Below are 72,089 nucleotides of genomic sequence, written 5' to 3' on the forward strand. Positions count from 1 at the left end.
AACTTTGGAAGAAAAGACAGAAGGTTCGTGTAATACAAAATCTGACAAAAAGAAGAAGAAGAGAAGAGTGCTTGTTTTGGACCACTTTCGGATGAGAGAGCATTGGCCATCAATTAAACCGTGTTCTATGTACAAGTGCATTGTTCTTATCTCTCTCTTTCATCTGCATGTGTGGTTGCTTGATGGCCAATTAGACTAGTTTCTGTTATCCATTCGGGTTTGCAAAGCTTTTCATGAGCCCAGCAGTGGCCTTTTAGCCGCCCTAAGGTGCTAAACTTTGGAAGAATAGACAGAAGGTTCGTGTAATACAAAATCTGACAAAAAGAAGAAGAAGAAGAAGAGCAGAGTGCTTGTTTTGGACCACTTGCGGATGAGAGAGCATTGGCCATCAATTAAACCGTGTTCTATGTACAAGTGCATTGTTCTTATCTCTCTCTTTCATCTGCATGAGTGGTTGCGCGATGGCCAAGTAACATAGATAGAACGATTGCAAACAAGAAATAAATGACAATTTGCTGATGTTTATGTTGAAAATAATACACAAAGTAATAAAGGAAGAACAAGAATAACACAAAAAACAAACAAAAATAGATAACTTAGAGACATAAAATTGTTATTCTTAGACAATATTTGCCTCCACACTCTTGTTGCTAAAGGGTTATTGCCCAGGGCGTAGCCAAAATTTTTTGCTTGGGGGGGCCAAAATAAAACAATTATATTGATTTGCAATTCAAATTTTTTTTTCAAAATATGACATTCATACATACATACATGTCTTGGCGCACTAGTTTAGAAAAAAACAAACATTAAATCCAAAGTAAGTCTTAACTATATATGTATCATGTATCATATATATGTGTGTGTGTATCTATCTATATATGTATGTATGTATGTACGTATGTATATCACAAGATTACTGCTAGAATTTTTTTATTAGTGTTATTCATATTAGCACTCAAAATATTAACAAGCTAATCGACCAATTGAGCATTGTAAGGAAGAATTAATGAAGAGAAATTGAAGAGAGAGCACTCGGTAATGGCAATGAGTAGAGTCTTTTGGGCGGCTATAAAGTACAAGGGGATATTGTAATAGTTTTGGGAAATTGCAAAACTTAAGTATAGTATCTAAAGTGTAATACATTAAGTTTCTCAATTAAATTCAAACACATGTTTACCATGACAAAAAAAATACAAACAATATTATCATTTTTAGGGAAGGTTAAATTCAATACAGAGCTTAATTGAGAAATATAATGTACTACACCTCAATTTTATTACTTTATCCTATTGGGAAAATTGAATGACTAAAAAGTGGTAAAAGTAAGGGGTAAAACTGTAGTGAAGGACCTGGACATGGACATTGACATCAGGACATGGGAAATATAGTCTTAGGCTCTTAGTAAGAAAATAATTAAATAAATAAAGAAGGGATTTGCCAGTGACTGTGCTTTTAATGGAGAATGTAAAAAACAAAATGAATGAATTTTTATGGTTGAAAAGTGGGGATTTGAGGTGAGGGAAGGGTGTACTTATGGCTAATGTGTAGGAGGGGGGGCCAAGTTTTTTATCTTGTGGGGCCTAGCTCTTAAATCAAAGGGACTGAGAACTAGTTTTCCCTACAATTAGAGAGGATTTAAAAAAATTTGGAGGGGCCATAGTCCCCCCTAATGTATTACTTAGCTCTACCCCTGGTTATCACAAACTTATTCCCAAGATACAACCAAGTTGTTGGATTCTACATATAACAACTTTGGAGAATGACCACACGATTTCTTATGTTTTTTTAATTGAACATAAACCTCTATTTATACCCATAAGATTATATTCCTTCAAAAGGCACATATGGAAAGTTAAAATGTTCATAAAACTGTTCATAAGGCTTGAAATTTCTTCAAACATTAAGAACAGTCACTAGAAAATTCTGCAGAAAATTTAGTTTTACGAGTCTCGATGGATTTAGTATTGATCGAAAGCTCTTTTCAATCGATCAAACAGGAATCGAATAGCAATCAAATCATCCAAAGACTCCATGATTATTTTCTTCATCATTTCGATCGATCGAGCAAAAGTTTCAACTGATCAAAAATCCTTTAGTTTGAATTTCACTTAGAAAATTCCAAAACTTGAATTTTCACTTTATGAAACAATACTCTCCAAACTCAAACATTATTATTACAACTTATCTATGTATATACCTATATATACAATAGTTTACAGTACTAAGCAAAGGAGAGAGGTTTCTTCCTATAGAGGTAACAATAATTGGCTTAGAAGAGGAAAAACGCAAAAAGCACCAAACATGTTACTTTGCTCATCAAACATGTTATTTGCTCATCAAACATGTTATAGGCAAATAGACATGGTTTATGTGCAGTGCATCAATGCACTTGACACGTTGAGATATGGACACATATTCAGTTCAGGTATGTATTTGCATCCCAATGTGTTTAGTGCATTAGTATTCGTATCCCAATATATTCAGTGCGTTGATGCATTGGACTTAATCTAAACCCTATACAAATATGCTTGGATGGCCTGTTGCACGAATTTCATAGCTAGCATTTCAACTAGAATTTGCTCTAGACTTCAGACTTCAATTACTTGATTCTTAAAATACTTAATTTAGTAGATGTGTGAAATTAAGAGACCATTCAAAGTAGTCCTATCAAGTTAACATCTTGATTTAAAGATGTGGACCAATTACTTGGGGGACACTAATATTGATATGACCGCCGTGAAAGTAGAGATACTCGCACTGTAAGAGCATCCACAACGGAAAGGCTGAATGGTAAATGTAAGCCCATTTTACCATTGAAGTCCAAAAGACCCATTCCAGCAGAACTTGTAAAGTTCAAGTATTGCAAAAAATTTTGCAATTGTGCTACAGTGTGATTCTACATTTAGAATCACACTGTAGCTCAATTGTAAAAAATATATTAATATTTTATTTGTAAATATCAGTTCTCTCTCTCCACGGTCTCTCATCTCTCTCTCCATCGCTGAAACTCTTTCTCACACCAAGCCTCTCTCTTCTCTCTCATCCCCTCTCTCTCTTGCCATCGTTGCCGATTCACCCACCCATCTCCAAATCCCTTTAATCTCAGGCTTTTCTCTCTCAGTCGATCTCTCATTTATGGGTATTTTTTGTGATTTCTGGCGGTGGAGATCGGCGAGTTGTGTGGGTTTCTGGCAGTGGTGGGTTTGTGAATGATGTGGGCGTGGGTCAGGTGGTGTAGCGGCGGCGTGGGTCGGTGGTGGGTTTCTGGTTTTGATTTTGGATTTTGATTTGCATCGGAGATCGGCGAGTGATTTGCTATGGATTTTGGATTTTGGATTTTGATTTTGATTTTGATTTTGCTTAGCGAAGGTGGGTGGTGTGACTAAGAAGCTAGACAATGGTGGTGGGTGGTTGACAGAGGAAGAGAAATAGAGATCACAGAGAGAAGTGAGAAATATTTTTATGTTATTTTAATGTGTAGTATGGTAAAATAAAAGTTCGGATGCTGGGTGTATTGCAAAATGGTATTGTATAATTGATAAAGTGGGTTTTTAAGATGGTAAATTAGGATAGAATGGCATGAGTCATTGTGGATGTTCTAACTTGCTTCCAACTAGGTATTGACCAATGTTAGCCATAGCTAACAGATTACGCCAATGCACCAACTTATGCTGCACAATGAATCTATTGTCAGCTGCAATAGAGCTTATCGCAGTGCTAACTATGAGTTTGTGCTTGTATGTTGTAAAAACGTGAATCGTATTGTGAATTGATTTTTGATTTTTTTTGTATTATGTATCGTATCGTATTGTGTATAGTAAGATATACAAATACTTAAAAAAATTTCTAAAAAATTATAGATATACATATATTTATATATAAGATATATTCATTATAAATTTTGAATATATTCAATGAATAACTAATTTATTCATCACTTATGTAATAATATTTAATAAGCTAACTAAATATATCAAACTAGCCTGTATTTATAACATACTCAAATTGCTTAAATTCAAAAGTGATAATATATTAAAAATGACCCAAAAATAATAATTTATTTATATCATATTGGCTAATCAACCTCATATAAGTCAATGCTATCATCATGTTTATCATTTTGCAAACTTATTTCTTCATCATTGTTAACATTTATTATCTCTTCTTATTCTTTTTATTTTAATAATTAAAAAAAATTTCTTCTTGGCATTCTAGTTTCTTGGACTTATAATAATATTGACAAAAATAAAAAATAATTGTATTTTCAATTAATATCTCATTCATAGTATAGAAAATAAATTTGTAAATATTAAAGTGTGGGTGTGTATTGTGTAGTCCAAATTTTGTAGAAGAAAAAGAGGAGAAAAAAGCTTATGAATATGTTATTTTATTAGGTTAAATTAAGTAACCTAATAATTTTGTGTTTAAAACAAGTCTAACAACTTGTTAGATTCAAATAAAAATACAAATTTTAACAAAAAATATCATTTTAAAGCATTTGTCTATATATCGTATGATACGTATGATTTTACGATACGATACGATACACACATTGTATCGTACGATTCATGAGCACTTATGATACGCCAGTACGATATGGAACTTTTTATACACGATACGATACGTATCGCATATCGTACAATACTGACAACTATGCTCATATGTATAGCTAAAACAACCGGCAAACATTCTATTTCTGTATATTTTTAGCAACAAAATCCAGACCTGCTGAATTGAGTGGCCCAATCAGCCAAATAGAAACTTTTTTTTGAATTTGTTTAAACCTTTTGCCTGCTATTTTCCTGTATTATTTATGTACTATTATTTGTTTGGTTATTCTAAAAATGGTTAAGGCACTAAAAGGAAATAGAAATGGCACACTTTTAGTGGATTATAAATATTAATATCTGTCGAGTCTCAAATATAAATAAGGCTGTCATTTTAGAAGAAGGGATTTTTACCACCACATCAAGGATACCCAAATTTTGCTTGCTTATCATTGTATTTTCCTTCTAGTAGATTTAGTCTTGATTGTAGTTGGATTGTTGAATTATTAAAAGTTAGTTTCCTTCCAATATTTTTAACTTTCCACAATTAAGTCTTATTTCGTTTAACTTAGCCTCAAATTTACTTTTCTGCAAATCTTTAAGTAGTTCTTATCCTTGAGTTAGTTTATACTCGGTTTACTTTATCTTAAATTCTGCACTTATGAACCCTAAAATTTCATAGGGTCTTTATGTCCAGGTGCAAACAGTTTGCATCTTGTTTTATTTTTTATTTTTTTGAGAAAAACATCTTGTTTGATTTATATGGATTTTTAAAGACAATTAATTTTTTTTTTTTAAATGCCATGTATCTTATATTTGGCTAAAAGTATGAGGAAATGGGAGGAGATCCTATTCTGATTGATAAATATGATTTACTTGTCTCATATTGCTTCAAATCTATTTTTCCCACTTTTATACACTGGTAATATTTTGTGGGTCTAAATAAGAGAGAAATTTTAGTCAATTTTTTTTTACCTTTTTCCGGTCAAAAAGAAAATATCAATTCATTCTTTATTTCCTCTCACCCTTTTACTCTAATAATCAAAGTATCAAACCTAAATCTTTCTTTCCATGCCCTTTAAAGTGGATTTACATCTCAATTAAAGGCTCTTTTTTTCACTGACGTCAAAGACTCAAATTCTCTAATTATAATTATTGAAAAAAAAAAAAACAAGTTTCCTATTGTTCCCCAGAAAATAGAGAAAAATAAAAAAGAGTAAGAATTTGTTACAAATTAAATTACACTAATTCCTGTAAAATACACACATATCAAGTGGCTATTTGGTAAAAAATTCAATATTGACAATGAAATTTTCATTTAAATATAAGTTTAAACAGATGTTTATTTAAGATATTAATATATATGCTTTTTTACAAAAATTACTCCGACTTTATTTGCAGCAAATCATTTTCCAACAAGAAAACAAGTCTTCTTTCCGTGTCTGATGGATTACATTCTCCCTTCTTTTGAAACTGGCAAGCAAAAATAATGAAACGTACAGGAGTGGTTTCTCAATCAATCAAGATTCAAGCACAATTGCCGGTGAACACACAGCACCTGGAAACCACTTTTGAGTCTTTTGACACGAAATAAAAGAAAAAAGAAAAACGTGAATAGTTGTCCAATCTTTTGACAACCATTAAACAATGACTGAAAGTTAAAAAAATAATTTTCCATCACAACCATTAAATAAAATATATTAATAAAAGTTAAAAAGTTAATGTTAAAATATAAAATTTGGGAAAAAAAAAGTGAATAAATTGCATCCGGTGCAATAGTTAGTATTGCACCTGATCTCAAGTGCTTTTAATAATGCAACACAGCCTATGTGGGATGAAAAACTCTATCATATTTCTGGTGCATGTTACTTCTCCCTCACATGAAGGGTGGACCCTACAACTAGGGTCCACCCCTCATGTGCTTGTGGGATCCACCCTTCATGTGAGGGAGAAGTAACTTGCACCAGAAACGTAATATAACTTCTTTTGTGGGACAATTACAAGATTATGAAAGAAACGTTTTGGCATAACAACATTACATTTATAATAATCAAACAAATCATATAGATGACTAATGAAATGAATCCCATGGAATCACGCAAGTGACTATGTTGGCTTATAGCAGTCAACTTCAAGTCAATTTGGTTGAGATATATATATATATATATATATATATATATATATATTCATGTGAATGCATAAACAAATGCCATGGATCAACCAAAATATTCGTATCAATCTAATAAATTAATAAGCATCCACATCCGGATCTCATATCTCATCTTATTTTACCATCCCAAAAAGCTATTTTATCAATTATACCATATCATTTTACATTTGAGATGGTACTGTAGCTAAATCTCAAATTTTTTTTGGCATATGCGATATGGCCTTCCCATTGTTGAGCAGTTTTGGGGCTTAAATGCCAAATGTTCCTAACATTTGGCATATACAAGCCTCACAACTGATGCTCACTTGGGTTTGGGAAACAAGAGGAAGAATAGGATTTTGATTGTCAAAAGTTATGAAAAAAGAAAAGAAAAGGAAGCAAATGACCATTATCATTTTTATTCCAAATTAACCTGATTGCATCTTTCTGAGGAGTGCACTCCTCAAAAAGCATTTCTCTTTTTCTTTTTTCTTTTTTTCCTATGTTCACATGAGCTTGAATTAAATTTAAGAAAGATAATAATAATTGAGGATTCGGGAGGAAGAATAGGATTTTGATTGTCAAAAGTTATGAAAAAAGAAAAAAAAAAAAGAAGCAAATGACTATTATCATTTTTTTTTTCAAATTAACCTGATTGCATCTTTCTGAGGAGTGCACTCATCAAAAAGCATTTCTCTCTTTTTTTTCTTTTTCTTTTTTTCCTATGTTCACATGAGCTTGAATTAAATTTAAGAAAGATAATAATAATTGAGGATTTGGGAGGAAGAATAGGATTTTGATTGTCAAAAGTTATGAAAAAAAAAAAAAAAAAAGCAAATGATCATTATCATTTTTTTTTTCCAAATTAACTTGATTGCATCTTTCTTTTTTTCCTATGTTCACATGAGCTTGAATTTAATTTAAGAAAGATAATAATAATTGAGGAAGACTTTGTGACGTGAGATACCATAATAGGTGATCAAGAGTTTTTTTTCTTGAAAACTTGAACCCTAATCTTGATCCTGATTCTGATCCTATATAGTACTTTAAATAGAAGTTAATATTGTAAGAGTTTTAATACCATTTAAGGAAATTATATTTTGAAAAAGTGATTAATTTTATTTTTTTTGATAATTTTTTAAAATTTTCATAAACAATTTCAAAAAATAAATAGTTAATGGTTTGCTATGACATATACTATTAGTAAATCCTTTTAAGAAATTTTTTATAGAAAAACAAAAAAATGGTTAACTTTTTTTTTTGATAGTTTTTTATAAAAATTTTTTAAAACCGATACTGACAGAACCCTTAATTTTTTTTTGATAACTTTTCAAATTTCTATAAATAATTTTAAAAAATGAATGGTTAATGGATGCATGGGCCAAACCTTCTTGTAATTGTCGAAAATCTTCCTATGTTGTCAGATAGCACCATCAATCCGTGATATGCATGGCACCTTTGACTTTGATTTTCTCCTATGTGCACATTCTCCGGAGTAGGTATCGGACGGAACGCTAGTAAATTGATTGCAAATTTGAAGAAATCTGTTTCATAGTTTCATTTGATTTGGCCCACCCCTTCAATAAACTTCATACATAAGGAAACGACTCATCAAAAAAAAAAAAAAAAAAAAAACATAAGGAAACGCGTCGTGGAACGTCGGCTGCTACTAAAAGCTTCACAGTCCAGTCCACACACACCATTTCAAACACAAAGAGTCAGAGTCATACCGCAATTGAAGCTAAATTCTATTTTGTCAGGACAATTTTCTCATGGCCCTTTCGCGGAGCCTTCCTATGCCAATAGATAGATTTTCATTTTTCTATGCAAATTAAAAATTGATAGTTTCTATCGTTCTTGCTAAAAAAAAAAAAAAAAAAAAAAAAAAAGATAGTTAAGTTCCGCAAACTTAGAGCAAATTAATATACTATTCGAATCATAGGCCGAGCCAGGGGTGCCAAGAGGGCATTAACCTTGGTTTTTTTTTTTTTTTAATATTCAATTCTCTTTTTCCATGAATAAAGAAACAATAAAAAATTAAAGAAAGAATATTTAATTGAAGTAGTACAATAATAGAGTATGGATGTAAGGTATATTGTTAGGTAGTATGCTAAAATTGATAAAATAATTTTTTGGTATGCTAAATGCTAAATTTTTTAGCAAACCAGATATGAATGCTTTAAGAAAGTTATCATTCTCCAGCCAGCACCTGTTAATGAACCAGCTGTGGTTCATTTATGATCTATCACTAATTCCATTGCATAGGAAATTGGCAAAATTTTACTCTCTCGTCCCACTTTTTTTGTCCTCTATTCCATTTTGAGATGTTCTAAAATATTGTTATGTTTCTAAAAATAAAAGTCATTACTTTACTAATGTTTCTATTATACTCTTATTAATTCACTAATTCAATTTTTTGATAAATTTTTTTAATGGTAGTTTTGGAAATTTACACATTTTTAAAAGGTAGACAAGATAATAAATGATGTTCCCTTAAAAAGTTTGACTTTTCAAACAAGACAAAAAAGTGGGACGGAGAGAGTACTTTTTAACTGTGATTTATCGCAAAATAATTTGACTTTCTCCATCTAAATTGACATACATTTAATACATATTCAGTTTTTTCCACATCCTTAAAAAAACTTTGAATAGTTTATTTTAAATTTTATCACATTAACAGGTGTTGTATAGCACCAATTAAACAACACCCATTCATTTATACTAAAAATTGATTGACGACTTAATATGATAATAAAGAGCTACCTTAAAGAGCCACCGACTTTCTCGATAAAACAGAAAAACAGACAGAAAATCAATCACTTTAATTATTTTCTTCATCAGAACGTTACACACCACCAAAAGCCAACGAAAAAGGACACGGTTTGTGTTTCCACTGGACACGTTGGATGCTTGAACACGTGTCCACCATCCAACGAAAAAAATGAGAAAATTTTTGTAAGATAGTAATAAATAAATGGAAGTGGAAAAGTCTTCACGAAGACGAAGACGAAGACTGAGTCAACGCGTTCCGTACTTACTAATTTCAAAATTTTTTTTTACTGAAACTAATTTCCAAAGTTGATAGTGACATTTTTATAAACGAATATCTTATAGGTCTGTTTTTTGTTTTGGGCGAAAGAAAAGAACACAAAAAGTTGAAAAAAAATTGCCAAAGGTCCGTCACTTCCGTGCTGCCACTTGAGTTACAAGCTCGCATGAGTCATAATTGAGCTCTGCAAAAGTTGAACAGATGCAACTGAATGATGAAGAAAACGAATAATATATGGAACTATTTATTGCGTCTTAGTCCTGGGAACCTTTTTTTTTCTTAAAAAAAATATCGATAACTTCTTAATGAGAGATATTTTTTGTACTTATCTAATTATCTAGTTATTATGTATACTGATTCTATATATATATATATATATATATATAAGTTGTGTATACTGATATTGAGGCCTATATAGAGCCATAGAGGACATAATTTCCTGTTACTTGTTCTCTCAACAAAAAATATAAAAAAAAAAGTGTTCCTGTCACAGTCGTTTGGAAGGCGTCAAAATTCTAAGTTTAAGTCCTTGGCGCATACAGTTGGTTGTTCAAGCCCTAAAATTCGTGTGTTTGGGACTAACTTATAAGCTAGCTTTTTAATTTTTAATAATTTTTATGTATAATTTTTTAAAAGTACACTTTCATTAAGTTTTTTTTAAAAAAAATCTAAATAAGTTGTTCTCAAATACGAAAAAAGTTTGGAGCAAAATTTTCCTTGAGCTGGTTGTCCTTACAATTTTTTTTTTTAATTTTTAATTTTTTAAAGAAGAATACATAAATTGGTAATGGTCATTCTTCTCAAAAAAAAAAAAAAAAAAAAAAAAAAAAAAAGGTCATGGTCAATGGTCATACTAAAAAAATTTGTGTCTAATTGTATTTATTCTTAAATTTGTCCAGGTGCTAATTATAATTAATAATTAAACTTAATGTTGTTTATATGTCTTCCACATTTTCAATTTCATTGGGGCTGTACAGGCATCTAATCTTTAGAGTGCAACTAATCCAAATTCATCCTAAGAGAAATTTCAGTAAAAATTACTGCTTTACTTTAGTAAAAATGATGTTAAATTTTCAGGCAAGACTAAAATGTGGGACATTCACGGAAATTTCTAGGGGCAACTAGTACAAATAGACACCTCAGATCTTAATTCAAGCTCAAGCTCTCCAACAAGCAAAGCAACAAAACCCCATCCTCTACTTCCTAGCCCTCTCCCAGTCTTATCTTCTTCTCACTTCGCGGCTATGCCACCACCACCTCTTCCCACCATTGACTGCTATTAATTATTCCCACGCACCCTGAGCCATTTCCAGTTAGCTCACCAAAAACATTTTTTAAGCACAATTGCTCTGGCCACAGCATCACCATAAATCAAGGTAAAACTTTTGGTTTTCCATAAATTCTTGGTTTATATATATATATATATATATATATATATATACTTGGAGCTATGACTATAATGAGGATTAATTAAGGGTTACAATGGTGTTTTGATGGGGGCTTGAGTTTTAATTTAACTGAAGCATTTTGTGCAGATGTTTACAATGGCAGGCAAAACCTCAATTCTCTCAATGCTGCTCCTCCTCTGCTTTGCCTCCACTCTGCTTATTGGTCACTCAACTTCTCAGAATGACAAAAAGGCAAATATCTCTCTATCTCTGATCTCTTATGTTTTTTCATGGAAACGAGCTTTCCCACTTAATTTACAGTTCCACCAATTACCGAATGGAATGTATTTGATTTTTTTCCCCTATTTTAAATTTGATTAAAAAAAGAAAAGAAAAGGAAAGAAAATATGTAACAAATTGAGACTAGTAGGGAATAAAGTGCAACACACAGAGTGTGATAGAAAAATTTTATGGTGAAATCGGCCTTTTAATTCATGAGGCACAATAAACAGACTTTATTATACACAGAAGGAGAAGGGACCCACATGTTCCTACACCTGAAACACCATATACTGTTTTTTCCTACTTAACAGGCTTATTAATGTTCCTCCTATGACATGATATTGTGCATGCAGGCATATATTGTGTATATGGGCAACAAGAGAGATGAGGTTTCCACATCATTCCTTTACACAAGCATGCTACAAGATGTCGTTGGCAGGTTATAAAAGTAGTATAATGGCACCGCCAGAGACTTGCTTTTATGATGCTTGAATTTATTTGTTATAACAAGATTTTGACAATTTTCAAGATAAGTTTTTGTCATGTTATATTTAGAATTTTAAAAAAGAAAAGAAAAGTGGGGTCTAGGTCTCACATGTTGTATTTAGATGATATGACTTGAAGCAGAGATGGAGCCAGAGTTCTTAGTTGAGGGGGCAGAAGTTTAAACAAAAAAAATTGTAAAAATCTAAATAAGCATCTATTTAGTATTTTTAACAAATAAAACTATCGTTTCTTATATATTATATTTCAATCATCTATGAAAATAGAACTAGACATTCTTTTAAATCTAAAAAATCATCAATGATTGTCATAGAAGGAATATAAGAACTATGCATAATTCATTAAGTATAAATTTTTTTTACTTTTCTAAAGGTAAGTTCATTACTTATCAATTTATAATTAATCAGTTTGCAATTTATGAATTTATATATTATCTATTTACTAGCTAGTTATAGCACTATGAGTCACTAAATGTGTGTAAGTGTCACAATTTTATTTAAAGTTTGTGTGACCTTTTATGCAATTGTTCTGTCTTTGTTTTTGTCTAATTATTCAGCCACACTTGCCCACTGCCCCACACCAACTGTTACCCCACTACCAATAGTGTTTTCCAATTAACTGCTTCAACCAACTTCCCACAGTCCCACTATTGATACCACACAATTTTACAGCATATCTCAATAGAAAAATATAGTCACCCATAAAAGATGGTCTCTTAGGCAAAGAGATACAAAAGTCAAAACACATAAATCAGAATGTAAAAAGATTCCAAGAGATAGACAAAACACATAAATGCGTATGGAGGAAGAGAGAAAAATCAGATGAGTCACTGACTCATTGGCCAGAGAGTCAGGCATTGCAAAATGCAAAGAGAGAAGAAATACTTGCAATGATAATGGAGATTTGAGTAGCAACGGTGAATGAGCGAAGTGTAAATGTGTGGCTGCTGGCGATGGCGATGAGGCATCAACCTGCAGATTCTCTTCGAGACTGAAATGGTTTTTATTTTGTTATCACAGTCTAAAAATGGGCTTACTTATTTTGTAAAAATTTGTAATATTGTTTAGGCTGAAATGGATTTTATTTGAGCTAATTTATGGGGTTGTTTGGAACATTTTTGGGTTTAGGGTGCAAGAGTTTGGGGCTGATCTGTGTTATTGTTTGAGCATTTTTTGTTTTTGTTTTAAAGGGTCAAAATTTTGGAGGGGGCCAGGTTTAATTTTTTTGGGGCCTAACTTTTAAATCAAGCTCATTATATATATATTTCAAAATATCACTGTAGCTCCATACCTGACTTGAAGTGTTATGGATATCGCATTATATTCAATATATTAAAGGGATGGTAAGTTTCAGTTAACTCATTTAATAATGTTTTTTGTTGTTGAATAATAGATATTGAGTTTGAACTCCACCTACACAAAAAGTGGATTGGTGTCAAGTTGAAATCCCCATTTACACCAAAAGTCGATCCGTGTCTTAACTTGATTATAAGAGCAATTATTATGGAGTGAGCGTCATAGGTTGAAATTTATATTATGTGATTTAATAGCAATGTTATGCGTATGACATATTTTTGTCGCCTCATTCTATCTTAAAATTATTAATATAGTTTTTTATATATAAAACTTTATTTCAAAATTCTTAAAAAGTTTAAAACACTACCCTGATTAAAATTCTATTTTCTAATGTCTTTTTCTCTTTTAATAAAATATTAATCTCAAACAATGAACTTCTTGTAATACAAGTTAATTTTTCCATTTTATTTTTATTAGCTATTTTATTATTAATGTGAATGATTTCTTAGTAAATTTTAATTTAAATGAATATGATTTTTTAATTAATCTGTGCAAACCTAATTTCTTCACAAATTACAAAATTAAATATACTTTTCTAGATTCTAGTCAAGAGTAACTCAATGACATTACCAAGTCTTTTTATTTATTTATTTATTTTATTTATTTTATTTATTTTAAATGACAATTCAAAGCCCCTCTCTCCTTGACTTTTTGTATCAGCCATTTAATTCAAAAGATCAAAAAAGTGATAAAAAAAAAAATGTGAACTTTTTTATATTTATCTTTTTGCATTTGATCCAATGGCTGATACAAAAATTTACAGTACTATCTCAATTCACGTGAATTTACATTAGAAAATTATGGATAAAGTTATTAGGCGTTGAATGCTTCTAGACCTTGACTTGTCAAATTGCATATGCTTGCTTTTAGTCATATTGGAGCAGAATCTTTACTCTATAGCTACAAAAGGAGTTTCCATGGATTTGCAGTGGAGCTAACTGAGCAAGAAGCTCAAAAAATGGCTGGTGGGTGAACCTGATCACAATTCTTCCCCCACCCCCCCAACCAAAAAAAATCTGGAATTCATAACAAAATGTTGTAACAATGAATATGTAGGAATGGATGGGGTGGTGTCAGTATTCCCTAACCAAAAAAAAGAGCTCCATACAACAAGGTCATGGGACTTCCTTGGCCTTCCGAAGCAAGTGGATAAACCAACAACTGAAAGCGATGCCATTATAGGAGTATTCGACACTGGAATTTGGCCGGAGTCTGCTAGCTTTAATGACAAAGGATTTGGTCCACCACCTAGCAAATGGAAGGGCAAGTGCCAAGCCTTAACCAATTTCACTTGCAACAAGTATATCTTTAACATCCAACCAAACTATTTTGTATATATTAAGCTATGTTATATTTTTACGACATTTTTTATAATTACTAACATGGCTTGTTCATTTGTTGTGATTGATGCACTATAAAAGTAGTGTCAATCATACATTAAAGTGAAAGTGATATTATTCTAATCACAAAAGCCATGCTAGTAGCTGTGAAAAACGTTGTGCCAAGCGTAGAAATTTAGAGTCAAAAGTACAACTAACAAATATGGTTACACTTAACACAGTAAAATCATTGGAGCAAAATATTACCGTAGCGATAAATTATTTGTAGAAGGTGATATTAAATCTCCGAGAGATTCAGACGGCCATGGGACACATGTTGCATCAATTGCAGCCGGGAACTTAGTTAGCGCGGCCAGCTTAGAAGGCATTGGTTTTGGAACAGCACGAGGAGGGCTTCCATCAGCACGAATTGCTGTGTACAAAATATGTTGGTCTTTAGGCTGTAATGATGCTGATATTCTTGCAGCATTCGATGATGCCATTGCTGATGGGGTTGACATAATATCTATATCACTTGGTGGATCTTCTAAGAACTATTTTACAGATGCAATTGCCATTCATGCTATGAGAAAAGGAATATTGACATCAACTTCTGCTGGTAACCGGGGTCCAGATCTAGCAACCCTCTCAAGCTTTGCCCCATGGTCTCTTTCTGTGGCTGCAAGCACCACAGACCGAAAGTTCTTCACCGAGGTCCAATTAGGTAACAACAAGAAATTTGAGGTAATTAAAATGTCTAGCCCCTGTTTTGGAATAAAATTCATTTATCCTACGCATAGAGTCATAGTAGAACATAGGAATTTTATTATGTTTTGTTCTCAAGGATGCAACAAAGGATTCTATGCAATTTTTCAGAAAAAAATAACTTAAACAAAATGTTAATACATCAGGAAAAATCTTTTGTTCCATCCTGAGTGTTTCATTTTATATTCGACAAATTACAATCTGTCACATGTACCTCATTTTTTTTCCTCATAAAGTAACAAAAATTTAAAATAGAAAAGTATACACAAACAGTCAAGGTATGATTTTTATTTAGTTTGAAAGTGTCAAGCTAACCATTTTCCTTAATCGTGTGGAATTGCGCGTGTAAATCATACGGTATAAAATTTAAACGACAAAGTGACTTGAAGAATTTATTTATTTCATGTGTAGGGAGTTTCAATTAATCCATTCGACCTCAAGAATGGAACATATCCAATAATTTATGGTGGAGATGCACCAAACAAGACATCAGAAATCGGTTCTCTCTCCTATGCCAGGTAACTGAAAAATAAAAATAAAATCTATATAAGCTTGAACTATTTTTTTGATATAAATATAAACAAACGGAACAAGTTTAACCATTTGCCAGTTGTGTATACATAAATCTATCAAACCAGCAGGTGAAATATTCCTTGTGCTTCAAAATAGAAGTACCAGTTATAGACACTCTTCAAACATGGTAGTTAAAAAAAAAATGGAACTTATTGTAAAAATGCAGGACTTGCAACGATGATTCTCTGGACAAGAATTTGGTGAAAGGTAAAATTGTACTTTGTGATGGTGAGAATGATGGTACTGGGCAACTTTTGGCTGGTGCAGCCGGTACTGTGATGCAAGGCCGACGCCCCGATTCCTCTGCTTTCGCATTTCCCTTGCCTGCAGCTTTCCTTAGCTTGGAGGATGGTGCAAACATTTACTCATACATAAATTCGACAAGGTATTCATCTAAAATACCTTAGAAAATTAAGGAATTCACAAGACATACTAATCCTAATAAAGATGCACAATTTTACAGTAACCCAACTGCAACTATTCTCAAGACCAATGCCCGTAAAGATACATTTGCCCCTTACATAGCTGCCTTCTCATCCAGAGGTCCAAATCCAGCTGCAAACAACATTCTCAAGGTAACTTCCAAATAATCACTTATTCACATTTGCATCTTTGTATTATTTGAGTAATGTTAGGGAAACAGCATTTTTCACAATTTTCCTTGAAAACTTTTGATATGATATATGTTCTAATAAGAGTAATATCACTTTTATGTGGATCAACTTCTATTACCATTTTGATTATACATCAATTACAACTTGTCATGTCATTATTTGTGAAAAATGTTATCCCCCTAGAGTTAATGGTATTATTCATCTTACTGAATTTTCATGTTGTTGCAGCCGGATTTAGCTGCACCTGGAGTTGACATTCTAGCTGCATGGTCCCCAATTTCCCCAATTTCTGAAGTTTCTTTAGATGAGAGAAAATTTTCATATAATATAATCTCAGGGACATCAATGGCTTGCCCACATGCTTCAGGGTTGGCTGCCTACATAAAATCCTTTCACCCCACATGGTCACCTGCTGCTATCATATCCGCTCTCAAGACTACTGGTAATAGCTATATTAAGTTCCCACTCTTGGCAATTTTAAGGCTAAAGTATATAGTTTGGTCTAAACTTTAGTGTACGATCAATTTTAGTTCTTTTATGTTTAAAGTGATTGCTTTAGTGCCTAACAAACTCAAAATTGATTGCCTTTTATCTCTAAAGTTTAAAGTGATCGCCTTTTGTCTTTAACATGTGTAAAGTATGATGACATGTCACTTTTTAGTTTTGCCACGCCATCATTCTTTTATAAATATAATGAATGTTGACGAAAGGAAAAAAAAAAAAAATACCATAAGTTTGTTAGGGATTAAAATATTTTCTCCTACTTTTAATTCAGACCATAACCCTTGACCAATTTGGTGTATTACTTGCAGCTGTCCCTATGGATGCTGAAAAGAGCTCCGGAGCTGAATTTGCATATGGTGCAGGCAATATAAATCCTCTTAAGGCTTCAAATCCTGGTTTAATATATGATATTGATGCACCTGACTACATAAATTTTTTGTGTGGACAAGGATATAGTACCAAGTTATTACAATCTGTTACTGGGGACAATAGTCGCTGTCCAGAAGGTTCTGATAGAACAGTCTTTGATCTAAACTATCCTTCTTTTGCTCTATCCATACAACCCTCAAATTCAATAAGTCATGTTTTCAATCGGACCGTCACTAATGTTGGAACATCACCATCTACGTACAAAGCTAATGTGATCGCCCCAACTGGACTTAGTATCAAAGTGAACCCTAGTGTTCTATCATTTACATCTTCTGGACAAAAGCAATCGTTTGCACTCACAATTGAAGGAACATTAGATAAACAAATGGTCTCTACTTCTTTAATTTGGGATGATGGTACTAACAAAGTGAGGAGCCCCATTGTTGTGTATGAAGCATTTTGATATTTTATAGATGGTACATGTATTACCAATATTAATAATTCAAAAGCTTTGAGGTAATATGCGCAGAAAAATGATGTAGTAAGTGATGAAACACAGAAAAATTATTGTAATTTGAACCTTTGCTCAATTGAAATTAGTTATAAAGATTATGTTTTTCTAACCAAACTAGTAGCCAATAAATGCAATGTACAAGAAAGCTCGACTAATATGTGTGTAATATATGATTATATATTTAATTAATAAGTATTATTAAATAAATTTTCAATTTAGAGAATTTCAAATGACTCAGTGTTAGATATCATTTCAAATCCATAATATCACAAGAGTTTCTGTTGGAGTAAAATCTCCAAATTAAGTTCATATCATTAAGTCTTGTTAAATTTATATCAACCAATATATATCAGTAATTGTTCTTCAAATCATGTGATATTAAATTCTAAAATCCAACCACTAACTACGAAAACAAACATAATATAATAAGAAATTGCTTGGTATAGGCCCTATTGGGTTGCTTTATCGAAAAAGACAATAACTTTTATTTAGTTTAAACCAACCTAATTTAGTATCATTTGTAACTCTAAAAATCAAATAACAAACATACTAGAAAATCTAGAATAATGGCACGAAAAAAAGAAGAAGCGAAGTTTCAAAAATTTACGTGACAACGTTAAAAACTCAAGACCAAATCAGAGCCAACAATAATTTTTTATGCACAATAGAATAATTTGTGTAGTATATGACGCCAAATTATGATGCTAGAGAAGTTGATTACGTAACTTTCTTGTGTGGGGAAGGATATATAAAGAATTTTCATAGGGAGATAACAATAACTGCTAATGATTAAGCCACAATCATATCTGCTTGGGACCCAATCCTTCTTTTTCATTATCTTCAGGATAAGAAAATGTGATCACTTTCTTGTTCCCTAGGATCGTGACAATGTTGGTTCACTAGTGTCCATGGCCACTTACATTGCCATTGTGAATGCTCTAGCAGGGCTAAAAATTCAAGTCATACCAAAGGTCCTTTCATTTGAGTCTCTTGGTAATTAAATATAAATTCTTTTTGGTGAAGGTTACAACAAAGATGAATCGTAATATAATCTTTCACCCCTTTGTTTAGTATGATGGGTTGCATCAAGTCAAGAGCCCGCCTTGCTTTACTCTTTTTCTTTTTATTTAACTGGAGGGAAGTGTTAGTGAGTGCCGTGTGTGGCTTGAATTGCCACAAGCACTAAGATGTGGGCCAGTTCCCTGGGCTTCATAGGACTTTGACATATAAATATATATATTATGTTTAAGATGTAGTGTAGCCGTGAGATTATAGAGAGTAATTCCAATTAACCTAGTTAGCAGTCGCATGAGAGAAAATAGAGAAAAGAGAGGCAAGCCAGCTTCTATTCTTATTTTTTCTGTGAGAGAGTGCTAGGGTGTAATTGGGATTTGGGTTTCTTGAGAGTGTTCTTGTGCACTATTGTATTTTTCCTGATAATAGTGAAATCCCTGTAACTCCGTGGACGTAGGCAAATTGCCGAACCACGTAAATATTGTTTTCTTTGGCGTGTGTTTTCTCTATTTGTTTTGTTTCTCACAGGTTGGGATTTTGGTTAAATTCCCTACAGCTGGTATCAGAGCCTAGGGTTAGGTTTGAGTGAGAGTAATGGCAGAGGAAGCAGGAAAGGCGTCTGGAATAGAAAAGTTTGACGGCACAGACTTCGCGTATTGGAGGATGCAAATTGAAGATTATCTTTATGGGAGGAAATTGCATCTGTCTCTTTTGGAGACAAAACCTGAGGCTATGAAGGCTGAGGAATGGGCTCTTCTTGACAGACAGGTACTAGGAGTTATCAGGTTAACTCTGTTTAGGTCTGTTGCACACAATGTTGTAAAGGAGAAGACTACAGCAAATCTGATGAAGGCTTTGTCTGGTATGTATGAAAAACCGTCAGCAAACAATAAGGTGCACTTGATGAAGAAACTGTTTAATCTGAAGATGGCAGAGAATGCATCAGTAGCACAACATCTGAATGAATTTAATACTATCACAAATCAATTGTCGCCTGTAGAAATTGATTTTGATGATGAGATTTGTGCTCTGATCGTCTTGGCTTCTTTGCCAAACAGTTGGGAGGCAATGAGGATGGCAGTAAGCAATTCTACAGGAAAGGAAAAACTCAAGTACAATGATATACGAGATTTAATTCTGGTTGAGGAGATTCGCAGAAGAGATGCAGGTGAATCCTTAGGATCTGGTTTTGCCCAAAACCTTGAGACAAGAGGCAGAGGTAATAACAGAAATTCAAATCGGGACAGATCAAAATCCAGAAATTCTAATCGGAATAGAAGTAAATCTAAATCAGGCCAACAAGTACAATGCTGGAATTGTGGGAAAATAGGTCACTTTAGGAATCAATGCAAAAGTCCTAAGAAGAAGAATGAAGATGATTCTGCTAATGCTGTAACAAAAGAGGTACAGGATGCATTACTTCTTGCAGTAGACAGTCCACTTGATGATTGAGTTTTGGATTCAGGAGCTTCGTTTCATACCACTCCACACCGAGAAATCATACAAAATTATGTTGCAGGTGATTCTGGTAAGGTATATTTGGCTGATGGTTTAACCTTAGATGTTGTGGGTATGAGAGATGTTCGGATATTGTTGCCCAATGGGTCTGTTTGGCTACTGGAGAAGGTTTGACATATTCCTGACCTAAGGAGGAATCTGATTTCTGTTGGACAACTTGATGATGAAGGGCATGCAATACTATTTGTTGGTGGTACTTGGAAAGTTACAAAAGGAGTTAGGGTATTGGCTCGTGGAAAGAAAACTGGTATTCTGTACATGACCTCAAGTCCAAGAGACACAATTGCAGTTGCTGATGCAAATATTGATACAAGCCTATGGCACCGCAGACTTGGTCACATGAGTGAGAAAGGGATGAAGATGCTGCTGTCAAAAGGAAAACTACCAGAATTGAAGTCCATTGATTTTGACATGTGTGAAAGTTGCATCTTAGGAAAGCAAAAAAAGGTGAGCTTCTTGAAAACTGGTAGGATACCGAAGGCTGAAAAATTGGAGTTAGTACATACTGATTTGTGGGGGCCTTCTCCAGTTGCATCCCTTGGAGGCTCAAGGTACTACATCACTTTCATTGATGATTCAAGCAGAAAAGTATGGGTTTATTTTCTGAAAAATAAATCCGATGTATTTGAAACCTTTAAGAAGTGGAAGGCCATGGTTGAGACAGAAACAGGTTTGAAAGTAAAATGTTTGAGGTCAGATAATGGAGGATAGTACATAGATGGAGGGTTCAGTGAGTATTGTGCTGCACAGGGAATTAGGATGGAGAAGACCATTCCTGGGACACCACAGCAGAATGGTGTGGCTGAGCGCATGAACAGAACTCTCAATGAGCGTGCTAGGAGTATGAGGTTGCATGCTGGACTACCAAAAACTTTTTGGGCTGATGCTGTTAGCACTGCAGCTTACCTGATAAACCGAGGACCTTTAGTTCCCATGGAGTTCAGACTTCCTAAGGAGGTTTGGAGTGGTAAAGAGGTAAAGTTTTCACACTTAAAAGTTTTTGGTTGTGTTTCTTATGTTAATATTGATTCTGCTGCTCGTAGTAAACTTGATGCAAAGTCTAAAATATGTTTTTTCATTGGCTATGGTGATGAGAAATTTGGCTATAGGTTTTGGGATGAACAAAACAGGAAAATCATCAGAAGTAGAAATGTGATATTTAATGAACAGGTTATGTACAAGGACATGTCAACTGTAGTGTCAGATGTTACAAGGATAGATCAAAAGAATTTTGAATTTGTCAACTTAGATGAATTGACTGAAGGTACTATCCAGAAAAGGGGTGAAGAAGATAAGGAGAATGTAAATTCACAAGTAGATCTGAGTACACCTGTAGTTGAAGTCTGCAGATCTTCTAGAAATATTAGACCTCCACAGCGTTATTCACTCACTCTAAATTATCTCCTGTTGACTGATGGTGGTGAGCCAGAGTGTTATGATGAGGCCTTGCAAGATGAGAATTCAAGCAAGTGGGAGTTAGCCATGAAGGATGAGATGGATTCCTTGTTGGGGAATCAAACATGGGAACTGACTGAATTGCCAGTAGGAAAGAAGGCTTTGTACAACAAGTGGGTTTACAAAATAAAGAATGAGCATGATGGTAGCAAACGTTACAAGGCCAGATTAGTTGTTAAAGGGTTCCAGCAGAAGGAAGGCATTGACTACACAGAGATATTTTCTCCAGTTGTGAAGATGTCAACAATCAGACTAGTACTGGGAATGGTGGCTGCAGAAAACTTACATCTTGAGCAGTTAGATGTGAAGACAGCATTCCTTCATGCATTCCTTCATGGTGACTTGGAGGAAGACCTTTACATGATTTAGCCAGAAGGGTTCATTGCTCAAGGACAAGAGAGTTTAGTCTGCAAACTGAGAAAGAGCTTGTATGGCCTAAAACAAGCTCCTAGACAGTGGTACAAGAAATTTGACAGTTTTATGCACAGAATTGGGTTCAAGAGATGTGAAACTGATCACTGTTGCTATGTTAAGTTTTTTGACAATTCTTACATCATATTACTGTTGTATGTGGATGATATGCTTATTGCAGGGTTTAGCATTGAGGAGATTAATAATCTGAAGAAGCAATTGTCCAAACAGTTTGCAATGAAGGATTTGGGAGCTGCAAAGAAAATCCTTGGTATGAGAATCATTAGAAACAAGGCTAATGGTACATTGAAGCTTTCACAGTCAGAGTATGTGAAGAAAGTTTTCAGCAGGTTCAACATGAATGAAGCTAAACCAGTAAGCACACCCTTGGGTAGTCATTTCAAACTAAGCAAAGAACAGTCACCGAAGATAGAAGAAGAAAGAGACCACATGAGCAAGGTACCCTATGCCTCAGCTATTGGCAGTTTAATGTATGCTATGGTGTGTACAAGGCCAGACATTGCACATGCAGTGGGAGTTGTGAGCAGATTCATGAGTAGGCCTGGAAAGCAGCATTGGGAGGCAGTCAAGTGGATTCTGAGATATCTGAAGGGTTCATCAGATACATGTCTTTACTTCACAGGTGCAAGTTTGAAACTGCAGGGTTATGTAGATGCTGATTTTGCTGGTGATATTGACAGTAGAAAGAGTACTACAGGGTTTGTTTTCACTCTGGGTGGTACAGCTATATCATGGGCTTCAAATCTACAGAAGATTGTTACTTTATCTACTACAGAAGCTGAGTATGTTGCAGCAACTGAAGCTGGAAAGGAGATGATTTGGCTACATGGTTTCTTAGATGAATTGGGTAAGAAGCAGGAGATGGGCATTCTACACAGTGACAGTCAGAGTGCAATCTTTCTTGCCAAAAACTTGGCTTTTCATTCAAAATCAAAACACATACAGAAAAAATACCACTTTATCCGTTACCTTGTTGAAGATAAGCTGGTAATGCTTGAGAAGATTTGTGGATCTAAGAACCCGACAGACATGTTGACTAAGGGTGTCACTATTGAGAAGTTGAAGCTGTGCGCAGCTTCAATTGGTCTTCTAGCTTGAGCACAAGAGGATGAGTTGCAGGGATGAGGGATTGTATTATGGAGGATTGTGGCTAATGTTTGCAGCTTGTGAGCCCTTAAGGGCTAAGGTGGAGCTGTTGGAGGAGTTTGCTCGTGTAGTTTGATCAATTCAAGCCAAGGTGGAGATTTGTTGAAGTGGGCTGTGTGTGGCTTGAATTGCCACAAGCCCACGTCCACCTAAGTGTGTCACTTTTGACCGAATTTCACTAGGAATAGCAATTCCTAAACAGCCGACTTTGACATATAAATATATATATTATGTTTAAGATGTAGTGTAGCCGTGAGATTATAGAGAGTAATTCCAATTAACCTAGTTAGCAGCCGCATGAAAGAAAATAGAGAAAAGAGAGGCAGCCAGCTTCTATTCTTATTTTTTCTGTGAGAGAGTGTTAGGGTGTAATTGGGATTTGAGTTTCTTGAGAGTGTTCTTGTGCACTATTGTATTTTCCCTGATAATAGTGAAATCCCTGCAACTCCGTGGACGTAGGCAAATTGCCGAACCACGTAAATATTGTTTTCTTTGGCGTGTGTTTTCTCTATTTGTTTTGTTTCTCACAGGTTGGGATTTTGGTTAAATTCCCTACAATACAGAAAATAGCACAAATATTCTGAACAAGAGCCTCTAGTTCTCTTTGTTAGATATAATACAAGCCTATATTATATTTTAATTTTTTTTTGAGTTTCAAAGGTCCTATATTATAATGTTAAGTGATAGAATACAATAGGCTAACCATAAATAGAGTAGAGGTACTCCATAGACCATGATTTGTAGAATATCATGAACCATCATGGTTTTGTAAATTTGTTATACCATAGATTACTATTGTTTTAGCTTTTAGGACTAAGATACTAAGCCTAACGCATTCCTTTATAGACCTTGCATTGGGTTATTGTAAAATTTTGTTATTGTTTTAGTTTTAAGTTTTACTAGAAGGTTAAAAATGTGTAAAATATTGTTTAATATAATAAAGATGTACGTAGTTGCTAATTAAAACTTTCTGCTGTGGAAGAAGACCATTCGGCCAAGTTGCGTGCTTCAACTTTCTGCTGTGATTTGGTAAAATTATTTTACTTTTCATTTGTCACATCCCCTTTTACATTTCTCGAAAGGCCCTTTAAAATCTTCTTTTCCTTCACTTTTTTTTTTTTTTTTTTTTTTTTTTTTTTTTTTTTTTATGGATCTTTTCCTTCACTTAAAAAAAGCAAGTCTTATCTTATTATATATTCCATAAGAATCCAAAAATAAAAACAAAAGCCTGTCTCCTCCTTTCTCTTTACTGGAAAAAGGAATACATTATCCTTTTGCTTCACATTATTGAGGAAACCAAACGTGAAAGACATATGAGAGTTTTTTTGGTTTTTTTTTTGAGTAAACATGTGAGAGTTGTTTAGCAATTAATCAAGATGGTCAAGTCTATCGACTGAGTTGCCAGAAAGTTACATTGCATATATAGATGCCACTTTTGAGATGAAATTCAAAAGACATGAATGATTCTCTAATATTTTATTCACGCAACACAGCCACAGTGAGACACTTGTAAAATTGTTTACATGTAAAGTGCCAATTTTTTTTTTAATTTAATTTATAATAAATTGCCGAAAATTTGGTCATTCACACTTGGGATAAAAACAAGGCAAAGTATATTTATAAATTATATAATTTTTAATTGTATGGAAATAAAACTTTTTTTGAGAAGAGAATAACCTGAAAACTTTATTAACGAAGATTGGCTATATCATCCTAAAAAACATAATAAAACTGTATTGGAACATTCTCCATTCACACAAGACAACCTATAACATTAAGAAAATGTCTAGCCAGACTACAATCAAGTTTATTATTTTCTTCTAACATGAGAGTATAATATAGTATTGAAATTAGATTGATAGAAGTTTAAAGCTTAATTTGTAAAAGTATATATGACAGCAATATATTTTTAATAATCAAACAAATCATATAGCTGCAGAATGAAATGTTATTTAAAAAAAAAAAAAAAAAATTATCGCATAATCAAATACCGTGGACGGTGGATCTATAAAGGAAATAAAACATGAAAAAAGTGGCTCTTTTATATGGCCTGACCCACTCTCAAAATGATTACATGTTTCATCGGTCCACCCTGTAAGAAAATTAGAAGAGGAAACATTCAAACACGTTGAGGGTCCACTACCGTACGGTCTAGAAAAGACCTAACAAATCAGTCGGGTCGGACCAGTTTGTGGAATAGTGAAAGAGAAGAATATCTGAAGAGAAAGAGATAGGCTCGGAAGATGGGGCAACCTGACATTCAACTTTCAAACTTCCTTTTCCGCGTTAGGGAAAATTATTAGCTAGTCCAAAAGCAATACTTCTTCTTTTACACGAGGGATAGGCTCCACAACTTTATCCTCTTTTTTTTTTTTTTTTTGGGTGCTGAATGACTCCACAACTTTATCTTGATCACAACCACAATCCTCAAATTATTAAAAAAAAAAAAATTACAATGGTTACCACCCTATACATGAAATCATTGAAATGTAATTTTTTGTCAACCAAACTCTGAGTCCATTAACCCAACCTAAGAACAATTTTCCTACTATTTTGAGCACCCCAAAAATATTCTTGATAGATTCACATCTTTTAAGTCAACCAAAGTCATTGTACATATAAGACGCAAAGTGCACCTCTAACGACCTTTCCAAATTTTTGTACTATTTTCGACAGCAAACAATTATTTTTTACCTACCTCCTTTTTTAAATATATTTTTCAACAGATTCTATATTTTCTCTATTCTATTTAAATATTATTTCTTCATTATTTCTTTAATATTTAAATTTTTTGGTGATTTTTTTTAACAAATCTTGTGTAGCACGTGTGGCAATGATATAGTGGGCCATATGATCATCTAATTTTAATGAAAAGTGTTATGTTCTTATGTGGTAAGCTGTTACAAGTTCTAATTTGAACTTGCCACTAAAATTATTTTTTCTTATGTGGTAAGTTGCTACTTAAAATTTATTGTGAAAATATTATGGTAACATTTCTTAATTTTAATTTAATTTAATTTTTCTTCTCTCTTCATTTTTTTCCATCCATACGTTTGTTCTTTTTCTTTTCTTTTTTCTCTTGTTTTTTCTCCTCCACGCACGAATCCCCACTTCTCCTCTTTATCTTCATTTTTGCTTTTCAATTTTTACCTCTTGGTCTACCTCTATCTCTAGATGTCTCTCTCTTTCACTTGGACTGAAAACAATAAAACATGCCACTCATCTTCTCATCACATAGAGGGGAAATCACCTTTGTGCTCCACCAAGGGAGAGAAAAATAATCTTCGTACTCTGTCTTCTATCCAAGGATGTCAATACCGTACCGGAGGCCGTACCGGTTTGGCCACCGGTACGATATATTTCGGATACCGGTCAATACCGGTGTACCGTTTCGGGTTTACCGCTATTTTTTATATATAAATATATATATATATATATATATATATATGTATGTATGTGTTTGTGTATATATATATTATAATAAATATAAAAGTTTACCATAAAACATTTCCTCAATTTAGAACTAGTTATTCATGGTTTTAGACTTTAGTATCAATTAAAAGGGAAAAAAAATAAAAAAATAAAATAGAAAGCTTAAAAGTTACCATTGCATACTAAGAAAACAAATAATACTAATAAGTTAATACAAATAAGTTACCATTTTGTCCTAACAAAAATTCAAAAATTACAAAACTTAAAAAAAAAAAAAACTTTTTTCTGTGTACGCCCGGTACCCATTGCCCAACGGCCGGTATTTTTTCCGGTACGAAAAAGTGTACCGGATTGCTGGCCGGTACGGTATATTCCGGCCGGTACGGCCGGTACGGTACGGTATTGACATCCATGCTTCTATCTCCATATATATTGTGGGTCAGATTTTTTTTTTTTTAATTTGTTATGATTTTATTAGTTTTATGAGAAAGACTGTGTTTTGTGATTAGATTGCATTTTGTATTTTGTTCATATTGTGTTTTGGTGTCTTTGTAGCCATTGAGGTTGAGATAAATGCTGAAATTTTAATTTACTGTGCTAATTTCTTTTTTCTAGATTTATTCAAGTGTGGATTATTTTAAATGAGAAAAATGGTTTGGAGTTGCTACAGTGTTCTCTAGATCAAGAGAACTACGGTAGTAACTTCAAAAAAATTTTGGAAAAGTTTTATTTTTAGAGAATCTATTGGAGCTAATTTTTTTGGGTTTACTCTCCAAAAAATGACTTTGATTAATTTATTGGAGATTCTCTAACCCAACCTAAGAACAATTTTCCCAGTATTTTGAGCACCCCAAAAAATGTGTCCACAAAGTAAACAACTTACAAGAGCCACTCTTTCCCTGCGGAAGTACAATCTTTCTCCTCCAATCACTCATACTTGAATCAAAATGAATTGATTCCATAATTTGAAAAAGAAAAATTAAAAGGGAATAAATAAATACAAGAATATATTTTTTTTCCCTCTCACACACACACCTACTATTTATGCAAGTCCATAAATCCACAATTTAGAGCGTTCATAGCTCAACAATAAACAAATAGCCATGCTTTTAAGAGTTACAACTGCACTTTTAAAACGCGGCTATAGGAAATGTTTTTTTTAGTGAGAACATTTTGAGTCAATTTCCTTTAATTAGACTAATAGGGTAGGAAACATAACTTCTCATGTATTGGCAAATTAGTGATCTCTCAATAGCCGTGGGGTTGTTTTTTTAGATGTAGTTTTTGGCCCCACATGTTTTGTCAATGTTATTCATGGGGATAAAAGTTTTTTTTTTTCATTAAAAAATAAAATCAACTTGTTCCAAATTTCACACACACATCTTCGGAGCTCATTTTAGATAACTAACCAACTCATAGCTATCTATTTGTCTTTTGACGAAGGAATTAACCCAAATACTTAACAAAAATCCCCAAAATTTTCCCCTCAATTGAAAACGGGAGAGGTTTTTTACTAACCTTGGGGAAGAACTCAGGTTCTGAAAAGAAGTTCATAATACATGTATATTCCTCTAAACGAAGATGAAAAAAATGACATTTTTAAAGTTTAAGAACAAAAAACAAATTTTATGCAAATTTTAGGACGAAAACATTATTTTGGTATAATATATAGAAACTAAATTGTTCACAAACAGTAGTGAGTTAAAATATATAAACCCTAAATCCATTAATAAAATTCCCAAACCTTACTTTAATTTTAAAATCAGGATAGATCATAAAACCCACTAAACCCAACCCAGTGCAATCTCCAATTACATGTCAATATTTTAAGTAGAATTTTTGTGACACTTTAATTATTATTTAAATTACAAGTTAATGTTGCTTATTTATCTCACACATTCTGGGGCTGAAAACTCATCTAACTTTAGTATCATGTGAGAATTTTTAGTTTTAGAAAATTAGTAGTATTATTGCTTTGCATTAGTACATGATTAACTCAAATGTATAGCAGCATTCAGAACAGTGAGGATTTTTTGGTCAATTTGAAGCCCAAGCTCTCAAACATCACTCCCAATTCCACAGCTATATAAAGTGGCTATGCAACCACCTTTTCCCATCATTGGATGCCAGTTCAAGGCACCTTCAACCTCCTTCAGGAAATTGCTTTCCATTTAGCTCACAGTAAAAATTAAGAACACTTCCTCTGGGCTCAGCATCTCTAGAAACTAAGGTAAAACTCTTTAGTTTTCCTTAAATTCTTGATTTTTTAAATACTATACTTGACTCATTTGGATAATATTGCATGAGAATAAAAGTGTTTTGAAAGGGCTGGAGTTACAGTTGAGCTGAAATCTTGTTCCAATGGCAAGCAAAACCACTAGTCTTTCATGGCTTCTCCTTCTCAGCCTCGCCGCCTCCACTCTGCTTATTGGTCACTCAGCTTCTCAGAATGAGCGAAAGGCAAATATTTCTATAGCTGATCTCTATTAATTTTTTATGGAAGCCAGTTTAGCAACCTAACTAATGGCCTAATAGCCATGAAATTTGCCGTCTATTTTATGTGGACGACGTAAACTATTAAACATGCTTTATATTTTCTACCTTCTATATATGATATTGTGCGTACAGGCTTATATTGTGTATATGGGCAACAGGAGGGACAAGATTTCCACATCATCCCTTTACACAAACATGCTACAAGAAGTCATTGGCAGGTTATAAAAGTAGTATGACTTTATAAGATACTTACATTTTCCTTTGTTTGGAAGCAAAATATATCTCAAAAATTTTGAGAAAAATTTATTTATTTTATTGTGGCTAGTTGCGTTTTTAAAATATTATGATGTTTAACTCTTTTTTTTTTTTTTTGTTGTTGTTAATATGCAAAACTGACTCTTTAATTTTCTTCAGATTTTATTTCAATCCTCTAACTTTGCTTATGTTCATTTCAGTCCTTTAAGTTTCAAATTTATTTAATTAAGGCATTTCTATTAACTTTTGTTAAAATTTTTTGAAAAAAAAAAATCTGGAAAATATTTTTCAATCATTAATTGATTTTTTTTAATTTAAAAAAATTGAAGAAAAATTTATAAAATTGAAAAATTAACCACAACATATAACAAAAGTTAATGGAAAAGTCTTAATTGAATAAATTTGAAAGTTAGAGGATTGAAATAAACAAAAGCAACGATAGAGGATTGAAATGAAATTTTAAAAAATTTAGAGGGTCAGTTTTACATTTTACTTTTTTTTTTTTTTTTTTAATTTATAAACATCATCACCTTTTTCCAAAAAACTCCTTATCAAGTACAAAGAAGTCTCAATCGAGTACGATTTGATTTACATTTTTTCCTCAAAAAAAGAAAAAGTAAGATTTACATTTCAGCCATCCAATTGAATATCACAAATCATGCCAACACAGATGCAATAATAAATTCACATAAATATTTCATAGTTACTATTCCAATTCATAAAAGAAAAAGAAATTAATGAGAGAGAGAGAGAGAGGTGGCTTAATTAATTTTTTTTTTTTTTTAAAAAGGCAGGCAGTGACACGAGTTAATTAGGCCTTAATTCTAATCGGCCCAATCATCGTTGTCGCTCATGACCCCCTCCCCCCAAAAAAAACCCTAAACTTTTTTTTTTTTTTTTTTTTTAAATTAGGCTCAGTCTTTATTATTAATTAAGCTTGACACATCAAATTGTGATTAGTTCATGTCGCAAAACATGGAATTAGAAATTCAAAATTCTCTGTTATGAAGAGTGCCATGGCTTAATAATGTGAAGGTAAAGTCATGGATGTTTAGTGACAAATAATTCCTATTGATGTGAGAGAATCATGAATTTTTGGTTATAGAGACAAGGAGATGCGTTTGGCTTAATTTGAGTAGTAATTTATTGATTTGGCTTTGAATTGTTTACTTGAAATTTGTAATTGTTGTGCCTTTTATTGGCCACCCTTAACACATTGTAGGTGTGGGGACCGGCCCAAAATAACATCCTGGCTGGGCCCTAGGCCCGTCCGAGGACGTAGCCCGTTCGAGGAGTCAGCGTGGCCCAAACAATCCTTATTCAGGCCCACTGGGGCAAAGAGAACATGTCTGAGGAGTAATTTCTCCTCGGATACTGCAAAAAACTGAGAGGGGTGTCTGATGGGACAGGTGCTCAAATGGGAGTTTGGATGATCAACAAGTGTAAAACTCAGATGATTAAAAAGGGCCTATATAATATGTAAAAGTCCCCCAAGAGAAGGGGACGGGAAGAAAGGAGAGAAGACTGTAGAGAAGTCTGACTGCATTGATCTGTATCTATTAACCAAGTTTTTAGCTCTATCATTCTGGGTGACTTTTCAACACAATAGCATTTGTTCTTGTTCGTGTATTCCCTTAACTCATGCAACCGCTCGTTTAGACTTGCTTAAGCCGAGTTCTTTAACCCATACTCTACAAGAATTCATTATGTTGGGCTTTTTGGACTAAGGCTTGTGACAGCAAGAACTTGGTTACTAAATTGTGCCCCTACAATTGGCACCGTTTGTGGGAAGAACTTAAGTGTTGGCAAGTACGACGGTTAGGCATGGCAGAATCAGGTCCACACCAGGAGAATCCCCACCAAGCTGACCCTCAACTAACGGAACCTGTTGGCTCTCAACAGCAAAATAATCCTCCCAACTCGGGAACAAATCTAGGCAATGGAGGGAATCATGAGGGAAGCGTACATACTACCCAGACCAGCCAAAGCTGTACCCAAATAGGTAGTTGTGCATCTCGAAGGCGAAATGATCATCAGGCCATGCAACGAGAAATAGAAGACCTGAAAAGAAAGCTGCTTCATGCACCGCGAAAGCAATCTCCCTCCAGTTTAGATGCATCCTCTAATGAGGAGGAGGACGTCAGCTACAGACAGAGGTCGAGAACTCCCCCGAGCGAAAATTTTTCTTACGAGAAGGAGGGGCACCCTGCACGAAGGTATAAGAGCCCATCTAGCAAGGGATTGGGTAATGACGCCATGAACAAGGCATTGGATCAGATCTCCAGATCACCCTTCGTGCACAGGATCGAAGGGGCTAAATTACCCCGACGTTTTAATCAACCAACGTTTGCCATCTACAACGGCCGAGCAGACCCGGTGGAGTACGTGAGCCAGTTTAACCAAAGAATAGCCATCTACTCCCAAAATGAGGCCCTGATGTGCAAAGTTTTCCCGTCCAGCTTGGGGCCAATGGTGATGAGATGGTTCAACAGCTTGAAGACAAATTCCATAGGCTTCTATAAGCAGCTCACTCAGGCTTTTTGTTCTCACTTTATTACAAATAGCAGAGTCCCTCAACCCCTAAGTTCGTTGTTGTCCTTGTCCATGCGCAAGGGAGAGACCCTAAAGTTGTATTCGGATAGGTATTGGGAGATGTATAACGAGTTGGACGAGAACCACGATGATGTCACTATCAGCACATTCAAAAGCGGTCTCCCCACCGAGCATGACTTAAGGAAATCTCTCACTGGTAAACCCGTTGCCAACGTTCATCAGTTGATGGATAGGATTGACAAGTACAAAAGGGTGGAAGAAGATCAGCTACAAGGAAAAGGAAAGAAGAAGATCATTCCCCCCAAAGGGAATGATTTCAGGTCAGAACGATATAACCATAACCAGCCGAGGAGAGATTTTTCAAGACAAGCTGGACAAGGCAACATGCAAATGGTTAATGCCGTGTTCAGAGAGCCAGTACAGCAAGTTCTGGAGAAAGTCAAGAACGAACCCTTCTTCAGATGGCCAGGAAAAATGGCTGGGGACCCTTCGAAACGCAACCAAAACCTGTATTGCCACTATCATCAGGACCATGGGCATGCCACTGAGGATTATAGGAATCTATGGAACCACCTAGATCAGCTGGTCCGAGAAGGAAAGTTACGTCACCTTTTGCACCCCTCAAGCGGTCATCTAGGCCAAGCAATGTAAGAGCCTCAAAAAGATGTATCATTAAGACCTCCCACGGGGACGATACACGTCATCCTCGTCGCTCCAGGAAGAACTGGCTCATTTCCTTCTAAGGTGCTGTCCGTGGCTCGGCTCTCTGCCGAGGACAGGGAAAGAGAATGTAAAAGGTCTAAAAAGGGAAGCTTTTTAATATTAGGATTCTCGGACGAAGATAAGAGGGGAATTATCCAACCTCACAACGATACCTTAGTAGTTACGCTGAGAATCGGAGGTTTCGATGTGAAGAGGGTACTGTTAGACCCAGGCAGCGCGGTAGAGGTAATGTACCCTGATCTATACAAGGGGCTAAACTTAAGGCCGGAGAATTTGACGACTTATGACTCTCCCCTTATCAGCTTCGAAGGGAAGACAGTTGTACTAAAAGGACAGATCAGATTACCCATACAGACTGGGTCAGAGGTGGTGGAGGTGGACTTTATCGTAATCGATGTCTACTCGCCCTACACAGCGATAGTAGCAAGGCCATAGATCCATGCCCTAGAAGCTGTATCTTCCACACTTCACCAAAAGGTAAAATACTCGTCCAGAGGCTAAGTGGAAGAGATTCGTGGAGATCAGGCCATGGCTAGGCAGTGTATGGTGGTCACCATCTCACGTCGGTCCAAGGCCGAGTCCTCGGCTTCTGAAAACTTATAGCAACCAGCCACCTCGGCAGGGCAAGTCAGTGGGCCAGTCGAGGAGATAAGGTGTGAAAGTTTGGAAAAGTTTATCGTTGACAATGACCTAGAGAGATTTTTCCAGGTCGGCTCGGAGTTGCCTTCTCAAGAAAAAGAGGAACTGGTCTGGTTTCTGAGGAGAAATGTTGATGTGTTTGCATGGGACGCTTACGATGCCCCAGGGGTTGACCCTAGTCTCATTTGTCACCACTTGAATGTTAACCCATCTTCCATTCTAAAGAAGCAACCACCCCGACGTCCTTCAAAAGAACATGCCAGTGCCGTTAGAGAGGAAGTGACGAAGCTGAAAAGGGCAGGGGCTATCAAAGAAGTCTTTTACCCCGAATTGCTGGCAAATACGATGGTGGTAAGAAATAAAACGGGGAAGTGGCTAGTTTACGTGGACTTCACAGACTTGAACAAGGCATGCCCGAAAGACCCATTCCCGTTACCTCGAATTGACCGTTTGGTAGATGCGACTGTAGGCCACCCTCGAATGAGCTTCCTGGATGCCTTCTAGGGTTATCATCAGATACCACTGGCACTAGAGGATTAAGAGAAAACGGCGTTCATGACACCCGTCGGAAACTACCACTATAAGGTGATGCCTTTTGGACTAAAGAACGTAAGGTCAACCTATCAAAGGATGATGACCAGAATGTTCGAACCTCAACTAGGCAAGGTTATTAAAGTCTACATAGACGATATGGTGGTAAAAAGTAAGGTGGTGTCCGAGCATGTGAAAGACCTGGAGATCATCTTTGGCATCTTAAGGGAGCATAAGTTGCGGCTCAATGCTTCCAAGTATTCATTTGGGGTCGGATCTGGGAAATTCCTAGGCTATATGGTAACTCACAGAGAAATAGAGGTAAGCCCAGATCAAATCAAAGCGATTAATAGCCTACAGGCTCCTCGGAATCTGAAAGAAGTGCAGAAACTCACTGGCATGATTGCAGCGTTGAACCGGTTCATATCACGATTTGCAGACTGATGCCGACCTTTTTACCTCTTAATAAATAAGTGGAAAGGGTTTGAGTGGTCAACCCCTCGGACCACAGACTTAGGGGAAATTAACAATTTAGGACATCTATCTAAGTTTTAAACAGAACCTAAGTCCTGCATGGCTCCTCAGACCACAGACTTAAGGGAAATTAACAACTTACGGCATCTATCTAAGTTTTAAACAGAACCTAAATCCTGCATGGCCCCTCGGATCACAGACTTAGGGGAAATTAACAACTTAGGACATCTATCTAAGTTTTAAACAGAACCTAAGTCCTGCATGACTCCTTAGACCACAGACTTAGGGGAAATTAACAACTTACGGCATCTATCTAAGTTTTAAACAAAACATAAGTCCTGCATGGCCCCTCGGACCACAGACTTAGGGGAAATTAACAACTTATGGCATCTAAGTGTTAAACAGAACCTAAGTCCTGCATGGCTCCTCGGACCACAAACTTAGGGGAAATTAATAACTTGCATCTATCTAAGTTTTAAACAGAACCTAAGTCCTGCATGGCCCCTCGGATTACAGAGTTAAAGGAAATTAACAACTTACAGCATCTATCTAAGTTTTAAACAGAACTTAAGTCCTGCATGGCCCCTCGGACCACAGACTTAGGGGAAATTAACAACTTACGGCATCTAAGTGTTAAACAGAACCTAAGTCCTGCATGACCCCTCGGATCACAGACTTAGGGGAAATTAACAACTTACGACATCTATCTAAGTTTTAAACAGAACCTAAGTCTTGCATGGCTCCTCGGACCATATAGTTAAAGGAAATTAACAACTTACAGCATCTATCTAAGTTTTAAACAGAACCTAAGTCCTGCATGGCCCCTCGGACCACAGACTTAGGGGAAATTAACAACTTACGGCATTTAAGTGTTAAACAGAACCTAAGTCCTGCATGACCCCTCGGATCACAGACTTAGGGGAAATTAACAACTTACGACATCTATCTAAGTGTTAACAAAACCTAAGTCTTGCATGGCTCCTCGGACCACAGACTTAGGGGAAATTAACAACTTACGACATCTATCTAAGTTTTAAACGGAACCTAAGTCCTGCATGGCCCCTCGGACCACAGACTTAGGGGAAATTAACAACTTACGGCATCTATCTAAGTTTTAAATAGAACCTAAGTCATGCATGGCTCCTCGGACCACAGGCTTAGGGGAAATTAACAACTCAGGACTCCTGTGCAATTTTAAGGTACGTTCGTAGTTTTGTATAATAGCATCTATTGTTCTAAGTTTGCCGCATGGCACTGCCCTTTCTCATTTGTTTATATTGATAAAATCTTAAGGATTGTTGCAAATATCAACTAGAGGAACAATAGCGTTAACTTTGAACAAAGTAATGAAATTATATCAATATCAGTCGTAAATACAAAAAGAGAAATGGGAAAAAGAACATTCTATATTAATAAGCCAAGTGTAGTACAAAGGGAAGTCTTTACAAAGAACAAAATATAAGACAAATCCCATTTTTCAAAAAAAAAAAACAGTAAGAAAAACCTAGGAACTAAGCCTCGGCGGGGGGATCCTCTTTTTGCTCTGGCTGAGAAGGGGGAACATCCTTAGCTTGGGAATCTGCCCTAAGATCTTCGGTGACTGACTCCTTGGAAGGATCCTTGGCCTTAGTGGAGGTTCTTTTGTCCTTGCCCTGGTCCTTTTTCTTCTTTATTACCGCGTCCTTGGCCTGGAAGGCTTCCTGACTAGATCCCCCAGCAATATCAACTGGGGGGATGACATCAGGAACAACCATAGCTTGCCCAACAGCTTCAGTTGCTTCATCAGGGATCTCTCGGATCTCAGGGGGAAAAAAGACCTTCTCAGGCAACCTTAAGGCCGAGTCCGCAGGAATCCCTACAGCATCAAGGGCATGAGCCGATGAGATGCTGCAATAATCCCTGCACAGCTTTAGTAGCTCCTCGGAAAGCCTGGCTTCAGTCTCCTCCGCCCCCAGTTGATAAGAAGCCTTCTTTTCAGCCTCGGCTACTTCCCGAACTAGTTGAGCCTCTTTTTTAGCCAGCCGGACCTCCTCCACAGCTTTCTGTAACGCGGCCTTGAGATCCAGCACTGTTTGCCTTTCAGTGGCAAGGTTGGTCTCGGTCACGTACAATTTTTGGCGCTGGTCCTCGGCTTGGGTTTCAGCGTTCTTCAGTCCAGCCAGAGCGCTCTTGTGGCCTTTCTTCGCCTCTTTGAACTTCTCCGAAAGTTCAAAATTCTCCTGCTTAAGGGACCCTACAGATTTCTCCACCTCAGCATGAGACTGAGCCTCAGCTTCAGCCAAATTGCGATTGTTGCGGCAGTACTCCTCGGCCACAAACACTTGTTGAGTAATCTGCCCACAAAACAACAAAACGATATCTTAGAATGTGACATGGTCTAATGATTTTATCAAAGGTTAGAAGAGTCACTTTACCATTGCAAGGTCCCTCTTGAGGGATAGAAAGAGCTCAGGCTAAGAGAATCGCCTGTAGGCCTCCATGTCCCGGGGAAGGAGCACTGGCTGCTCTAAGGCCTCAGCTATATATCCTGCTCGGCCCCTATTTTATTCTCGGACCGAGGCAATATAAGGAATGGCGACCCCGTCTACCTCGAGCTTCGGGCTCCAAGTGCGCGGATTAACACGCACTTCAGCCTGGTTCTCTTCCTCCCGACTTTCTACGGAGAGAGCCCTTTTATTCTTCTGCTCCCGGGTGGTTTTTTGCTGCTTGCCCTGGCGGGGGCCCACCTCGCCTTCCTCAAGGGTTTCAACTGGCCTTTTCTTCTTCAGGTTCGGGTTAACCTTTAGGCCGAGATCAGAAGGAAGTTGAGGAGCAACAGGAGGAAGAACAGGGGTCTGCGACTGAGATGGCGCCTTTGATGATTGACCCTTGCCTCGGGAGGCCATCAACTCTCGTAGGCTTTTTTCTTTATTGGAAGCCATATTATCTACCTCGTCGTCTGAGGAGTCTTCCGAGCAGGCTATAATAATTGGGGCGCTAACCACAGAATTTCGATCCTGCTCTCCCTCAGGATCTGAAAGCTCAATCAGAGGAGCTTTGGGAATATCTTCTTCGAAGTAGAACTCGTCTATCTCCTCCTCTAGAGAAAGACGAGATGTTTCAGCTTCCTCTTCAGCTTGGGCGGCAACCTCGAGATTATCTGGTGGAGGCAATTACGCAACTGGTGGAGGATTTTGAACGCGGGGCAAAATGACTGGCCTGAGATCGTTTCGGGCTAAAAACTTGGGCTTGGACACATCGATCCCAGCTAACCTTGGACTACCAGCTCTTATGGCGTGGCCAATGTCTTGGAAGGCGCGGGTTAGGGGTTGGTAGCCCAAAACCAGATGAGCCGCGCGTAGTTGCCCGTCCTCGTTAATGTAGATTTCTGACCTCAAAAGATAGTTCAAGGCCGGAACGTTTACGTGACTCAGCCGAGGAGCAACTTGAGCTCTATCTGCAAAATAGCCGAGGAGAAAATTATGGTTAAGTTATAAAATTTTTGATTCTTAAGCAAAAAAAAAAAAAAAAAAAAGGGAATGAATCTAAAGAGCTAAGCCCCCTCCCTAAAGGATTGGCCCTAGAGGCGCCGTACCTGGATTTCTTGCCCGAGTTGGACAATGAAAACCATCACTCCACTCTCCTAAGGCAATGAGGAAATCATCCTTCATAGTCTTATTGGATATGGGGAGGCAGGAGATTAGCCTAACGACCTCGGACCGAGATTTAAGATAATACCCCCCCTTCTCGAGGTAGTGGCACTGGTACAGATGAACCACATCGTGCCAGGTAAGGCCTAGACCCATCTGCTTATTCAGGACATCTATGCTGCCGAATATCCTGAACATATTTGGAGCGCACTGATGCGGTGTCAACCTATGGTGGAACAAGTAGTCCCAGGTAATCCTACGCATGGGAAGTGTCATTCTTCCTTCTATAAAAGCAATCATGGGAATGACGACTTGACCCACGTCTTTATCTGTTAATACTCCTTCTGGGGGACAGTACTGCAGAACCACACCCGGTGGGATATGATATTTTGCCCTAAAAGCCTCCATGGCAGTCGGAGTATCTACTAGATCCTTGAATCTACCCATCTAAGTTAAACTGGAGGGACGGAGAGAAAGCCGAAGTGAAAATTGAAAGCCGAGGAGAAATTTGAAGCAACGAAGCGAGTGGAACTTACGGGTGTCCCTGCGACAATCTCTAGAAATCTCTTCAGGGAAGGACGCCTCACAGAAATAGTTACAGAAATCCGAAGGTCGAGAGTATTCGTGGATTTCTGGGCACTGGAGTTCTCCGGAGTTCTTTAAACTTCTTATATGCTGGTGAATGAAAAGAAGAACAAGTCTCCTTAAGGCTTTATATAGCAAGGGGGAAAAAGGGAATCGCTCCCACTCAAGAACTCGGGGATGAATGTCAGCCGTTAGATCTGCGCCGCGCCGTTAGATAAGGGGGACATGAAGCCGCCTGGAGTAAATAGCCGCGCCTCGTAAATTGTAACGCGTCAAAAGTAACTGCCCCCACACGTGTGAATCAGGAGCAAATTAATTACATCCTTTGTAATGTCAAAACCCCGCTTTTCTTCTCGGAAGGAGATCAAAAACCGGAGTTTTGAGGGGCTATTGTGGGGACTGGCCCAAAATAACATGCTGGCTGGGCCCTAGGCCCGTCTGAGGAGTCAGCGTGGCCCAAACAATCCTTATTCAGGCCCACTGGGGCAAAGAGAACATGTCTGAGGAGTAATTTCTCCTCGGATACTGTAAAATCCGGAGCAAAGGTACATCCAAGCCACTATAGTCCATCTTCCAAATACATAAAATGGAAGGAAACCCGAAATATCTCAGCAAAGACTGCCACCACCACATTAAATGCATTACAACTACTCTCCTGACCGTATTAATGAGGAGAAGACCCCTGAACAGTGCTACCTTGACTACCATGACTCACAAAGAACTGAGAAGGGTGTCTGATGGGACAGGTGCTCAAGTGGGGGTTTGGATGATCAACAAGTGTAAAGCCTAGATGATTAGAAAGGGCCTATATAATATGTAAAAGTCCCCCAAGAGAAGGGGACGAGAAGAAAAGAGAGAAGACTGTAGAGAAGTCTGACTGCATTGATTTGTATCTATTAACCAAGTTTTTAGCTCTATCATTCCGGGTGACTTTTCAACACAATAGCATTTGTTCTTGTTCGTGTATTCCCTTAACCCATGAAACCGCCCGTTTAAACTTGCTTAAGCCGAGTTCTTTAGCCCATACTCTACAAGAATTCATTGTGTTGGGCTTTTTGGACCAAGGCTTGTGATAGCAAGAACTTGGTTACTAAATTGTGCCCCTATAGTAGGGATTACATATTCACCAATTATAAGTGATATTCTCCCTATGACACTATATCGATCGGAGCATATTCCCTAAAATGTCCCAATAATAACAAGCCACGTCAATTAAAAGTGCTGGCTCAATTATTAAAGGCAGCCCAAAATCAGCTCAACAAGTCCATTACAACTTGCCATCATAATGTTCCAAAACTATACCACCTCTAAAGAAAAATTCCTCCAACTTACTATGTGACAATTTAAAATTGTCAACATGTATTTTTAGTAACATGAACTATTTATTAGATCATGTGACTTTTTAAATAATACAAGTAGATAGTTTTATGAGTTACCAAATAATAAGTAAAATTAGATTCATTTGGAAGAAAGGAAAAGAATGTAAAATACTTTTTTTTTTAAGTGGGTTTTTGAGAGATGTTTATGGAATGCAATGGTTTTGAGGGATTGCTCATTTTATTCCCTTCTAAATATTTATGGAATGCAATGGTTTAATGAAACGAAGGCGGAATACCAATTTTATTCATGCTTTAAAAAAGATAAATAGAAGGGAATGGCATATTAGTAATTACATTTTTATTTCTATTATAAACTCCCAAACGCAAAAAAAAAAAAAATGCAAAGAATCTTATAGTTTACCTAGTTAGCACCTGTTATTAGTGTTTCCAAAATAGACATCCATAATTTAGATCCCATTATATTTGAATTATTTAAAAAAACACACACACACACACACACACAAAAATATACCATATTTATTCCATTCTATTCCAACCCCCCCCTTTTTAATAAACTTTTAAATATAGTGTTATTCTATTCCATCCCCATTTTTTTTTCTGTTTTATAAAATTCCAAATACTTTGTTAGTTTTTTCTTAATACAAGGAATTGGTGGTGGTGAATGCACAATAATGTAAAGACTGTGTCAATAAAAGAATGAGTGTGAGAACTTGAGGATAACATTTCTGTGAATATCTAACATGGATTAGGAGGCACTAATGATGACGATGATATGGGTGAAGACTGAGGAGGGTGTATATGGACTTGATGGTTAACCAGTAATAGATTTGCTAAGTTTACCTTTTTAAATGCCAAGGTGGCCTTTAAAATATATATTTTTTTTAAAGGAAAGCCAAATTGGCCTTTCAATTGTTAAGTCAACATTATAATTGATGTGACTTGTTATGATCATGCGATTGATGGTTCATTAGTTACTTCCTCTATTAAGCTTTATCAATGTTAACTATTAAGTATTAATCTTTACTATGAAATAGATTCTAGTCAGTGCAAAGCATATTGAAGAATTCAATATCCTAAATATGGTTCACCTCTCTCTCTCTCTCTCTCTCTCTCTTTGTGTGCGTGTAAAAAAACTATTTTTTAACTACCCAAATGGAAGTATTAAATTTGAAGAAAAGAGAGGCCAATTCTTTACTGTTCTTTTTCAAGAGAACAAGGAAGAATACCTTGCCTGAATTGAACTGCCTCTACACATTTAACCTTTTAAATGAATATGCCTGCATGCAGTCATATTGGACCAGAATCTTTACTCTATAGCTACAAGAGGAGTTTCCATGGATTTGGAGTGGAGCTAACTGAGCAGGAAGCCCAAAAAATGGCAGCCGCCCACCCCCCCCCCCCCCCCCCCCCCCCCCCCCCCCCCCACACACACAAAGAGAAAGATTGTGACAATCCATAACAAAGTGTTGTAACAATGAATATGTAGCAATGGATGGCGTAGTGTCAGTGTTCCCTAACAAACAAAATGAGCTACATACAACAAGGTCATGGGACTTCATTGGCTTCCCAAAGCAAGTGGATAGAACAACAATCGAAAGCCACATCATTATCGGTGTTCTGGACTCAGGAATTTGGCCAGAGGCTGATAGCTTTAGAGACAAAGGATTTGGTCCACCACCTCGCAAATGGAAGGGCACTTGTAAAGGCTTAACCAATTTCACTTGCAACAAGTATATCTCTAACATCCAACCAATGGTATTTTGTTATCAACAGGTTCACTGGTGCACTTCATTCACACTTACATTGAAATTAGGAGTGAAAAGCAAGGTCAAAATTCAATTTGATCACTAGCTTTATTTACTTTCATTTTTAAATTAGTTGTTAAGGTTTAAGCTTTATCAATGATAAAATCCCTAGCAAATGAAGTCGTTTGTATATTTTTTATTTTAAAAATATATATAATACTCATTAAACAATGAAATCTATAAAATGAAACGTCTCTGAATATTTTCAATTATATTTTTAATGAAAATAATGCTTAAATGGCATCATTTGCTAACAAATTTTATGAAGTAAGGGACTAAATTGACAAAAAATAAAATTTAAAAACTAATTTGACAATTGAACTAAAAGTGAAGGGGAGTATGTGTTTGGCATCAACATATTTAGGTTTTTACTGAAAAATACTAAAATATACTAATTTGACATGTATATTAAGAGCATAAAAAACATGTAATTTAACGGTTAGATTTTCAAAATATATAGTAATATTTATTTTATTAAGTAAGTTTGTAGCCTAAGGTTATAACCTTACTTAATATCTTTTTACTTGAAGTGAATTTTGATAAATCCACTATTAGATTACATATTTTTCTTATATCCTCAATGCTTGCAAAATTTCTAAAAAATTAAAGATCAATAGTTATGGCATTAATAAATTGTTTAAATTGCAAGTTTTTGTAGTTTAAAATTATGCATAAAATATAAGCATATAGATCACATAGTAAGTAATATCCGATTGACACAAAATTTAACATGTATATTAAGAGCATAAAGAACATATAATTTAACAATTAGATTTTCAATATATGTAATAATATTTATTTTATTAAGTAAATTTATAATTTTAAATTACAACTAATTTTGTAACTAAATTTTGTCATTGAAACAAAAGTCAATAGATTAAATTGAATTTTAACAAAAAATAATAAATAAGAAATATTGTGACACTTAATGCAGTAAAATCATTGGAGCAAAATATTACCGAAGCAATGGAATATTTGAAGAAGAAGATATTAAATCTCCAAGAGATTCGGATGGCCGTGGGACACGTGTTGCATCAACAGCAGCTGGGAAAATAGTTAGCATGGCAAGCCTAGAAGGGTTTGGGTTGGGAACGGCACGAGGAGGTGTTCCATCGGCACGAATTGCCATGTACAAAGTGTGTTGGTTGAATGGGTGTTTTGATGCTGACATTCTTGCAGCATTTGATGATGCCATCGCTGATGGGGTTGACATTATATCTATTTCCATTGGAGGCCGGTATCCTAAGAACTATTTCACAGATCCAATTGCCATTGGAGCATTTCATGCTATGAGAAATGGAATATTGACATCCGCTTCTGCTGGTAACTGGGTCCTGATCCAGCAAGCATCTCAAACTTCTCCCCATGGTCTCTTTCTGTAGCTGCAAGCACCATTGATCGAAAGTTCTCCACTGAGGTCCAATTAGGCAACAACAAAATCTATGAGGTATTATTATTATTATTATTTTATTTTATTTTATTTTATTGCTGAATGATCTAAGAGGTAATTAATTAAAATCTACACTCCCTTGTTTTTGGGTGAAATTATCCAGTGCATTTGATTTACTAAGCCTTGCATTCACATAAAGATAATATGTCTTCATATATGAGTCTCAAAATTTTTTTTACTAAGCCTTGCTTTCACATAAAGATAGTATGTCTTCATACATGAGTCTCAAAATTTTTTTTTTTTGGAAAGAGGTTTAATCTATGGTGTTCGCTCCTGATAATAACTTTTTATCATCAGACTAAGATACCAATCAATTTTTGGTGTAGGTAGGAATTGAACCTCAAATCTCTTATACAACTATTTAAGACTTTATTAGTTGAGCTAATTAAAACTTACGCATGAGCTAGTCTAAAATTTATGTAAAAGAAGAGTGTATTGTATCCCTGTACTGTACGATTTCTTCTTGTCCCCCAGAAAAGATATCACTAATAAATAAAGAAAAGGTGCTATGAATATTCATTTATGATTTTCTTATTCATATTTCCTTTTTTTTTTCTTTTTTTTTTTGGTTCAAAACTTAAACGTGTGGAATCGCAAGTGTAGAGTGTATGTTATAATCAAGCATAAAAAGTGTATGCAATAAAATTTAAACTATTAAACTAATTTTCTATCAAAAAACTATTAAACTAATTTGGAGAATTTTGTTTCTCTGTGTAGGGAACTTCAATTAATACATTTAATCTCAAGAATGATATGTATCCAATAATTTATAGTGGGGATGCACCAAACACCACATCAGAGTTCAACTCCACGTAACTGACAAGTAAAAATAAAAAATCTCTATGGACTCTATGCTATAGACAAAGAAAATAAGTTTAACTATTACCTGTGTCTGCACAACTCTATCAAACTAGCAGTTGAAATATTTTTGTGCTTCAACTTGGTAGTTAAAAAAAGGAAAATTTTTTGTAAAAATGAAGGTATTGCCAGAAATATTCACTGGACCAAAATTTGGTGAGGTAAAATTGTACTTTGCGATGCCCTGAGTGATGGGTCTGGGCCATTCTTAGCCGGTGCAGTTGGTGCTGTGATGCAAGGCCGAGACCCCAATTCTCAAACCATGGCTTTTCCCTTGCCTGCATCTTACCTTAGCTTTGAGAATGGTGGCAAGATTCGCACGTACCTAAATTCGACAAGGTATTAATCTAAAATACCTTAGACAATTAAGGACTTCACAAGACATACTAATCCTAAGTTCCTAATAAACATCCACAATTTACAGGAGCCCAACTGCGACTATTCTTAGGAGTAATGAAAGCAAAGATACATTGGCCCCTTACATAGCCCCCTTCTCATCAAGAGGCCCAAATCCAGCTGCACACAACATTCTCAAGGTAACTTGCTATTAATCTTTCTTCAATTTTTTCTAATAATCAGCTAGCTAATAATAAAAACTTAGTTAAAATTCCTCGTAAGATGTTATACCTTAAGTTCTCCAATAAATTTAACCATGTAACAACATTGATCAATGTTGTATAAAATGTGCATGTCACGTGATTGAATTTAATTGGGGAAAGTAAGGTTTAGTTTCTAAGGAATTAAATTGAACTTTTGTGCCTTACTAATAATTTTATTTACATTTGCGCTCTTGCACTATTTATTTCATCGGTACCTTTATCATGATTTTGGGTTGTTGTAGCCGGATTTAGCTGCTCCTGGAGTTAACATTCTCGCTGCATGGTCTCCAATTTCCCCAATTTCCGATGTTGATGTGGATAAGAGATCAAGGTCATATAATATAATCTCAGGGACATCAATGTCTTGCCCACATGCTACAGCAGTAGCTGCGTACATCAAATCATTTCACCCTACATGGTCACCAACCTCTATTAGATCTGCTCTTATGACTACTGGTAATAACCTTATACAATCTCCCATCTTGGTAATTTTAATCAATAAGTGTAAAGACAACATTGTGCTTGTTAGTGATGAACATAAGTGTAAATGATATTACTTCAATTTTATGTGAAACAATAGTTCTAAAAAATATTGTTCTCCTAGCATTACTCAATTTTGATGTAGACCATAATCTTTAATCATTTTCAACTCACTCCAATTTTGTGTATAACTTGCAGCTAATCCCATGAGTGCTGAAAAGAACCCCGATGCTGAATTTGCATATGGTGCAGGCAATATTAATCCCCTTAAGGCTCCAAATCCTGGCTTAGTATATGATATTGATGCACTTGACTACATAAAATTTTTGTGTACACAAGGATATAATACCAAGTTATTACAATATGTTACTGGGGACAAAAGTAGCTGTTCTAAAGAAACTGATGAAAAAAGTTTGGATTTAAACTATCCTTCTTTTGCTCTATCCACACCACCCTCGAATTCAATAAGTCATGTTTTCAATCGGACCGTCACCAATGTTGGATCATCAACATCTATGTATAAAGCTATCGTGACCTCCCCACATGGACTTAGTATCAAAGTGAACCCTAGTGTTCTATCATTCACATCTCTCAAACAAAAGCTATCGTTTGCGCTCACAATTGAAGGAACAATACAAAAACAAATAGTCTCTGCTTCTTTAATATGGGATGATGGTACATTCCAAGTGAGGAGCCCCATTGTTGTGTATGGAGCCTTTTGAAATTGAAGTTCTATTTAGCATGTATTAGCTATATAAATAAATCAAAAGCTTTGTAGTGATATGCGCAAAAGAATGGGATGAAAGGCAGTGGTGAAATATGTAGACAAAATTGTTGTAATCTGAACCTTTGATCTAGTTCTACAATGAATTGTAACATCCTGGTTAAAGATTTTATCTTTCTAAATAAATGGACTATTCTACTTTAATTTTGAGAAACCTTCTTGATTAGACTCTTGTCCGGGCAAATCTAAGTAATAAAAAAAAATTGTTATAATAATATATGCTGATTGGGTAAGTTTTCCCTTTCACAAGAAGAACATTGTAATGTAAGTGCTGGCTTTGGACAATTTACTCTATTGGCAGACTTAGCAATTGCTGTTTGAGAATCCAAAAACTTAAAAGCTTAACTTCAATCCCATCCTTTACAAAGCCCATTTCTTTTCACAAAAAGAACATTGCTAGTGCCGGCTTTGGACTGTTTTGTTTTGTTGGCCGTGCTTCACAAATGCTGTTTGAGAACCCAAACGCAGCTTTCAATTCCTTCCTTTATATAAGCCCATTTCTCTCACGCTTTGAGTGAACAACCTTAACAGTTAACTAGATCATAGGCTCTTGGTAGAGTTCTTTGATGGAAAGTCGATTGCATGGCTGATCTTAAATTGCCTACTTGTACTCCGCTCAATTCCTGTTATGGGGCGATTAATGATGATCGAAAGGCATGATATCTCTCTAATAGGCCCTTTTTTTTGTTGCCTTTTTTTAAATCATTTTTAATCTAATAAGTCATGGGCCACATTGTGATCAAAAACAGATCGCAATCAACTCATTTATTTTGCAAGAATCAAAATTATTTTGGGCTTAGACTTGGGCTTGGGGTTTACTTTGAATGGGCGAAGCCTTTACATAAGTTCCATGCGTATATATTGGTGCTTTTTATATTAATTTATTTTTTTGGAAAAATTTTGTGAATACAGGTATATATTGTGTACATAGGTGACGTACCAAAGGGGGAAATCTCTGCATCATCTATTCATACCAGCATTCTCCAAGAAGTTACTGGCAGGTTATTAATAAAAATGGGATTGATTTTGAATGACAATTTAGATTAATACTTGTGAGTAATTTGCCTTTTTGTTTGTTTTTTAAAATTAGATGATGGGTAGGTACTTCATACTTGGGCAGGTGGTTGATTGCAATAAAACACCATAACTTTAATAGTAAATTAAAGTGTATATTAAATTAGACCCGATAAATGTTGTTCGAACAGTATCATTTAAAGTGTGCATTGTAGCCAAAATATTAGCCATTTTGGGAGAAAATGGCTAACATTTGTTATATTTTTTATCGTATGTTTTATATTATAGGCTAAAATGCAAATCTGACCCTCTAAGTTTCAACTTTTGTCATTTTAGTCCTCTAAGTTTTAGTTTTGTCATTTCAGTCCTCTAAGTTACAAATTTTGTCAATTCAGTCCTTCGTTACCCTTCAGTTAAGTGTTGTCATTAACTAAACCAAAATGACGTCGTTTCAGTGTTTTTTATTATTATTATTATTATTTAACTTCTTAATTTTACTAAAATACTTTAATTGGAAAAAAAAAAGTATCTAATGGGAACGATGTTGTTCCCTTGCCTCTGAAAACAAAAAACATCATCGATATTAAATATATCACCGATACATTCTCACATGGAGAGTAATCATTGAATGATATCCCAAAAACCAAAACCAAAACTGCATAATTAAACCAAAACCATCACTGATAATTAAACCAAAACTGTATAATCACCAATATTAAACCAAAACCATTTAATTAATTTTATAGATCTATTTGAAAACCAAAAACATCACCAATACCCTATCCCAAACAACTTGACTAGCTAAGAAATTAACATATATATGACCATGATGATGACGATCAAGACGACAAAGGAGCTAAAGATGACTCCATGGCATCCTCCGCCTCCGTCGTCGCCTCTACCATTTGTAGAGCCTCCACGTCCCTTGTAGACTTCGTTCAGAGATCGAAAAGGACAATGCCAATAGAACCCACCACATCGTCCTCCCTAGCCCTGATTTTCAATGCCTTTGTATCGAGCAACTTCATCTCTTCCGTTGAATTGTCCATCCCCACGCTTTTCTCTCTCGATCTAGATCTCGTAATCTCTCTCTTTCCCCCTTTTTCTCCCCCCCAAAATTTCTTAGCTAGTCAGATTGTTAGGGATAGCTGGATAGGGTATCGATGATGTTTTTGATTTTCAGAGGTAGGGGAACGTCGTAATTCCCTTTAGATTTTTTTTTTTGGATGTCGTTTTGGTTTAATTAACGACAGCACTTAACTGAAGGGTAACGGAGGACTGAATTGACAAAAGTTGAAACTTAAAGGACTGAAACGACAAAACTGAAACATAGATGACTGAAATGACAAAAGCTGAAACTTAGAGGGTCAATTTTGCATTTTAGCCTATATTATACTATTCATGTAAACTAATAATTGTCCAAATGTTGTCATTTTAAAGCTGAAATATAATGCATATCCAAACAAACCAATATGCATTTCTGAAGAGTTAGTGAAAAGTGAAAATATATCTAATTAGCTGTGTAATGGAATGCATTGTACAGTGATGTGGATTCTTTGCTATATAGCTTCACAAAGAGCTTCGATGGGTTTATGGCGAAGCTAACCAAGGAGGAGGCACAAAAATTAGCAGGTTGGTGAGTCTTCTAGAGATTGTTATCAACCATTCCTTGTTTTAGATATCATGAAGTCATATATGAACTTGAACAAAATTTTGGATTTTAGGCATGGAGGGAATAGTTTCTGTATTCCCTAACGAAAAGAAACTACTCCACACAACAAGGTCATGGGACTTCATGGGCTTCCCCAAGACTATCAAAAGAACAACTTTTGAAAGCGAGGTTATCATTGGAATGATTGACACAAGAATTTCGCCAGAGTGTAAGAGTTTCAATGATGAAGGATTTGGTCCACCTCCAAAAAGATGGAAGGGTATTTGTCAAGAATCATCCCATTTCACTTGCAACAAGTAAAACCTCTACATCATCAAGACATATAAACATGGATAAGTTACATATTTGCTACTCAAATTTTAAAATAGTTCTTTTACAATTTTTTAAAACAGTCATTACCATCATCCAATAGATGAAAAATATTGATGCATCAAAAAAAAATCATAAAACTAAAGCCACTTTGATAATGTTGACAGTGGTGACTCCATGAATTTTTTTCAGGGTGTTCCTTAAGAAGCATAAATTACACAATCTAATAAAAAGAGAAATTCATATATTGACAACAACAACAACGATCAAAAAACACGCAAATATATAAAATTTACAACTGCCTTCTTCAAGTTTTCATATTTTGAAATCGTTGCATGATGGTCTCATTATCAATGCTACAAGTTACATCTTTTTCAATATACACAACCAAGCAATCATTTATCCACTGTTCTTCCATTCGATTGCACAGTTCATTCTTTATATATTTCCATTGCTAAAAAACTTCTTTCTACTGTTGCAGTAGTGACAGGAATAATCAAAACTAACTTCACAAGCAAACAGACTAATAGATAAGTCTCATACTCCCCTATGTTCACTAACTTTTCATCAAGTTCACTAACTCCTTAAAACTCTAAAAACAAGTCATTGCTGCACATATCAAAAATGTAATTTTGAAGTTGAGAGTCAAGTGCCAAGATATCTGTCCCAAGAAAATCAGATGATAGAATTTTGCTAGACATATCAACTTTTCTTTATCAAAAGCCACAAATGAATTACTTAGATTCAAGCAAGCCATACAAAGTAGAAAATCAGTATTTGCCTTTGAAAAACGGTTGTTAAGCTCTTGAAGTTGCATATCTATGACTGTGTAGAATAACTCAAGACGATAATGATGTAAATTTGTATTTTGTTGGGTGTTGCGTCAAAACCACCCACTAACTACAAATATTTCATCCATGTTCAAGATAGAAATATCATGTGTGGTACAAAATGAAGACACTTCAGTTAATAAAGATATCCATTTATCATCTTTCATCACTTGCAATCGTTGCTTATACACTTTAACAAGATCCATAGCATTTACTATATCTTGAATTTTTTTTTTTTTTTTTTTTTTTGCAATGCTATTGACAACTCATTTTTTATTCCTAAAATGTTTTTCATCAAGTGTAGAGCAAAGACAAATTTAAAAGATAGAATTGATCTCATAATAGATCGAGCTTCAACTTTTTGGTTGGAGAGGCCATCTTCTTCAATAGTCTCAAGTACATCAACAACAGCAGAGAACATCAAAATCAAGTTGAGAATAGTCTTATAATATGATCCCCAACGTGTATCACTAGGATGTTTAAGATTTGTCTCTTAATTCATACTTTGCCTACTTCTACGTACACCATTTTCTAATTTTTCTTTAATTTTGGCAAATTGTGCATCTCGAAGAGAGTCTCGTCTCTTACAAGAGCCTCCAACAACAATTACTAAATTACTAACCGCATAAAAAAATTCAGCAATGTTAATGTGATTTTTAGTAACAGCAACAAGTGTCAATTGAAGTTGATGAGCAAAACAATAGACCTAAAATGCTGACTTATTCTCTTTCAAAATTAAAGTTTTGAGACCATTGATATCACCTTGCATATTACTAGCCCCATCATAACCTTGTCCACGTAGTTTTGATAAACTCAAATTACGTTCACAAAGTAAGCATTCAATAGCATATTTGAGTGACAAAGCGGTGGTACTTGTTACATGTACAATACCAAGGAACCGCTCTATAATAATTCATTTTTTGTTCACATAACGAAGAACGAGGGTTATTTGCTCTTTCACTGAGATATCACGTGACTCATCAACTAATATTGAAAACAACTCATTGTCAAGATCCTTAATGATGGCTTTGGATGTTTCACGTGCAATGGCATTAACAATGTCTTTTTGAATTTCATGGTGGGTAAGCTTGCAATTTTTCAGAGCTTTTTGCAACACTTCATTGATAGATTCATTGTGATCCCCCAAAAATTGTAGAAGCTCAATGAAATTTCCTTTATCACTTGAACCTTGAGATTCATCGTGACCATAAAAAGCTATTCCCTGGCATAAAAGGAACTTATGCAATCAACTATTGCATTTAATTGAACCCGATATTCAATTTTATCTTGATTTGATTGCTTAACTAAAACACTTTGAATGTGTTGCTTTTCCTCCATTAGATCTTCATTCTTCTTGACAGCTTGGTTATGAGCACTATTAACTCCTCCAACATGGGAATTTAATTTCTCTTTCTGATTCCAAAGTTTGAATCCCTTCGTTACAAAAGTCTCACCTCCTCCTTGCTTACCAACATCTTGCCCAAATAGGTAGCAATATAAACAAAATACTACATCCATGTCTATACTATATTCCAACCACTTTCTATTTACATACCATTCGGATCTAAATCGACAGGGCTTTCTAGAAAAATCTGTTAGAGGGTAATCATGGTTTTGAAAAACAGGTTGACAAGAGCCTTTTTGTAAATAATATCTTCTTATTTCATCATGATTGTTAGGATGATAAGATGATATCTTTTCTCGTAGCCCAGAATCTAAAGGAAGATTCTCTAAGTTCAAGTCAACACGAATTCACTTAGAAGATAAAGATGAATCTTGCACAGGAGATGAATTTTGGGTACGTGGTTTTCTTATCAAATATTTGTCCATAATTCTAGCAAACGAATAAACAATAAACTATAATTTTATTTGAAATATTAATAAAATTATTAATTATTGTTGTTTAGTTGTTTCATTAATTTGTTTGTCTTTTATAAATTATAATTTGTTGTATTGTTGTTTCATTAATTATAAAATTATTAATTGTAGTTTAGCTTAACATAATTTAATTTGTTTGTCTTTTATAATGTATTGGTTAATTAAATTATTAATTGTTGTTGTTTAGTTGCTTCATTATTTTTCTTTACTAACTATTAGCGCACACCCCACTATGCACTAGCACACACCCCATGTGCATTATCCACGGCTCAACCCACTGCCTGCCTAGTGCCTAAGTCCTGACATAATTTAATTTTGTCTTTTATTGGTAAGTTAGGCTAACTGCCTCTGCATGCCTTTACTTCCCCCAATTCAAATATCTCACTCCGACCCCATGGCCCCCATCCACCCCCCACTCAACAGACAAGCCCCATGGCCCCAAGTCATAAGAGCCAATCAGATAAATTCACAATATAGTAAAAGACAAAGTCAGTAACTCGCCAACGGATAAAGTCAAAACAAGGGCAAATAAAGTTATGAAGTAAAGCTAAGCCAATTACAGTTCAAACTTCAGATAAAGAGAGAGAAAGACAGAGAGTCTCAGACCATTGCAAATCCACTAACCCAAAGATGTAAAAGAGAAAAAGAGAGAGAAGTAAAGTGTTAAGATGAAATACCTTGAGGGAGCAGGGAGGCCTGAAGGGCAACGTCGTTGAGCAGCACGTCGAGGCGAGGAAGGAATCGAGGCCAAGTGTGACTAACCTCCGATCCGATCAGACCGATTTCTGATGCCCGATGTGCTCTGTTGCTCGAGTTTGAGGCGGAGGCGCCATTGCGCCGATGTGCTTGGTTCATTGGTCATTGTCATTGATGAGGTTTTTTTTCTTTAGGTTAGGTTTCTAGTTTCAATTTTTGCCTTACCATTTGATGAATCGGCGAACGTATGTATCGGGTTTTTTTTTTTTTTTTTTTTTTTTTTTTTTTGAGAATCCATGGGTTTGCTTTACCATATGTTGGGTTTGCTTTATCATCTGTTGTTTTTTTCTTTAGATTGAGTTTGCTTTACCATCTGTTGTTTGGAATTGATGTTGGGCTTTTTTTTCCCTACGTGGGCTTGCTCTGTTACAATTTTTTTTTTTTAAGGCTTGAAAGTAGAACAAATAAAATTTTTTTATTTGAGGGTGTTCCTAATTTTTTTTTTAAAGGGTAAACAAGTAAAAATTTTTAAATTATTATATATAATTTTTTTTCAGGATAGGGTGGTCCTGGGACCACCCTGGCTTGAACGTGGTGCCGCCACTGAATGTAGAACCTATGGTGTGGCTAGGAATTATTTCCTACATTAGAGTTTTCAATAATATCCAATGATGGTAAAGACTTTTTGGAATAATTTTGAAAGCCTAGAAATTAAAGTATAACATCTTGAAGTAGATAATTTTAAATCTACGATTAAAAAAGTTGAGATATGCAATTTAACCTATAAACATGCATGCATGCATGCACACATGTCAAAACACTTATAAATGATTTTAATAAATGTAACTGTACATTTTTAGACCCCTTAAAATGCAATTGGATTAACCTAGTTAACAAGCCAAGTTATTACTTAGTCCAAATTCCAAATCTAGGTTAACACAATCATATAATCGTATCAATGTAAAGTGCGGAATATAAAGAACACAAAGATATGATGACCTGAGAAAACCAAACCGGTAAAAAACATGGGGAGGATTTAACCTAGCTATCCTTAAGGTAAAACTGAATCTACCATGAAAGAATTGAAGTTTATACAATAGCAACTTAGACCATTAACATCCTATTGCTACCTCGAGTAGGAAACTTATTACCACGACCACGTGACAGCTCCGAGTTCACGGACTACTTTTTTCTTGGATTTCCAGCAAGTACAAGTACTCCTGCTTGCGTATCTTTAAGCTCTTTATTGTAGCAACTGAATGATCATCAAGTTTTTGAATCGAATTCTCCTTCTTGATAATCCTAAGTATGTGTGAAGGCAAATACCTCTAGATCTCACAAAAGATTCACACACATAGCAAAAGGAGCTTACTAAAACATGGCTAGGGTTTTCCCTTTTATACTTAGTGATAGGCCAAAAACGTATTGACCCCTTATGATGAATTAATTGATTAATTAGCCAAGTTTATTAATTAATCAAATTAACATGCAAATGCATGGTAGCATAAACAAATCACCAATAACTAATTATGCAGCGAAAAATAAATAACACAGTGATTTATTTACGAACGGGGAAAACCTAACGGCAAAAACTCCACCAGGTGATTTTCAGGTCACCACTCCCAAAACTCCACTATTATCAAAACAAGCAGTTACAAGCAAAGGAATCCTAGTACCTTATACCAACCTACAGTTGAACCCTTACCCCAATACCCAATTGAACTTGTTTTGTAGTGACAGTTTCCCTTTCAATGCACGGCTTCCAAGTACGTGACTAACCAATTGCGCAGATCCCAGTACGCAACTTCAATCACCAACTAAGAAGGTTGTTGGCTAAAAAGTTCTTCAGTTCATCCACACGATGAAAATCAAGAAGATGCTTGGTCACAAAATCTTACGGTGCACATACACAACAACTTCTTCAAGAGAAAGAGATGACCTAGGGCAAGAACTTCGTCTTCAATCACAATTTGCTTGAACAGAGTTTGCTCAATGTTTGTGCAACTTGTGTATTGTTTGACGGCCCTTAAAGCAATCCTTTTATATGTCTAGGGTCAGGAGAAAAGAAAGCTCAAAGTCACATTCATGGATCTCAAGAAAATCAAGTCAAAATTCTGAAATTCTTAAACCTAGATAGATAGAAGGTGTCAAGCAGCTGTCAAGCACATGGGTTGAATAGCTTCCCTAAACCTTGACACATGTTAGCTATCGAGCTAGCTGTCGAGTTTTAGTAATTCTGCACTTTCAGCTTGTTTTCTTGGATAGACTTGAAGGCTTCAACACTTGATCTTGAAACATGGTTTCTTGAAGTATTTAAACATATCCTAAATCTACCCAATTACAAGTAAAGTGCGTTTTGTCAAAGGATAAGCCAATTACATAAAATCATGACATGTGTTCTTAATATGTGAAACACATACGTCCTAACAATTTCCCCCTTTGGCAATCCGTGACAAAACCACAACAAACAAAAGAGCATATGAGAGAAGTCATAAATCACTCACCTCATATTCACTTGTTGAATACAATAAAATCTATCCTAATACAAACTCTTGAAAAACTTTGCAAGAAAAGAATTTATGGCAAGTGGACTTTGACAACTTGTATTTTTGAAACACTTTAAACAAAACTCATCAAGGCATCTTTGTGTGAAACAGAAATAATAGATTGCATACAAGTATAAGAAACATGTGTATAAAGAGAGAAAGAAACAACACATGTATGGGTAGGTGAAAGAAACATACATCCACATATAAAGAGAATAAGTACAATGTTTGTGTAAAAGTGGTCACAAGACCTAATGTACAAGAACGATGTATCTATAAAAGAAAGAAAAGAAAAGATACATAATAGCCTCACTACATCCCTCAAAACATATCAACACTCCCCCTAACAACATGGTCCTATACTAACTCTCCCCCTAAGATAGACTACTTTCATATCCAAAATTACTCTCCATTTTTGTCACAAGTGACGATGGGTAAGAGTGTCAAGTAAACATCTCATCGGTAGAGTTAGTATCTCCATCATCATCATCATCCTTAGAAGCATCATCGCCATCACTATCATCATCATCAGAATTAGAATCAAAAGAAGGTGGTGAAGGAGTAGCCTCGGGAGCAAATCCGCCCATGGTCGCTTGTCGTCATACAATACGGTCAACACGGACGTTCATCTAATACATCTCTGTAGAGAGTGTATCTAGACGAGTATCTATGCGTTGAAGCTGCACTATGATGTCTCCTAGTGACACATTGCTCGTAGAAGAGGAGGGAGCAAATGTGGATGAAGCACAACAGGATGGAACTGAACAGGAGGGAGGAGCTGCTAAATCCAACGGCCTCGACTGAAACTGCACCTTGCTACGTTTAACGGTAGTGTAGTCTATGACACACATGACAAAAAAATGGTCGGAAGAGGGAAAAAGAACAGAAAAATGGCGCAAGATTCTCGTGATAGCGAAAGGAAAGATAAGCTTATCACAGCACACCAAATCAAGATGAACATCTATAATAGAAAGAATGAAATGAGAAGGGAAGTCTAGAGTAAGATGCTCAAGAAAAGACAACAAAAACCAAGCACGAGGCTCTGTGATGGAGTTGTAGTGAGAGAGTGGATGGAGCACAAAAGTCATCACCATGTTAATGAATCTAGGACCTTTAGCAAAAGGCTTATATGGTGTAAACTGATGATCACCCCAATCAGAAGGGCGCTCGCAAAAGGCAGCCATGAGCTCATCTTTGGACACAATTCGTAGACGCTCACAACTAGGATAGTCAAGAAACTCTATCCTAGGAACCCGAAACATATCCGCAACAAGCTGCAATATGACAAGAATGCGCGTACCTCGAATGCGAGTGAAGAAAAGAGGTACTGATCGATCAATCCCGTGCATGGTGGAGTAAAACTCCTGGATAAGCATGAAAGGACAAGTGACCAGGACATCACACAGTGACTCCTATTCCCGACTGTGAATGACAGTGGGAAGGTCAGTGTCGGCGAAGTCCGCTAGAATGACTTGGCGTTTCGAATGAACACCTCATCTAGAAAAGTTCTCCAAGAATGCCTTGTGGGCATCATCATCATGGAACCGAAGAGAGAGAGGATCAGAATCAGAAGATGAAGAAGCTCTGAAACGAAGAGGGTTCCGAGCCGAAGTAGATTTACACTTAGGTGCCATACACACAACTAACGTAAATAGAAAGAAAGGAAGAGAAAAAAAGACAATCAGAAAAGTCCCAAGAAATTCAAATATAACAAGTATATTGAAAAAAGAGTACGTATGCATGGGAAATGCATGAACATGTGACATGCAAAAGAAATTGCATCATGGGCTCAGTCCAATCCAAACCTATCAGCACATAAATAGTTTGCACACATCTAAATGAATGACAATACTATTATAATGCTAATGTGATGCAATGTATGAGATTTTAAACTCATTTAAGTGAAAACCCATCCCAAAATTTCAACAATAACTCATCAATTTTGAAAAACCCCAAAATTTTTCAAAAATCCCAAAACCTAGGTTTCAAAACATGAAATGTATGAATATGGAAGAGATTAGAAGCTTACCAAGTGAAGAAAATCTTGAAAAAGCTTGAAGAAACCTTAAGAATCAAGATTGGAGTGAGATGAGATTATTTGGGAGAGAAAAAGAGAGAGCTATCGAGAGAGAGATCGAACGAAATGGGGTTCGAATCGCACAAGGAGATTTAAATAGTGTCTCAGTAAATCTCGACAGATGAAGGTGTCGAGAGGTGTCAAGAAATCTATCGAGGAAGGAGTCAAGAAAATGGTCTTCAACAGAAACAGGTATCGAGGAGGTGTCGAGGAACAAATCAACAAATACAAGAATAGAAGCTCGATCGATCCACCAGGTGTCGAGAAGCTATCGAGGAGGTAGGAACTTTCTCGATCGATCCACCAGGTGTCGAGATTGCAATAAGAAAAAGTTGAAGAAACTCAACAGACAGCAAGGTATCGAGGAGGTGTCGAGGAAGTGTCGATCTAGCTTTTAATAGCAATTTTTTGAGAAGTGAAAAACACAGACATGAATGCAATCCAACATGCAACTCAACCAATGATCCAATCAACATATTAAGCTCTCAAAATCATCTCTCAATAAAAATTTTAAGCACATGGATCTTCAAAAACACACACACACACACTAAACAAGTCTAACCGATTTTATTTTTCAAAATAAAAAAAAGTCAAGATAATTTAGTGAGCATACATTAACACATGTAAAACCTTGTGATGGCCAAATCACATTGTACCTGCACATGTATCAAAAGTAGCAAAGAATATTGCGTGTTGTGTGTGAAAAATATCGCAAGATTGCATAAGTGTATACATGTTATGACGATTTGAGATATGAGAAAATCACTTTAACTCACACATAATCATAATTGTTTGATGGGGACTATCACCTTCGAGGTACATCTTATAACTCCCACATCTCCTAGAATACATGCTTGCAATTATATTTAAAGCATTTTTGATCTTTTTAGTTTTTTTTTCTTTGCATATTTTTCTTTTAAGCAAATCATGCATGTGCACATAAGAGATAGAAAAGAAATACCCAATGATGGTAAGCATTTAATATTTCAATTTTGCTATGCCGAGGCACACAAATGTCATTGACATTACACTTTTGTTATGCCAAAGCATACAGGTGTCATATTATGATTGGCGAGCAACAGTGGTGAGATGGTTATTTATGTCTGCCTCTTAGGATTTTTTAGTCCTATCCATCAAAAAGAGTGATACGAGTGTTAAGTACAAGAGATAAGATTCACTTAATCTTACTCATCACAAACAAGAGCCACAAACCTCACTTGTTTAGTTGTGCATAGAGATGCTCATCTAAGCTACAAAAGATACAAAGTTTAGAAAATTTTGTTTCAATAGTCATCCAAGGTACACAAGTACCAATGTATACAAAACACATACTGTTTTTGTATTTTTCTGATTTTTCAATTTTTTATTTTTATTTTTATATGAAAAACAAAACAAAACAAAACTGAAACAACCAAACAAAAACATGTTAAGCAAAGCAAAGCATAAAAGCTAGACTAACTCAAAACTTGAAAGCAAAACACACAAAAAATGCACACACAAAAACAAGAAGAGAGAAAGAGAAAAGTGATAGAATCACTTGGAGCCATTTTCCTTCCACATCTTGGAAGAACCTTTCCGTCTAGCAAACCCTTGAACCGGCTGTGAGGGGGAAGAATTAAAACCGTTCAAGTTCAAAAGGAACATGAGGGCTTTGAGAAGATCTCTAAGGGGAACGAGAAAGGATTGAAGCTGATTCTGGTTTCCAGATACTATCATGCCGTTGCTCTGTTGAGTGGCTAGCCATTTATAGCAATTTGGTTAAGTATGACCAGCAACTCCACAATGATGACAGAGATGTTGCTTCTTCTGTTTAGACTTTTGAGAGTTAGCCTTTTTAGCTCTAGGGTTTTTTACATCTTTCTTCTCAAGCTTAGGGGGTGCTCTTAAGATAGATTTACCTTTGTCTAAGTTCTCACTAGCTAATTCAGTTTTAATCTCATTGTTCTCAATTTTAACATTATTAGAAAATGAACAAAAACAGTAGTACTAGTAGAAGCAATATTAGAGAAAGAGAGATCATACCCTAAACCTATTCGATCTGAAGCAGATTTCTGAATGCTGAGCATCTCGTCAAGCTTTGCACTTGAAGTCCTCTCCAATTGAGCTCTGACTTGAAACAGCTCCGCTTCAAACTTCTTGGTCTTCTTAGCCAAGAAATTGTTCTCGAACTTCAGTGCTTCAATAGTTTGATTAACCTCATCAAACTTTGTGGAAAGCTCTTCACAGTCAAGTTCCACATCACTGAGCTTCTTGGTGGTTAGCCTATACAATTTCTCATGCTTCTCAGAAAACTTGTATAGTTTTTCATAAGCTGTATGGATGTCATCTTGATCATCCATCTTCTCAAACTTGGATTCCACCAATTCCTTTTCTTCAACCACATCTTCAATAATCCCATTAGTAGGATTAACAGTGGTAGTGAAGACATTCAAGATTCTGTCATCCTCATTGTTAGAATCATCCTTAGGCTCGGTATCGCTCAAGGTAGCAGCAAGTGCCTTACTCTTCCCAATACTCTTGAGATATGTAGGACACTCATGTTTCATGTGACCGAAACTTTGACACCCAAAGCACTTAGGTCCTGCAGGAACAGTGTATTGACCGCCATCTCTAGCATCCTTCTTCCCTTTGTCTTAACTCTTGAACTAAAAGGAACTAGATTGCTTACGATCCTTGTCAAAACCCTTTCCATTGGCATTCTTCATAAACTTCTTGAACTGCCTAGTGATGTAGGACTTCATCTTGGAATCTTTATCGTCAGAAGACTCATCTGTGTCACTGCTTTTGGCCTTTAAAGTTATGCTTTTGCCTTTACCCGACTTGCCTATTCTTGTTAACCCTAGCTCGTAGATCTGCAAGTTTCCAACTAGCTCAGTCAAAGGAATCTTGTCAATATCTTTTGATTCCTCAATCGCCGTGATCTTGGCATGGAATCTCTCGGGTAGAGATCTAAGCACCTTCCTTACAATCTTGGGTTCAGGAATGGTTTCTTTAAAATTGAAGGTTGAGTTCACTATGTCCTTTAGCTTGGCATAGAACTCATCGAATGACTCATCCTCCTCCATCTTTATCTCTTCAAAGCTTGTAGTGAGCCTTTGAAGTTTTGAAACCTTGACTGCCTTTGTACCCTCATAGGTTGTCTAGAGGATGGTCCATGCTTTCTTAGCAGTTTCAGTAGAGGATATCTTCTTGAACTCCTCATTGGTGACCACACTGAATAAAGCATTCAATGCCCTACTGTTGAAGTTTGCCGCCTTAATCTTGGTTTCATCCCAATCGGTCGGCACTTCCTTTGGCTTAGTCCAGCCAATCTTGACAGCTTGCCACACCTTTTCATCTAAAGACTGTAAGAAAGCTCTCATACGTACTTTCCAGTATGCATAGTTAGTGCCATCAAATAAAAGAGGTATAATTAATGACTATCCTTTATCCATGATAAACAGGGGTCAATGGATCAATCACAGCAAAGATTAAACATAATCAGAGCGTGCCTGCTCTGATACCACTTGATAGGCCAAAAACGTATTGACCTCTTATGATGAATTAATTGATTAATTAGCCAAGTTTATTAATTAATCAAATTAACATGCAAATGAGTGGTAGCACAAACAAATCACCAATAACCAATTATGCAGCGGAAAATAAATAACATGATGATTTGTTTACGAATGGGGAAAACCTAACAGCAAAAACTCCACCGGGTGATTTTCCAGTCACCACTCCCGACACTCCACTATTATCAAAACAAGCGGTTACAAGTAAAGGAATTCAAGTACCTTGTACCAACCTACAGTTGAACCCTTACCCCAATGCCCAATTGGACTTGTTCTGTAGTGACAGTTCCCCTTTCGATGCACGGCTCTCAAGTACATGACTAACTAATTGTGCGGATCCCAGTACGTAACTTCAATCACCAACTAAAAAGGTTGTTGGCTACAAAGTTCTTCAGTTCATCCACACGATGAAGATCAAGAAGATGCTTGGTCATAAAACCCTACGGTACACATACACAGCAACTTTTTCAAGAGAAAGAGATGAACTAGGGCAGAACTTCGTCTCCGGTCACAATTTGCTTGAATAAAGTTTGCTCAATGGTTGTGCAACTTGTGTTCTATTTGACGGGCCTTAAAACATCCTATTGCTACCCACCAGTAGAAACTTACTGACACGACCACGTGCAAGCTCCGAGACCATGGACTCCTTCTTTCTTGGATTCTCCAACAAGTATAAGCACACCTGCTTGTGTTTCTTTAAGCTTCTATGGCACCAACTGAACGATCATCAAGTTCTTGAACGAATCTCCTTTTTGATAACCCTAAGCTTGTGTAAAGGAAAGCTTCTTACAGATCTCACAAGAGATTTACACAAACAGCAATATGAGCAACTTCTAAAACGTGGATAGGGTTTGCCTTATATACCTAGGGCAAAAACATAAAACCCTAAACATTTTAATGAACTAGGGCTAAGTTGGAATTTTGCAAAAAAATGCATTCTGCACAATTTTCGATTGATCGAGCCTAAGCTTCGATCGATCGAACCAGGCTGAAATGCACTATTAAGTCTGCATCAGCTTGAATCCAACTTTACGTAAAAGATACAACTTTGAGCAAGTGTAAACAAGACTAAACAACTTGTTTTGATCATGGTTTGCCAACAATACACATTAGAGTTCTAAATACATTAGTTCCTAAGTCTTTAGAACCTAACACCATGGTTCCCATACTGCATCAACAGAAGCGGGAAATGTAGTTAGTGGGGCAAGCCTTTTAGGCCTTAGGACAAGGACAGCCCGAGAAGGAGTTCCTTTTGCTCTCATTGTTGTTTACAAGATATGTTGGTCTGATGGATGTTTTGCTGCTGACATTCTTGTAGCATTTGATGATGCAATTAACGATGGAGTAGATATAATCTCTCTTTCAATTAGAGGGTTTAGCCCTTTAGATTACTTTAAGGACTCAATTGCTATAGGAGCCTTCCATGCAATGAGGAATGGTATATTTACATCTAGTTTTGCTGGCAATTCTGGTCCTTCTCCTGCAACAATCACGAATTTTTCACCTCGGTCATTGTTAGTGGCCGCTAGTACCATAGAAAGGAAAGTTTGTGGCAAATGTGAAGTTGGGTGACGGTGAGCTTTATGAGGTAAGTTGGTTTGCCTCTCCCTATGTTACTATGTAGAATAATGTTTAATGATGTCTTTTCTATTCAAAATTAAAGGGTTGGCCAATGAAATTTTTCATACTAACATTGACATTTAATCATAAACCTTTTTTGTACACAGGGGCCCTCTATAAACACGTTTGAGCTACAGAACAAAAAATTCCCTATTGTTTATGGTGGAGACACTCCAAACACCAAAGAAGGTTTCAATTGGTCCCAATCTAGGTTTTTAAAGATAGAATGCTTCATTTGAATGAATCTAAGATTTGCATATGTGCTCTTTATCATATGACATAGAATGGACAAAGTTTTCCTCCAAATTGAATTGGAGAAATCTCCTCTAACTCATTAATTGGTGATTTATGAGACCATTCATGTTTATAAAATCAAATGATTCACTAAAATTTTTAAACAGATCACATTACTATTAGGTAGGTCATGACTAAAAATATACGTGGATAATCTTTTGAGTGATCACATGGTAATGGGTTAAAGGAACTTTCCTCCAAACTAATTCAAAAAAAAAAAATTTATGTCAACTTAGTACTTCCTGTGATATAATGTTTTCTCGTTAGCTTAGGTCAAAATCGTATCAAGACTTAGGACAAAATAATATTAAGACTTATGTATGCATTTTATTTAAGAGACTCATTGATAATAAAAAAATGTTATTGAAGATAATTTGAATTTGTTTGGGATCATGTTTAGTTGCACCATAAAGCATTTTGTGCTAAGAAGCATTTTAAGTTGAAAACTGGGGTTTTTGGCAACCCACTTAAAAGGTTTATTTTAAAAGTGTTCTTAAAGCTAAAAATAGCTTTAAGCAAGTTAAAGTTGAGGACAACCGAGTTCAAATGATGTTTGGGTCTCCCTTATGAGGACAACCGAGTTCAAATCCCTCCTCTCTACTTCTAGTAATATAAAATCACAAGCATGTCTAGTCCTAGAAGCCATTTTATAGTAAAGAAGAAAGAAACTAGATTGGTTTTGTAAAGTTAGTCTTTAATATTTAGTGAATTCAAAACTTTGTGATTAATGAAATAAATTAAACAAACTTGCTTCTCTTTAAAACCCACCAAAGTTGACATTTGGAACATGTACCAAATGTGATTAGAACCTCGTTTCATGTATAACAGTCCTCTTATGCTATTTACAACTTATCCCATGAGTGTTGACACGAACACAGATGTAGAGTTTGCTTACGGGGCAAGTCATATAAATCCTAAAAGGGCCATTAATATTGGTTTAGTATATGATGCGGAAGAGGTTGATTATGTAAATTTCTTGTGTGGGCAAGGCTATAGCAGCATGTCTTTAAGACTTGCCACAGGAAATAATAGTAGCTGCTCTTAAGCCACTAAGATACTTGCTTGGAATCTAAACTATCCTTCCTTTACATTATCTTCAAGGTCAAATTTGTGATCACTCGCTTATTCACTAGGACTGTGACGAATGTTAGGTAGCTAGTATCCACATACAAGGCCATTGTGAATGCTCCAACGAGACTAAAAATTGAAATGATACCAAATGTACTTTTATTTGAGTCTTTTGGGCAAAAGAAAGTCTTTTGGGTGAAGGCCACAACAAAGATGGATCATGATATAATCTCTAGCTCCTTCATTTGGTATGATGGCGTGCATCAAGTGAGAAGTCTTGTTGTTGCTTATGTTTCATCTTAGAGATTTTTCATTCATGCATTCTTTTTTTTTTTTGGAGAGATATGCATTCTTATATTGATTCTTCACCGAAAAATGGAAGGGCTTATTTATGATGGATGCAATAAGCAAATTAATAAATATGGCAATTTATTTTGTTAAGGCAATAATACTTGCACATAAGCGCTGCTCTTACTGTCATCTCTTCACTTAATTCTTTGTTCAAGATCGAGAGAAAAATGTTGCTTGGCTAAACTTTTTTTTTTTTTTTTTGAAATGAAACAATAGTAGACTCCATTTATTCAATATCATGTTGTACAATTGGAAAGAGAAAAAAAAGATATTCTTCTATGCAAATAATGATCTCCTTATTCTCTTTTACAGCATTAGCAAAAACATCTTAAAGTAATAGAAACAAGGATATGCTAACAAATTGTTTACAAATAAGCTTAATATCTACCAAAATCCAAGCCACTTCAAAGACATGGCTGTATGTTTGTTTTCGATAACTCTCACGGCCAAAACAAAGATGAATGGGAATAGTAAATAATGTTATTGTTACACACTTAACTTAAAAGAGGTGATTGTTTTCACTAAGCATTTTAGTTATCACACAAAACGCTTGGCAGTTATGTCATAAACGCCCTTATTTTAGTTACAATATCATTCGTTGAGTTAAATGGGTAATAAGTCCTTTTAATTTCTATTGACCATCCATTTTCCCTTTTATGCAACGTTATGTTGTTATTGTCTAAATAAATAGTGTTGTCGTTTCTGCTCTTTTTTTTCTTTTGATGTGTTGTTTTTAACTTTTGATAGATAAGATATAATTTCAATCTATAGAGCCACTTCATAATAATTGTTATTATTATCAAGTTAAGAAACTAATTGATTTTTATTTTAAGCATTAAGCAGGACTTCAATCTCAAATATTTTTTCCAGTGACAAAAAACTTTACAAGTATAAGTGTTTGTGGGGTGTAGGGGGCAAGGGACGGAGTTCAAGTCTCCAGGAAGGAGCTTCTCACACATATACACTTAGATTAGGCTAGAGTAGATTTTCTATCTCATAATAATAATAATAATAATAATAATAATAATAATAAAAATAAAATAAAAACTTTACTAGTTGAATTAACTAAAATCAAAATATTGTTTTTAACTTTTGGAGCAAACTAAATGCATGTCATGAATACCATTAAAAAAGACCATTTAAGGAAATGGTTAGTTTCAAAAGGCTAGTTTTGATGTTCAAAAGTGTAACATATAACACAAAACCAACTTATTAAACACCTGCTGAAACGTGTGAACAAATCTATATACTTGAAATGCCAACTTAAAGATTGCTATTAACAATAGGCAAGGTTGCCTACATTGTAATTGTGAGCCAATTAACAGGTTCGGTTGGGACTTGGAGCTCTACATTATAAATAGAAAAGCAGAAGGGCAAGAAGAATGTATTCTAACATAACTATATTCTTGTTCTAAATGCCACTCTAACCCCAAAATAATTTTTGAAAAAGAAAAAAGAAAAAAAAAAGACTCATACAATGGGGGGCTCTCTTTGTTGCCTATTCTTGATAATGTTAGTCTTCTTCGCTAGTAATACAAGTGCCAAGGGTGCTAGAATGGTGAAAATTTTGTTACATTCCAAATTATTTATGAAAATAATTAAGAACTTCCTTTTTCCTTAGATATTGGGCTGTAATTACATAATTTGTTTTTTTTACTTGTAGTCCTATATAATGATGTTGGATTCAAAATTATGTACAAACAAACATGCGACAAATTCAGCAATCAATCGTGTGCTGGGGAAAGTTCTTGAGGGCAGGTGAATTTCACATCATTAACTTATTAGCTTAATGTCCTGAGGCTAATCAAGTGTTGAACTCTCTTTCTCTCTCTCTCTCATTGTTCTTCACACACACATACATGTATTTCTTCTCTTTTTCATTTATGTAGGATAATTTTTCGAGTGACATTACGAGTTGTTGGTTTTTAGACCCCTAAAAAAAAAATTGAATTAACCTAGGTAATTAGCCAAGTTATTACTTAGTCCAAATTCCAAATCTAGGTTATCACAATCAAACAATCATATCATGCAAAACAGCGAAAATATAAATAACACAATGATATGATCACCCAGGAAACCAAACCGGTAAAAACCTGGGGAGGATTTAACCTAACTATCCTCAAGGTAAACCTGAATCCACTATAAAAGAATCGAAATTTTACAATAGGACTTAGACCGCTAACATCCTATTGCTACCCACCAGTAGAAACTTACTGACACGACCATGTGCAAGCTCCGAGACCACGAACTCCTTCTTTCTTGGATTCTCCAGCAAGTACAAGCACATCCGCTTGTGTTTCTTTAAGTTCTTATGGCAGCAACTGAATAATCATCAAGTTCTTGAACAAATCTCCTTCTTAATAATCCTAAGCTTGTGTAAAGGAAAGCTCCTCACAGATCTCACAAGAGATTTACACAAATAGCAATATGAATAACACTAAAACGTGGCTAGGGTTTGCCTTATATACCTAGGGCAAAACTACAAAACCCTAAACGTTTTAAATGAACTAGAGCTGAGTTGGAATTCTACAGAAAATGCATTCTGCCCGAATTTCGATTGATCGAGCCTAAGTTTCGATCGATTGAACCAAGCCGAAATGCTTTATTAAATCTGCATCAACTTAAATCCAACTTTACATAAATGAACCAACTTTGAGCAAGTCTAAACACGACTAAACATATTGTTTTGATCATAGTTTGCCAACAATACACATTAGAGTTCTAAATACATAAGATCCTAAGTCTTTAGAACCTAACATGAGTATTACAAATTTTGTTATATAAAATTATGTTATTAGCTTCAGGGTTCAAATCTCACTCTCCTCTTGTAATTTTGTTATTAGATTCATGAACATTAACCACATTTTTTTGTCACCTTTATTTCTAAAAAAATATGTAAAAAAATTAGAACTAGCTTTGTATTATCACTATGAGTGTCTTTATAAAGTGTGTTTGTGTGTCTATATATATAAAAAGGAAACTAAGCATGTTAAGGAATTCAATAAAGGGGGAGAGGGGGGGGTATTTCCATTAGAAAACCAGAGTAATGGTTTCAATGTAATATATAATTAGTTCTAATTAGTAATTTCAACAGGTTTTGAATTTTGATTTTTAATTTGTTTTCCTAATCACAAGATTATCATTTTTGACTTTTGAGTTTTGACGGAAATATGTTATCGTTTAGACTAATTTTAGAATACAAAATTTAGAATCAGTATTATTCTCTTTTGTTATACTTTTGTAGTTTGCTAAACAGCTATTAGCATTCGGCATAAGTCCCAATTTTCATAATTTATATATAATTAACCTAGTTTTCTTTTTGGCTGCATGATTTATTTAGTTAAAATAGTTAATACCATAAGTTATTTCCATTTTCTTTTTCTTTTTCACTCTGTTTTAATCCTTTCAATGGCCCCCTGATCTGATCTTGAATAATAATTTGATTGGCATGTTGTAGTAGCATGTTAACTAAATCTGTGATTCACCGCTACTATCTCTCCTGCGGGTTTGCAACCTCACTCACAAGTAAAGAGATGAAAAAACTATCACGTAAGACTACTCTAAACCTACCTCTCTCTCTCTCTCTCTATATATATATATATAAAGGTTGTTTTCATTTTAATCCTTTAAATTTGAAATTTTCTTTTTGATCTAGCAAGTTTGATTATACTTTCAAAATGGTCTTTGCGTCAAAGTTTGTAGATAGAAGGACCAATTTAAAAAAAAAAAAAAAAAAAAAAAAATCAAGACTGGTAAATCAAATGAAAGATCTCAAATTTAAGGAACCAAAATAAAAGCAGCCCAAAATTGTAATTTGGTATGAAGAGAGAGAGAGAGAGAGAGATTATAATCATTTATTTTTATGAATATACAATACTAAATTACTCTAATTTCAAAAAATGAACTATAGATTTCCACGAGATTGCATCAGTTGAGATAGAGCAAATCTATCATATTGATGATAGTATTGTTAGGTCACATGGAGTCCATCATATTATTGATAGATCTAGATTGGAGATTGAGGCCCCACTTGCGAGCAATGTCAATAATCACAGAATTAAAATATTGCCTTGATAACTTATTATTAAGTTTGAAAAAAAAAAAAAAAAAAAAAAAAAAAAAAAAACTCTGTATTACAATAAGATTTTTCATTTACATTTGAAACAAATTATAAAAATTGGTGTTTCAAGAAAAGAGCCTTGTATCTGGGTGATTATATTATGTCAAGTTTTTTCTGTGGGTACATCTTCAACTAGTGATTTCCACTAAAAATTGAAGTTGTACTTTTACCAAAAAAGAAAAAAAAATGAAGTTTTAATTAATTTAATTCCTAAAGTCTTAGAACCTAATACATTTGAGTCTCTTGGTAATTAAAAATAAATTCTTTTTGGTGAAGGTCACAACAGAGATGGATCGTAATATAATCTTTCACCCCTTTGTTTGGTATGATGGGTTGCATCAAGTCAAGAGTCCCGTTATTCCTTATTTCCTCTTGAATTTTATTATTATTATTATTTTTACATGCATAATTATTTTCGTTTTTGACTAAAGTGTTGAAAGTTAGAGAAAAGAACACAAATATTTTGAACAAGAGTCTCTAGTTCTCTTTGTTAGATATAACACAAGCCTATATTACATTGTAATTTTTTTTTTTTTGGGTTTCAGAGGTCCTATATTATAATGTTAAGTGATAGAATACAATAGGCTAACCATAAATAGAGTAGAGTCTGTACTCCATTGACCATGATTTTGTAGAATATCATGAACCATCATGGTTTTGTAAATTTGTAATACCATGGATTACTATTGTTTTAGCTTTTAGGACTAGGATACTAAACCTCACGCATTCTTTTATAGACCTTACGTTGGGTTATTGTAAAATTTTGTTATTGTTTTAGTTTTAAGTTTTAATAAAAGGTTAAAAATGATAAAATATTGTTTAGTATAGTAAAGATATAGTTGCTAATTAAAACTTTCTGTTATGGAAGAAGACCATTCGGCCAAGTCGCGTTAATTCTATTACTTCAACTTTCTGCCATGGTTTGGTAAAATTATTTCACTTTTCATTTGTCACATCCCCTTTTACATTTCTCGAAAGGCCCTTTAAAATCTTCTTTTCCTTCACTTCTTTTTTTTTTTTTTGATGGATCTTTCCCTTCACTTAAAAAAAGCAAGTCTTATCTTATTATATATTCCATAAGAATCCAAAAATAAAAACAAAAGCCTGTCTCCTCCTTTCTCTTTACTGGAAAAAGGAATACATTATCCTTTCGCTTCACATTATTGATGAAACCAAACGTGAAACACATATGAGAGTTGTTAGCAATTACTCAAGATGGTCAGGTCTATCGTCTGAGTTGCCAGTAAGTTACATAGCATATATGGATACCACTTTTGAGATGAAATTCAAAAGACATGAATGATTTTCTAATATTTTATACACGCAACACAGCCACAGTGAGACACTTGTAAAATTGTTTACATGTAAAGTGCCCATTTTTAATTTAATTTAATTTATAATAAATTGCCAAAAATTTGGTCATTCACACTTGGGATAAAAACAGGCAAAGTATATTTATAAACTATATAATTTTTAATTGTATGGAAATAAAATTTTTTTTGAGAAGAGAATAACCTGAAAACTTTTTTAATGAGGACAGGCTACATCAACCTGAAAAACATAATAAAACTGTATTGGAACATCTTTCATTCACACAAGACAATCTGTAATATTAAAAAAATGCCTACTAGATTACAATCAAGTTTATTATTCTCTTTTAACATGAGAGTATAGTATGGTATTGAAATAAGATTGATAGAAGTTTAAAGCTTAATTTATAAAAATACATATGACAGCAATATATTTTTAATAATCAAACAAATCATATAGCTGCAGAGTGAAATGTTATTTAAAAACAATAATAATAAAAAATGATTGCATAATCAAATACCGTGGACGGTGGATCTATAAAGGACAAAAAATATGCAGATAGTGCCTCTTTTATATGGCCCACGGCCCACTCTCAAAAACGTTTACATGATTCATTTTTCTATGTCCACATCCTCCGTAGTGGGCCCAGAACATAAAGCTCTTTCTTTGGCCCACCCTGGAAGAAAATTAGAAGAGGAAACATTCAAACACGTGGAGGGTCCACTACCGTACGGTCTAGAAAAGACCTAACAAATCAGTCGGGTCGGATCAGAAAGAGAGCCTATCTCTTTAGGGAAAGAGAGGGCAACCTTCCATTCAAGCCTTTCAAACTTCTCTTTTCGCGTTGGGGGAAATTAATCAAATTATTAGATACTCAACTTCATCTTCATCTTTACACGAGGGATAGGCTCCACAACTATATCTTGATCACAAACACGATCCTCAAATTATTTAAAAAAAATAAAATTACAATGGTTACCACCTTAGGCATGAAATCGTTGATATGTAATTTTTTGTCAACCAAACTCATCATGGGTCCATTAACCCAACCTAAGAACAATTTTCCTACTATTTTGAGCACCCCAAAAATATTCTTGATTGATTCTCATCTTTTAAGTCAACCAAAGTCATCATACATATAAGACACTAAGTGCATCTCTAATAATGTCTCCAAATTTTTATACTATTTGAACAGTAAATAGTTACTTTTTATCTACCTATTTTTTCAAATACATTTTTTAACAGACTCTATGTATTTTCTCTATTTTATTTTAATATTTTTTCTTCATTCTTTCTTTAGTATTAAAATTTTTTTGTGATATTTTTTTAACAAATCTAGTGTAACACTTGTGGCAATGATATAGTGGGTTGTATTATCAATTCATTTTAATGAGAAGTGTTATGTTCTTATGTGATAAGTTGTTACGGGTTCTAATTTAAACTCACTTCTAAAATTATTTTTTCTTAACCATAATAGCCAATAACAACTTGCTACTTAAAATTTATTGTGAAAGTGTGAAAATGTTGTGATAACATTTCTCAATTTTAATTTAATTTATTTTATTTTTTCTTATCTCTTCATTTTTTTTCCATCCATACGTTTGTTCTTTTTCTTTTCTTTTTTCTCTTGTTTTTTCTCCTCCACGCACGTTAGGGATTCCGTTCCGTTCCGACCAGAACGGCCGGAATATCTCATACCGGTGTGTAAAACGAAATGGTAATACCCTCCATTCCACCTCGGACTAAATTTCGCCCCATTTCATCCTATTCCGGGCGTTCAGGTAAATTTCGGCCAATTTCGGCCGAAATTCATTTTCCGGCTGGTATGAATTTTGTCTTCTTATTTTCCCTTTTTGAACTTGATCGGCATCTTTTTTGCTAGATCACCAAAAATCCTTCTCATTCTCTCATCTATATCCCATTTTCACACTTGTAACTCCTTGTCTCTCTATCATCTCTCACTATCTGACCCTCTCAACCGTGACAGAGAAGTTGAAAAGAAAATTGAAGAGCAAGATGAAGCAAAAAAAGTGTGACTTGCGAAACAAAAAGGGAGAAGAAGAAGATGAGAAGAAGAGAAAATAGCTCAGAAGGTGAAATGATGAAGAAAGAGTAGCAATAATGAAAGAAGTAGCTTTTGAGCAGCTAATAGTGTTGTCACTAGTCACGTGAGTAGGTTGGGAAATGGGAAAAACTGAAAAAGTAGTCAATAGGAAGCAACACTAGTCACGTGGGTGGGTTGGGAAATGGGAAAAGTTGAAAAAGTAGATAATAGGAAGCTTCTTGGAAGTTTACTTGTGTACAATTACATAAAATGTGGGTTTTTTTTTTTTTTTTTTAAGCATAAATAAATGTTTTTTTAAAAATAATAATCCCACTTCTTTTAATAGAAAACTATATTAAATTTATTATTTTATATAATAGTAATAATAATATATAAATATATATTTTAGCAGTAATTCTGAAATGATTTTTGAAACGATACCCGAAATTGATCGGTACCAAAATATCTCATTCTAATTAACAAACCGAAATGGGTTTCGAAACGGTATTCATAACACTTAAATACTAAAACATGCCATTCATCTTCTCGTCACATAGAGGGGAAATCACCTTTGT

At 35.1% G+C, this 72,089-nt stretch overlaps 1 protein-coding gene and 1 pseudogene across 1 annotated transcript; both read left to right on the forward strand.

The window, feature by feature from the left end:
* Positions 1-10,860: 10,860 nt before the first annotated feature.
* Positions 10,861-18,077, forward strand: LOC115955246 (cucumisin-like). The gene is made up of 11 exons (XM_031073320.1): positions 10,861-11,121; positions 11,281-11,385; positions 11,769-11,854; positions 14,145-14,239; positions 14,331-14,574; positions 14,836-15,337; positions 15,770-15,876; positions 16,098-16,316; positions 16,395-16,506; positions 16,774-16,987; positions 17,358-18,077. Exons 2-11 carry the CDS (start codon positions 11,281-11,283, stop codon positions 17,879-17,881), a joined length of 2,208 nt encoding a protein of 735 aa, XP_030929180.1. The 5' UTR covers positions 10,861-11,121; the 3' UTR covers positions 17,882-18,077.
* A 10,985-nt stretch (positions 18,078-29,062) lies between these two features.
* On the forward strand, positions 29,063-46,192 carry LOC115955252 (annotated as a pseudogene).
* Positions 46,193-72,089: the final 25,897 nt, after the last annotated feature.

The sequence above is a fragment of the Quercus lobata genome, chromosome 8 (genome assembly GCF_001633185.2).
Source record: "Quercus lobata isolate SW786 chromosome 8, ValleyOak3.0 Primary Assembly, whole genome shotgun sequence".
Taxonomy (NCBI): domain Eukaryota; kingdom Viridiplantae; phylum Streptophyta; class Magnoliopsida; order Fagales; family Fagaceae; genus Quercus; species Quercus lobata.

Excerpts from the sequence above, each read along its gene's own strand:
- LOC115955246 (XM_031073320.1), top strand. The coding sequence starts at position 11,281 with ATGTTTACAATGGCAGGCAAAACCTCAATTCTCTCAATGCTGCTCCTC. Across the intron at positions 11,386-11,768 it reads CTTCTCAGAATGACAAAAAG|GCATATATTGTGTATATGGG; the intron begins GCAAATATCTCT and ends TTGTGCATGCAG. Across the intron at positions 14,575-14,835 it reads ACCAATTTCACTTGCAACAA|TAAAATCATTGGAGCAAAAT; the intron begins GTATATCTTTAA and ends CACTTAACACAG.